This window comes from Symphalangus syndactylus, chromosome 3 (assembly GCF_028878055.3).
Source record: "Symphalangus syndactylus isolate Jambi chromosome 3, NHGRI_mSymSyn1-v2.1_pri, whole genome shotgun sequence".
Lineage (NCBI taxonomy): Eukaryota > Metazoa > Chordata > Mammalia > Primates > Hylobatidae > Symphalangus > Symphalangus syndactylus.
Window position 1 is genome coordinate 97,294,156 of NC_072425.2, and position 72,089 is coordinate 97,366,244.

At 36.1% G+C, this 72,089-nt stretch overlaps 2 protein-coding genes and 1 pseudogene across 2 annotated transcripts; all 3 read right to left on the reverse strand.

Moving 5' to 3' along the window:
• Nucleotides 1-2,428: 2,428 nt before the first annotated feature.
• Nucleotides 2,429-23,570, reverse strand: C3H7orf78 (chromosome 3 C7orf78 homolog). Its single transcript, XM_063637059.1, has 5 exons — nucleotides 23,514-23,570; nucleotides 16,641-17,096; nucleotides 13,877-13,961; nucleotides 12,553-12,695; nucleotides 2,429-2,796 (listed from the first exon to the last, which is right to left on the reverse strand). Exons 1-5 carry the CDS (start codon nucleotides 23,514-23,516, stop codon nucleotides 2,761-2,763), a joined length of 723 nt encoding a protein of 240 aa, XP_063493129.1. The 5' UTR covers nucleotides 23,517-23,570; the 3' UTR covers nucleotides 2,429-2,760.
• Nucleotides 23,571-29,949: 6,379 nt separating this feature from the next.
• Nucleotides 29,950-30,861, reverse strand: LOC129479449 (taste receptor type 2 member 7-like). The gene has a single exon (XM_055272574.1). The coding sequence runs from the start codon at nucleotides 30,859-30,861 to the stop codon at nucleotides 29,950-29,952; it is 912 nt and encodes a 303-aa protein (XP_055128549.1).
• Nucleotides 30,862-48,655: 17,794 nt separating this feature from the next.
• LOC129479448 (lupus La protein-like) lies at nucleotides 48,656-49,928 on the reverse strand (annotated as a pseudogene).
• Between the last annotated feature and the right edge of the window lie 22,161 nt (nucleotides 49,929-72,089).

A 72,089-nucleotide genomic window follows, 5' to 3' on the forward strand; every position in this document is an offset into this window, starting at 1 on the left:
AGCCTTAAAGTTAAGCTGGTATATGTCTGGCTCTGATGAAAAGACATAGACTTACCAATAATTTAAGTGCAAGCATTTCCTTAAAAGTTTCATTTTTTATCTCATGCAGTGGTATTTCTACTTTAAGTGCAATGAACAAGAATCTTAAAATTTTAACATTCCTGACAGATGCAAAACAGTGGAAGTGCATATGACTCCACAGAGGTGTTAATTTATAAATAAAAGTTAGTTCTTACCTAGAAATCAAACTTAGTTCTCTTCAACTGCTAGTGGATGACTTTGATTTTTGTGGGCTCCCCAGAGTGGGAATCAATAACTAAGTTATCTATACTTTATACAGCTCTCAGACTATTTGAGTGAAGTCATTCATTGAAAACTATTTATGAGCATCTACTGTACATCAGCTACTCTCCTTGGCACTGGGACACAACAGCAAACACACGACAAAATCCCTTCCTTCATGAGGTTTCTCTATTATTTGGAGAGGCTCAGTAACTGGAAAAGGGTAGTTGGAGATGAACACAGAGAAATAACCAGGACTACATAATGAAGGGCATTAGAAGTACTTTGGCTTAAGATGTAAAGATATTAGAGGGTTCTAAGCAGAATAATAATATGATAAAAATTGCATTAAAAAAGTCAGACAGACAACTCTGCTGTTGTGTTGAGGATAGACTGAGGTGGGTGTTACCTCCAGTGGACATGTAGATTGGAGACTATTGTAATAATTAAAGCAAGAGATGACAGGGTTTGGACCGATGTATTTACTGGAGGCAGCAGAAACTTGTGGCACTCATGATATAACAGCTTATAGGCTGTAAGATAAAAAATGAAGAAAAGGATGTCTCCATTTTATTTTTATTTTTTGCCTTAGCAAGTATAAGAATGGAATTGCTATTAACTGAGATAAACAAGACGGTGCAGGAATTGGCAAATAATACTAGAGTTAAATTTTGGATCTGGTGAGTTTGAGAGAATGTCTAATAAGAGATCATGGGGAGATGTCAAGTAAGTTGTCCTAGGTGAGCATCTAAGAGTCTGGAGTTCGGAAGATATTTCAGTGCTGGGTGTATATATTAGGAAGTCTTGGGTGTGAACATCTTATTGATGACATTTAAACCAATAAGAATGAATGACATTAGGAGGCTGAGGTGGGAGAATCAAAGCCAGGAGTTTACAGTGGGCCACGACTGTGTCACTGCAGTCCAGCCTGGGCACGAAAGAAAGACCCTGTCTCTGAAAGAAAAAAAAAAAAAAAAAAAGGATGAGATTACCAAGAAAGTGTATATAGATAGGAAAGAGATCAGGCCTAGGACTAAGTCCTGGGGCATTTCAGCCTTTCTACTCGAATAACCTGAGTAAATTCAGGTATCTGATTTATTTAATCCAGTATTTACTGCATTTATTTTTCTAAACAGCACATTTCTTTTCATGAATTACACATCAAAATTCCAGGGAACTTAAATTATGCAAAATATCCTTTGGGAAATGATTTAATTTCATTGCCTCATCTTTCCACTTAATGTTGCTTGTGTAAACAGAGCTATTAAATACGAACTTGCCTTTGTTTCAATAGTTTTCATAGTGAAATTGGAAAGGTGATAGAATAATCCATTCAATAAAACTGGCGATAGCATTAAATCCTACCCTCCCCTTTTATTAATTTTAAATTATAATAATCAAATCTTGATCAGAAACAAAGAAGTTTCAAGTCATTTGTTTTCTTTCCCTCAAAATATTTAAACAAAAATTTAGAAAATTATTTTAACATGTTAAAAGAGAGACCTTTCCTTCTAGTTGGAACTATAAATCCTCCAAACCTGATGTTCTTTAAGAAGGACATTTAGTATTTCTGTTACTTGGAGATCTTCTCTCTTTTGATATACTTGAGTGTCTCAGAGAAACTTCTTAAAGTGTATTAGAAAAAACTGAAAAATGAAGATTCAAATATTGATTTCAATATGCCATAAACATACTAAGTAATGTTGATTGTTTCAACCTATGCCACCTTGTATATGTGAACACAAAGCTCATACATATATATATATATTTTTTTTTCAGAAATAAACACTATCACTAACCATCTGGCATCCTATGATTCCCGAAATAAAATCTATTTCTAGGAACAATTTAAACCGTAGAAGAACTTCACTGTGTCAAGAATTAAACTTTCCTATCTTTTTGTCTTTGGATGACATCTTCTGGGAAAGCCCCATTTATATTTGAATGACTTCAACTCTGGTTGTTACCTTATTCTCTATTTTTTAAAGTAAAACTATTTGATTTTTAACTATTACTTTGCCACACAGCATAACAGTCATCCTTTAGTAGAATATATGCTATATCCAGAGAATTCTTATTTCTATGAAGGATGCAAACAGATAAAATTTGCAATCTTTGGCCTTAGAGAAACATGGTGGTCAAAATTAGTAAGCATTATTGTTGTTTATTTGTCTCACATTAGCTTTACCTGAGACTAGAGCATCTCTTTAACTTTGGACATTAACAGAAAGCACATTATCAGCATTTCCACTCATAGTTGCAAGATCTAACTTTCACAGACTAAATCAAAAGCCTGGTGATTGGATTCTGATCCATGTGGTAACAAGGGAATTTCAAATTATGCAACTTTCGTTTGTTGTTTTAGCACTTTCTCATGCCTCTGGGAGAGTGCAGATTTCTGTAGAATCCAGGAAGGTGCCAGAATTCATCAATGTTCTCACTGGGAAATGCATGGGAGATGAACATTCAGGCCAGAGTTCAGGAAGCCCTATGCTGTTTTGGTCCATCAGCTATCTAAATGAACAAAAGAGAAATGTGTGAGCAGAATTCACTGAATCAGCTTCTATAAAGGGTGAGACTTACCTGAAAGGTCGGTCACTCCTGGGACCAGAAACTTGGCTGCAAATGCTAGATGTTATTTGCTTAATCCTCTTATTCACTATAGAAGTAACTAAAACCAAGCTTATAAAGGCATGGTAACAAAAAAGAATGGTTGAACATGACTACAACTATGATGTGGAAGTAGAACTATACTCTGTTGGCCAAATGGTCAAATTTATTTTTTGTACTTATCAGAAAGCATGCACATGGAACTGAGGGCAACAGTACAAGGTACTTTGGAGTGCCATCTTGAATAAGTGATATTAACATTCAATTCCCAGTGAAGACTTCAGTTTCCCAGCTTATAAAATTATAACAACAATAATAATAATTATAATACCTGACTAAACATTGCATGGTCTGAAGACAATTGAGTGAGGTTATGCCTATGAAAATGATTGCACATTACGGAGTTTGATGTATAAATGCCAATTAAAAGCTGCAAAAATTAAGGACTTCTAAATACATCCTGTCTTACACAATTCAACTTTTCCTTCTGTATTAGCACCAGTAGGGTAGAATAGCACAGGGAAGCGTTACAATGAGGCTTCCCACTTAGGTGAGGGGAGATAGGAGCTCCTTTAGAGAAGGACTATAAGTTTTTAAAGGATGTGGAAATGGGATGTGTTTCGTGGAAATGGGATGTGTTTCCTGTTGCCTTGAAATGGGGGAAAAGCCTCAAAGCTAACACTAGGAGACAGGTTGGTTCCTTCAAACCAAAGGAAGCCAACTTCCTGATTTCTTACACATAGACAAGAGTTTTCCTTTATATAAACTCCTATGTTCCATTGAAACCAACCCAATAATCCCATAGACTGTTCTTTTTGATACACATAGAAATGGACTTTTCTGGTCTTAAAGCTTGAAGCTTACATTTGTTTTATCTGAGTTCCTTCCTCAGGAAAGGACCTTCAGGCCTCTTAAAAAGGTATCCAAGAACTGAAACTCACCAGATCATGACATCCTAACAATGAGAAGCCTGGAGCCCTCATTCATCATGATTGCATCCTTGCCCCTCCCTAGTTCCTGTTTCTTACACACTGTTACATTTCTTTCTACAGAAGAATGTTATATAAACCCATAGGTTTAGTCAGTCAGAGATGGATTTGAGCCTGAGCTCCCATCTCCTTGACTGCAGCACCTGATTAAAGACTTCTTCCTTGGCAATACTCACTGTCTCAGTGATTGGCTTTCTGTGTGGTGAGCAGCAGGACCTAGACTAAACCCCTGGTGTTTTGGTAACACCATCAAGAAACTGCTAGAAGTTCTATCCTTGTGGGGCTTTTTAAAAGGTAAACAGGCCAGGCCACCTACTCTCACCCTCTCTTCTGTCCAAATTAAGGAATTAAGAAATTAAACAATCAAAAACATCTGAAGGCTTTGTTTTTTGTTGTTGTTGTTGTTTTATTTTTATTTTATTTTTTATTTTTTATTTTTTTTTGAGACAGAGTCTCACTCTGTCGCCCAGGCTGGAGTGCAGTGGCGCGATCTCGGCTCACGCAAGCTCCGCCTCCCGGGTTCACGCCATTCTCCTGCCTCAGCCTCTCCGAGTAGCTGGGACTACAGGCGCCCGCCACCACGCCCGGCTAATTTTTTGTATTTTTAGTAGAGACGGGGTTTCACCGTGGTCTCGATCTCCTGACCTCGTGATCTGCCCACCTCAGCCTCCCAAAGTGCTGGGATTACAAGCGTGAGCCACCGCGCCCGGCCTTGTTGTTTTATTTTTTTATTTTTTTTGAGACAGAGTCTCACTCTGTCACCCAGGCTGGAGTGCAGTGCGCAATCTTGGCTCACTGCAAGCTCTGCCTCCCAGGTTCACGCCATTCTCCTGCCTCAGCCTCCCAAGTAGCTGGGACTACAGGTGCGTGCCACCATGCCCGGCTAATTTTTTGTATTTTTAGTAGAGATGGGGTTTCACTGTGTTAGCCAGGATGGTCTTGACCTCCTGACCTCATGATCCGCCTGCCTTGGCCTCCCAGAGTGATGGGATTACAGGTGTGAGCCACCACGCCTGGCCCTAAAGGCTTTCTCTTTTAAAGGAGGCATCATTACCCTTGGGGGAAAGCCCTGAGGAATACCCATTTCTGATTTCTGTGAGAAAGGAAAAAATAACGTAATCCCTGCAAAGCCAATTAATGAATGCTCAGGATTATCATTTATAAAGATTAAGGGTGCATATGAGTGAAGGAAACCAGCAGGCTTGCTCTGGATGAATGCTTGCTGAGCTACAGAACTACAGGGACCACCTGTGGAGACTTTTAGTACAAGGTGTTTGGGGAGCTCCTGGTAGAGGAGTGGTTTCATATATGTCCCCAAGAGGTTTTAAGGATGTGCATTTGATCATAGAGCATCCTGCCTACTTCTTATGTAGAAATGTAGAAATGGGTGGCTCACAATGTGAGGGAAAGGGGAAAGGAAAACGGGGGTCTTCTGTACTCAATGCCATTTGGTGAGCTGTATGGAGGGTTCTGCAAACACAGTGAATTAATGAAATTGATGAGCTCCAGCCAACTTGTGAGTAATCCCACCAATGATAAGATGGCTTTTATCAGACCTGTAAGAAGTAGTGGGCTGAGGCAGGGACTTAGGGCAAGTTGCTGGACATTGGTTCTCAGAGGACTGTGCCAAATGAGGCCTCTGTCTAGGACAGAGAATAATGTGCAAAAACGTCCTCCACAAGCAGTCACTATTTGGACATCAGCCACACAGAGGATGTCATGGCTGATTACAGTAGTCTCTGTTACTTGAGCTTTTTGCCCCTCTTTCTTCCATTTCTCCTCTGGACACCAACACCTTGGAGATAAAAGGCAGACCAAGAAGCAATGGAGTATGATTGAGACAGGTGTAGAAAGAGAGAAACAACAGACAACGTTCTCTTCCCCAGATCCTGGAGCTACAGGGTAGGCTTTTGTTGAAAACAGCAAACAAATTTTGAATTGGATGTGAGATTAGAATGTTAATTTAGAATGAATGAGGCTTTCTTTCTTTCTTTTTGAAATTTAAAACAATTACAAAGAATCTCCCAATTAAAAAAATTATTAAAGTTTTACATGTACATATAATAGTGCATAGATATTAAATAAATATTTCTATGGAGTATCACAAAGTGAATGCATCTATGTAACTAACATCAAGGTCAGAAAATACTACATTTCCAGGACCCAGAAGGTTATTGTACTCCTTCCCTTCAAACCAAAGGAAGCCAACTTCCTGATTTCTTACACATGGACAAGAGTTTTCCTTTATATAAATGGAATAATAATGCAGTATATACAGATATGTGTATATATATATATACATTGTACATATATAGAGCATCTGGCTTTTAAAAAACTCCTAGGTATGTTTGTGAGACACCTCCCTATTGCTCGCATATAGCAACATTTTGTTCATTTCCTTTGCTGTATAATCTATTGTATAAATATACCATAAATGGATACTTTATGTATCCATTCTATTATTTATTGGCATTGGGCTTTTCTCTAATGTAAAGGTTATCACAAGTAATTCTGCTATAAGCATTCCTATATATATCTTTTAGTGCATACAAATATATCATATATATCAGCTAATTATACAGCATTTAGAATGGAATTTTGTGTCACAGGTTATATGTATGTATACATTCAATTTTAGAATATATTGCAAAATATTTTTCCAAAGTACTTGTCCCAATTCTTCCCCCTCAAGCAATGTATAGGAGTTCTAATTGCTCTATACCCTTGCCTATTGATGTGGTTTGGCTGTATCCCCACCCAAATCTCATCTTGAATTGTAACTCCCACAATTCCCATGTGCCATGGGAGAAAGCCAGTGGGAGGTGATTGAATTATGGGGGAAGGTTTTTCCTGCACTGTTCTTGTAGTAGCGAATGAGTCTCACGAGATCTCATGGCTTGCCTGCACAAGCTCTCTTCTCTTGTCTGCTGCCATGTGAGATGTGCCTTTCACCTTCCACCATGATTGTGAGGCATCTCCAGCCTTGTGGAACTATAAGTCCAATAAACCTGTTTCTTTTGTAAATTGCTCAGTCTTGGGTATGTCGTTATCAGCAGTGTGAAAACGAACTAATACAGTAAACTGGTACTGGTAGACTGGGGTGCTGCTGAACAGATACCCAAAAATGTGAAAGTGACTTTGGAACTGGGTAACAGACAGGGGTTGGAACAGTTTGGAGGGCTCAGAAGAAGACAGGAAAATGTACAAAAGTTTGGAAATTCCTAGAGACTTGTTGAATGGCTTTGACCAAAATGCTGATGGTGATATGAACAATAAAGTCCAGGCTGAGGTGGTCTCAGATGGAGATGAGGGATGAGGAACTTGTTGAAAACTGGAGTAAAGGTGACTCTTGTCATGTTTTAGCCAAGAGACTGGCAGCATTTTGCCACTGGCCTAGAGATTTGTGGAACTTTGAACTTGAGAGAGATAATTTAGGGTATCTGCCAGAAGAAATTTCTAAGCAGCCAAGCATTTAAGATGTGATTTGGGTGCTGTTAAGGGCATTCAGTTTTATAAGGGAACCAGAGCATAAAAGTTCAGAAAATTTGCAACCTGACAATGTGATAGAAAAGAAAAAAAACCATTTTCTGAGGAGAAATTCAACCTGGTTGCAGAAATTTGCATAAGTAATGATGAGCTGAATGTTAAGCCACAAGACAATGAGGGAAATGTCTCTAGGGCATGTCTGAGAACTTTGTGGCAGCCCCTCCCATCACAGGCCCAGAGGCCTAGGAAGAAAAAATGGTTTCATGGGCCAGGACCAGGTTCCCCATGCTGTGTGCAGCCTAGGGACTTGGTGCCTTATGTCCCAGCTGCTCCAGCCATGGCTGGAAGGGGCCAACATAGAGCTCAGGTCATGGCTTCAGAGGGTGCAAGTCTCAAGCCTTGGCAGCTTCCACGTGGTGCTGAGCTGTGAGTGCACAGAAGTCAAGAATTGAGGTTTGGGAACCTCCGTCTAGATTTCAGAAGATGTAGGGAAACATCTGGATGCCCAAGCAGAAGTTTGCTGTAGGGATGGGGTCCTCATGGAGAACCTCTGCTAGGGCAGTGCAGAAAGGTAATGTGCTGTGGGAGCCCCCCCACAGAGTCCTCACTGGGGCACCAACTATTGGAGCTGTGAAAAGAGGGCCACTGTCCTACAGACCCCAGAATGGTAGATCCACTGACAGCTTGCACTGTGTGCCTGGAAAAGCCACAGACACTTAACACCAGCCCATGAAGGCAGCTGGGAGGGAGGCTGTAACCTGCAAAGCCACAGGGGTGGAGCTGCCCAAGTCCATGGGAACTCACCTCTTGTGTCAGCATGACCTGGACGTGAGACATGGAGTCAAAGCAGATCATTTTGAAGCTTTAAGGTTTGACTGCTGTGCTGGATTTCAGACTTGCATGGGGTCTGTAGCCCCTTTGTTTTGGCCAATTTCTCCCATTTGGAATTGCTGTATTTACCCAATGCCTGTACCCCCATTGTATCTAGGAAGTAACTAACTTGCTTTTGATTTTATAGCCTTATAGGTAGCAGGGACTTGCTTTGTTTCAGATGAGATGTTGGGCCATGGACTTTTGAGTTAATGCTGAAATGAGTTAAAACTTTGGGGGACTGTTGGGAAGGCATGATTGGTTTTGAAATGTGAGGACATGAGATTTGGGAGGGGCCAGAGGTGGAATGATATGGTTTGGCTATGTCCCCACCCAAATCTCATCCTGAATTCCCACATGTTGTGGGAAGGACCCAGTGGGAGCTAATTGAATCATGGGGACAGTTCTTTCCCATGCTGTTCTTGTGATAGTGAATGGGTCTCATGAGATCTGATGGCTTTTAAAAACAAGAGTTTCCCTCCACAAGCTCTCTTTTTGCCTGCTGCCATCCACATATGATGTGACTTGCTCCTCCTTGCCTTCCACCATAATTGTGAGGTCTCCCCAATCACGTGGAACTGTAAGTCCAACAAACCTCTTTCTTTTGTAAATTGCCCAGTTTGGGTATGTCTTAATCAGCAGCATGAAAATGGATGAATATACCTATGCTTCCTGTTGTTTATCTTTTTATTTTGGCTATTTTGTTGGGTGTGCAATAGTAGTCCATTATGCATCTTACTGCATATTTCCCTGATTACTTATGAAGATGAACACATTTTCATGTTTTGTCATTTAGAGATCTTCTTGTATGAAATCTGTTTCCTTCCTTCCTTCCTTCCTTCCCTCCTTCCTTCTTCCTTCCTTCCTTCTTTCCTCCCTCCCTCCCTCCCTCCCTTTCTTTGAGACAGGGTCTTGCTCTGTCACCCAGGTTGGAATGCAGTGGAGAGAACACTGCAGCCTCAACCTTCTGGGCTCAAGTAAATCTCCTACCTCAGCCTCTTGTGTAGCTGAGACCACAGGTGTGTACCACCACATCTGGCTAATTATTTAAATGTTTTGTAGAGACAGGATTTCCTAATGTTGTCCATGGTGGTCTCAGACTCCTGGGCTCAAGAGTTCCTCCCACTTTGGCTTATCAGTGTTGGAATTACAGGAGTGAACCACCATGCCCAGCCTCCTGTTATTTTCCATTGGATTACATGCCTATTTCTCATTTATTTGCATGAGTTCTTTATATATTATTAATATAAACCATTTTCTTGCTTATATGAGTAGCAAATATTTTCTCTAAGCTCTCTGTCTGCCTTTTCATTCTCCTAATGATGTATTTTAACAGAAGTTTGTAGTTTTAATGTTTCAAGTAGAGCATTCAATAATTTTTTCTTTATACATAGTGCTTTTGTGGTTCTTTTAAAGATATCATTTAATTCTCCAAATGTATTGCAGAAATGTTATTGTTTTCCTTTCACATTTAGGTCTGTAATCCACATGAATTTATTTCTTTATGAACGATGTGAAATAGAAGTCATATATATTTCTTATCCTGAATTTTTCATGGCTGAACATAATCTTAAATTACAGAAAATTTTAAAATTTACTTACATAGCTTTTTCATGACTGAATGTGAGTTTAAATTACAGAAATGACAGGGCTAGTACAACTGAAGTGCTGAAAATCTATAGGCTCTGCCAAAGTTGTTCTCAAGCTGAGGGGAGGGAGATCCAACACAGCATATTTAAAATTCATGATTTGAGAAAAATAAAGCCATTTTATTTGAACCTTCACAGGGATCTGTTTGCTAAATATATCAAATATTTTTTAAAAATGAAAAAATAAGAGGAACTACAACTTCAGATGAAAACATTTCTATTTTGAGAAGCCTGTGAAATACTGAGGTAGATTTGCTTTTGAAGTATGCTTCCCAGTGACACCTATGAAAGTTGAAGTTCTGACTGAGGCTAGAGGCCATGAATTCATAGTGTTACAGGCAGCAGTAATGATCTATGATTTTCTGTAACCACTATAAGAAACTTTTGGTGGCTGGGGGCTAGGTGCGGTGGCTCACACCAGTAATCCCAGCACTTTGGAAGGCCAAGATAGGTGGATCACGAGGTCAGGAGATCGAGACCATCCTAGCTAACACGGTGAAATCTCGTCTCTACTAAAAACACAAAAAATTAGCTGGGCATGGTGGTGGGCACCTGTAGTCCCAGCTACTTGGGAGACTGAGGCAGGAGAATGGCGTGAACCTGGGAGGCGGAGCTTGCAGTGAGCCGAGATTGCGCCACTGCACTCCAGCCTGGGCGACAGAGCGAGACTCCGTCTCAAAAAAAAAAAAAAAAAAAAAAAGGAAGTTAGTAAAAGCAGACATGTATTAACTTTAATTGCTTACTTGTTAAAATTTGCTATTTAATAATCTTTGCTTTAAAAGTGTATCTGTATTCCAGATTCACATCTGGTTCTGCTTAGACATAAAGGGCTCACGAAGCATCCTTATGTGACGAGGGCAGAATTTCAGCCAGGGTAAAAGTATGTGCTCTCAACATTTTTTTCTATGAGTCTTTTCAGGCCTTCTCACGTGAGTGTCATTCACTAAACTTCTCGTGATTTCCAATGAGATAAGAGGAAATTTGGGAAAAATTTCTTACAATATTTAAGCCTTTGTAAAACAAAAATAAAATGCTAAGGCCCTCAATCAAATGAATGGACCCCCTTCATGAGTGAGGGGACACAAAGAAACCTGAAAAAAAAGTTCAGGCCCTGATGGGAAGAGAAGGTGAGAAGGTGGGGCATGGCTCATTCTACCCTCCTCCCTTTGGAATTCAGGTGCAACTCACCAGCATTAACATTAAAACAGAGATCTAAAGACTGACAAAACAAACAGCTCTTTGCAGCAATAAAATACTGATTTCAACCTGACTCTAGTGTAGCATCACATGACAGATAGCAGGCCCTGGAGGAAATAAAAGTATTTTACCCCCAAATATACTTTTTTGGCATCTTTCAAAATGGCCCTGCAAAGTTGTCTCTCTTTTGCAGACAGCCTTGTATCTTTTAAGGTCTGAGAAGAGACCTCCACATCTATTGTCTCTGAAGCCTGCTACCTGGAGTCTTCGACTACATGACAAGAACCTTGGCTTCCACAACCCCCACTCTTTACCTTAACTCAAGCTGACTTAACAGACAAAGCTTAACTCTCAACCAGCTGCCAATTGGGGAATCTTTGAATCTGAGGTAGGAGACGGGACTCAACTCCAGACCAGATGGAAGACTGGCTGAAATAGGGAAGAGGCATTGAAAGCATCTCTCCATGAGACAGCGCCACCAGTGTCATGACAGTATACCATTGCTGTGGCAACATCCGGAAGGTACCACTTCTTTTCTAGGAATTTCTGGATAACCTACCCCTTAATTTGCATGTAATTAAAAGTGGGTGTCAATATGACTGCAAAACTGCCCCTGAGCTGTACGTGGAGCACACTGCCTATGGGTAGTCCTGCTTCGCGAGGATCAGTACCTCTGCTGCTGTATTCAATAAAAGATGCCATCTAACACCACAGGCCCACCCTTGAATTCTTTCTTGGGTGAAGCCAAGAACGTTCCCGGCTATGCCCCAGTTTTGGGGCTTGCCTGCCATGCATCAAATCGACTTATGACCTGGAAGCCTCCAAGCTTCGAGATGTCGTGCATTTCCAGGCCAAACCAATGTATACCTTACATGTATTGATTTATGTCTTTGCCTGTAACTTCTGTCTCCCTAAAATGTATAAAACCAAGCTGTAAACTAACCACCTTGGGCCACATGTTCTCAGAACCTCCTGAGACTGTGTTACAGGTCATGGTCACCAATTTGGCTCAGAATAAACCTCTTCAAATATTTTACAGAATTTGGCTTCTTTCATCAACACTGTATTCCACTATAGCTATTACTTAAAATAATCATAGAAAGTATGTAGCATTATTAACCCACATTATAAATAATGAAAAAGGCTTAGTATCTTGTCTAAAGTTATTAGAAAGTAAAAGAACAGGGATACTCTGATCTCAGAAGCCATGCTCTTAACTACTATTCTATATTTTCCCACTGGAATACACTTATTCTTTCATCAAGATCTGGAAATAAAAGAAAAGAAAACCAAAAATTCTAGATAGTCCACTATTTGTATTTCCAAAAAAAAGCAGCGGCTATATGCTTTATTTTTAAAGACAGAAATATATTTTACACTACAACAAATAAAAAACTCCTGGACTGAAGCAATTGTCGACAACAGTGCTGGAGACATTTTCCAACAGCTATAGAGAAAGTCAAACTCACTGTATATGAAGCAGATCTAACAGGCCATGGGGCTTTCGTCAAAATTAGTTTTGAATCCCAGGTGCATTCACGATGCTTGTGGGTGATAAATCTTTCTGTAGTATTCTTCTGTTTATCATCTTTCGGAAACTGGTACCCATGTACTAGAGAGACGAAGACAAATGAGAGGCTTAGCAATGGCACGTGTCTTTGTTCATGATGTCTCTCAGATATGGTATCATTTTGGGAGATCAGGACCCAGGAGTGGTAAGTCGCTGAATAATTTATAGATGTAAATCTAAGCAAAACTTTTCTTATTCTTTCTGCCAGTCCTGCTGGAGTTAATTTTGTCTTTCTTCAAACTCCAATTCCAATCCCACCTTTTATTTCTCTGGACCCGTCTTTCTAAAGTGCCTCCTATTGGATGGTATATTTTGCACTCTACCTTACGTTTTACTTAAAATATTTTTGAGGTCGGGGCTGGGTCTTATAAAGTATCTTCGGCATTTTCTACCAAAGTGAGTTACACACAGCATATACTAGGAAAGTTGACATGTTCCATTTTAATTACACAGCTAGATGACACTTTTATAAGTATAACACATGCTAAAATGTGTACAATATTTGTAAATAAATTATCTTAGTTTTACAGGTATAAAATTATTTGCTCCTTATTTTGAAAAAGAGGAAATAAAATATAACTGTGATCTCACTATCCAGAGACAAACACTGTTAACATCTTATTGTTTAATTTATATATAATTCTAATATGTAAATATAGCATTCAGATATTGTCCATCCTAATCCAAATAAGAAATGCTAAATAATACAAATTAACTCTGAATTAACACTTAACAAATGGCACCATAACAGTAATTATAGCATGCATGTGTGTATGTTATTTCCATGTGCTTTTTAATACATTATTAAGTGCTTTTAGCAGATTTAATGCTCACAGTAATTCTGTGATGTAGATTCACTTGTTATTATCTGCACTTCCAGATGAGGAAACCAATAGATAGACAGTTTAGGTGATTTAGGGCAGTGAAGCCAAGATTCAAAGTTGTACAGCTGGGCTCCAGAGTTTATTCTCTTAAGCATTACACTCTATTTATTCTCTATACATGACACATTGATTTACAAATATAATCTTTAATAATATATTAATAGTTGTGGTAGAAAAGTAAATGTATTGTTGCAAATAATTAAAAAGACATTAAAAATTTACCATATTATTAAAGGTGATAATAAAATCCGCCTATTTAGTTTTAAGCCTATACATTTACTACTACTAATATATAATGCAGAGTTTTTTTCCAATATTCATAACATCTTAACAGCTTACCTGTACTTAAGGGTTGTGATTTAAATTTTAATCCAAAGGAGTCCTTTTCATAAGTTGTCTCAAAGTTTGGTAAACCAGGTTGGTACTAGATATGTAAAGGAAAGATTGCAATATTACTAATACATATTGTTTCTTATTGTAGTTGGAGTTTGGTTTTTCCTAATATTAAATATTTCTTTGGCAAAATGTAATTTTGATGATTTTGTTGTGGCATTCAAATGTAGCATTTAAAACTTGTTTACGAAAATTTGAAAAAATAATCTAACGTTTAAATAGTGTATAAACAATTCATTTTTGTGGTGGAGAGGAGTACTTCAATTACCCTTTTGTGAAGTGATCAGAATTAGTATCTTAAACAGTATGGAATTAAGGGAGTCTATTCAAAATTTGGCAACCTAATCTTAAACTTGATTGTAATTTGTGACACGTAGAATTACATATTATTTTTCTGGAGCTGAACTTATTTCAGAAACATAGCAAAAACATTGAACAAAGCTAAATAATTTATCAAGCCTGGAATAGAGTTACTATTTTTTTTCTAAGCTACTAATAAAGTAGATTTTTTAGTGGTTTAAGTGAACCAATTTGAACTGAAATAGAATTTGTACGCTCCAAGAACTGATCAAACAAAACATCACAAAGGTCTCTACTCAAAAGCTAAGTAAACGTGGCACAAAACAGTGAGGGTACAAAGCAGAAGTTAAACAGGGTTATATTCTTAATGAGTGACCTGTCACAAGCATATAGAACAATATTAAAAGTTCCAAAGAAGGAGATTCTCTAATACAAGATTTTTCGCTCTTTAATTGAATACAACATGAGACCAAGTTAGTTTCAAAAAGCCTTCATTAAGGTTTAATTTGTAACAATACTGACATCTGGTGGTTAGACAACTTATAACACTCTGTCTCCAGTCATTTACACAAGCAAGTACTTTCAGCTACAATAAAAATATTCCTTATTCTGTGAATTTTATTTACTCAAGTTTTTAAGTCTGTTATTAGTAAAATATTTATTTATTTATTTTATTATTATTATTTTTGAGATGGAGTCTCGCTCTGTCGCCCAGGCTGGAGTGCAGTGGTGAGATCTCGGCTCACTGCAACTTTCACCTCCTGAGTTCAAGCGATTCTCTTGCCTCAGCCTCCTGAGTAGCTGGAATTACAGGCACGTGTTACCACACTTGGCTAATTTTTGTATTTTTAGTAGAGACGGGATTTCACCATGTTGGTTAGGCTAGTCTCGAACTCCTGACCTCATGATCCTCCCACTGTGGCCTCCCAAACTGCTGGGATTACAGGTATGAGCCACTGCTCCTGGCCTGGTAAGGTATTTAAATAAACCAGTAACATTTAATATTTAAATAACCTCCTTCATCTCCAAAAGGTAACATATGTTATTTACTATGAATGGAAATATTTACATGACCTCCCTCATCTCTAAAAGGTAACATATATTATTTACTATGAATGAAAATATTTAGACGCCCTGAATAAGTAAAGAGAGTTATTGGCTGTGGCTCCCTGCATTTTCCACATTTTATCCTAATAGCTCATAGAGTTAACATTCATCGAATACCTCAGCATTTCAGATTCTGTTGTGCTTTGCATATATTGTTTTGTTCATTACTTAGAATAACCATAAAAAGTATGTAGCATTATTAACCCACATTATAAATAATGAAAAAGGCTTAGTATCTTGTCTAAAGTTATTAGAAAATAAAAGAACAGGGATATTCTGATCTTAGAAGCCATGCTCTTAACTATTCTACATTTTCCCACTGGAATACACTTATTCTTTTATCTCACTATTTCTAGATCCTTTTCTATCAGTTCTACTGTTTAACTCTTTGCCTAGCAAGTCACGATTATGTGCTAAATTATAGATCTAAGAATAGAATATATTCACATTTTAGTGGAATTATATTTTGCATAAATATTTGACCTTATTTGCATCTCCATATTCTTCATCACCCTTTTAAATTATAAATCTAATTATTGCCCATATATTATTTAAGTTATTAATCATCCAAAAGATTCATTAAAGTAATAGAATATCCCTTTTTAACTATTTTCATTCATTCACCAACTTATTCCACAAATTTATTTTATTAGTAGTAGGTTATAAACTCCTGGCAACTGATGTCTGTTCTCCAATCATATCTAAACCCAACCTGTTCTCTTGAAACCTAAGAAAGCCCATCTCAGAGTTGGCCACTCGACCTGGCAGATAAAACCTCATCAGAATCAATCAGGTTCTTACCTATCTGTTCTATCATTTATTGCTAAATATGAATTGTATTGTTCCGTGAGAAAAAAAGGCAGCATTATACACATTACATACACATACCTTTTTCCTATATGTAATAGTTTTTCTCGTTAAGAAATGAGTAAAAAATAATACATAGCCGGGCGCGGTGGCTCACGCCTGTAATCCCAGCACTTTGGGAGGCCGAGGCGGGCGGATCACGAGGTCAGGAGATCGAGACCATCCTGGCTAACACGGTGAAACCCCGTCTCTACTAAAAATACAAAAAATTAGCCGGGCGAGGTGGCAGGCGCCTGTAGTCCCAGCTACGCGGGAGGCTGAGGCAGGAGAATGGCGGAACCCCGGGGGGCGGAGCCTGCAGTGAGCCGAGATCGCGCCACTGCACTCCAGCCTGGGTGAAAGAGCGAGACTCCGTCTCAAAAAAAAAAAAAAAAAAAAAAATACATAGTTCCCCTTATCTATCTTAAATTGTTTTTATTCAAATGCTCTTTTGTACCTGTCGAAAGTCATGTGGTTTGGGATTGATATATACACCCCTTGGATATTGTCCACTCTTCACAAACATTAACTTTGCTTTTTGTAAATCCAGACGTGGAAATGTAGTTATAAATTTAGGAGCTGTGACCTCCTTAGGATGATTCCTTATTCTGGGCAAGTGAAGCATTGTTTCTGGAAAACTGATTTTTTTCCTCCTTTTTTCTTCCTTAATTGGTTTTGATGATCTTTCTGGAATTCTCAAAGATGTATACAGTTTGTAGCTAAAATCAGGAGGCTTTATTTCCCATACATTAACTTTCATTTTACATTGTAGAGGTTGCAGAACACTTTTTTTCCATTTGGAGTTGAGATCCTGTCGTGAAGGATATTGCAGCCTCTTTGCAATATCCCTATCTCTTGTGCCTCTGTGAGACTCATGGTACATTATGTGGAGGGCATTTTCACATGGAGGAATCTGCAACACACATGGAAACAGGTGAAGCTTGTCACTATAGCAATGGTGTATTCAACATTTTCTCTCCAGGCCAAATTAATCTTTGAAAAATTTATGAAGCAGGAAAAAGCTCAGAAATGACAGGGAATGTGCAAACTAATCATCCAACAGAGAACTAATATCCAACATATACAAGGACCTTAAACAACTCAGCAGCAAAATCCCCAAACAATCCTATTAAAAAGTGAACAAAGCACAAGAATAAACAGTTCTCAAAAGAAGGCATACAAAAACCAACAGATATATGAAAAATTGCTGTAAATCACTAATCACATAGAAATGCAAATCAAAACCACCACAGTTAGAAAGGCTATTATCCAGGACAAAAAGTAACTATGCTGGCAAGGGTGTAGAAAAAAGGAAACCATGTATACACTGTTGGTGAGGATGTAAATCAGTACAATCACTACAGTATGGAGATTTCTCAAAAAAGTAAAAACAGAACTACCATAATATCCAGAAATCCCACTGTGGAATATTTTTCCAAAGCAAAAGAAGTTTGAGACAATCCTGGGCAACATGGTGAGACCCTGTCTCTTCAAAAAGTACAGAAATTAGCCAGGCATGGTGGCATGTGCCTGTCATTCCAGCTACTCAGGAGGCTGAGGTAGGAAGATCTCCTGAGTCTGGGGAGTTTGGGGCTGCAGTGAGCCATGATCCTGCCACTGCTGGATCATGATCCAGCCTGGGTGACAGAGTAGGATCCTGTCTCAAGAAAACCCCCCCCAAAATTAGCAAAGATATAAAATCAAGCTGTATCCACCAGTTGAACACTGGATAAAAAAAAAAAAGTGTGTATACACATAATAGAATACCAGTCAACCATAAAATAAAGAATGATATCCTGTCTTTTTTTTTTTTTTTTCTTGAGATGGAGTTTTGGCCTTGTTGCCCAGGCTGGAGTGCAATGGCGTGGTCTCAGCTCACTGCAACCTCTGTCTCCCAGGTTCAAGTGATTCTCATGCCTCAGCCTCCGAAGTAGCTGGGATTACAAGCACCTGCCACCATGCCCGGCTAATTTTTGTCCTGACCTCAGGTGATCCACCCGCCTCAGCCTCCCAAAGTACTGGGATTACAGGCATGAGCCACTGCACCTGGCTGAAATCCTGGTCTTTTGCAGTAACATGCATGGAGATAGAAGTCATTACGTTAAGCAAAATAAGCCGGGCACAGAAAGACAAACACTGCATGTTCTCACTCATATGTGGGAGTTAAAAAACTTGATCACATGGACATAGAGAATAGAATGATGAGTATCAGAGACTGGGAAGAGTGGGTGGGTAAGAGGGGGTTATGAGAATAAGTTGGTTAATGGGTAAAAACATACAGTAGGATGGAAGAAATAAATTCTAATGTTTCATAGCAGATTAGGTTGACTATACTTAGCAACAATATTTAGTATATTTAATCAAAACAAGTTTACACGTTGACCTTTATGGGTTAATTAGAATAAATCTGTACAAGTTAAAATTGTATTAAGGACCAAATAGATAATGACCAGTACATACACAGGTTCTCTCAAAGCAGTAATTCCTAGTTCTATCGTAAGATCTTTCCAAAGCAAAAACCTAATTACTGAAATAATTCAAAAATTCTAATCTGTAGAGAAAAACAATTATCCTAGAGGGTCAAGCCATACAATGTCACACCTAAACATTAGTCTTAAGTCATTTTCCCACATTCATATAGTTTCAAAACATGGTAAATATCCTACATATTGAAAAGTATTAAATGACCTAATATTCAAAATATCTTAGAAACACCATCCTTTAGTTAAGCAGTCCCCAATCTTTTTGGAACCAGGGAGTGATCTCGTGGGAGACAACTTTTCCACAGACTGAGGAAGGATGGGGAGATGGTTTCAGAATGATTCAAGTGCATTATACTTACTGTGCACGTTATTTCTATTATTATTACATTGCAATGTATAATGAAATAATTATACAAGTCACCATAATGTAGAATCAGTGGGAGCTTTGAACTTGTTTTCCTTCAACCAGACTGTCCCATCTGGGGGTGATGGGAGACAGTGACAGATCATCAGGCATTTGATTCTCATAAGGAGCACATGTGCAGTTCACAATAGGGTTCACGCTCCTATAAGACTCTAATGCCAACACCGATCTGACAGGAGGCAGAGCTCAGATGGTAATGTAAACAGTGGGGAGTGGCTGTAAATACAGATGAATCTTTGCTCTCCGGCCCTCCGTTCACCTCCTGTTGTGTGGCCTGGTTTGGGTTGGAGGCCCCTGCTTTAGTTAACATACCCTCAAATTTTGTGTTAACATTGGTTTCACCCTGATTTAGTCCATACATGCCAATATATAAACTATCACAGTACATTGGAGCAACTCGTGTTTGTATTTTTGCAATTCTTCCATGTGTATGATATAGAAATGAAAATAAAATTTTTCTTCTAATATAACCGTGTTTTCAAATAGGTTAGTTTCCTTACATAGCATTTTCTTATATTTACCACATAAGCATCATGGACTGATTTTTTTTCCAATGAAATGCTATCTAGTGACTTCCTTAATGAGTACAACTTTTTAAAAAAATCTTAGAAACTTGGGCCATTTCTCAAAAGTAAGCATATTTAGTTTTCAGTTTTAGTTACTTGTGGCTGCCTATAAAAGATCTCAAATGACTGAGCCCTAAAGCCAGATTCATTCCTATATATACTCAGCCTGTTGTCTGCAGGGAAGTCACAAGACTTTACCGAATGCCCTGTCACAAAACTAAATGACCCTCAAAAATTAACATGAGTTTTATACTTAGAATTCTCAGTCAGTTCATGTCAGTTGGTTATCTTTTAATAGTTGTCATACAAAAAGGCATACAGACCACACATTATTTCAAAGAAACCAGAGAACGTAGCACGATATTGACTGAGATTAAAATTAACTTTTGATAAAAGAAGAGAGTGAGTACTTTTTGTAACATTTTGTCTAACATAAAAATGCTTAACTTCCACAAAACCCACAAACTGAAAAGACAGTCTGGTAAATTAAAGATTTGTATAAACTATGCACAAAACCCATGGTATTTGGGAAAACTGGAAAGTTTTCTATAAGTAACAGTTTTAAAAATATAACTTTCTTCTACTAGCAACTACACATTAACATACATGCACTAATTAAAAATACACTACAACCTTGTCTGGAAATGCAGCTTAACATTTTCCAAATGGATTTTGCCCCACATTTACTATATAATGTGGCTGTTATTACTGCACAGGAACAGTTAGTGATACTGTTTAATTACCTTTAAACAAAGATATAGGGATTTTCTCCCTAAAAACAAGTTTTCAACATCAAAACCTATGCTTATAAAAATTTTAAAACTTTCAGCAGTCTAAATGTGTCAAATGAAAACTTTACAAACTTCTCAAGTGCTCTCTACATTCCAGGTATGTCAACCTTGCTATCTAATGTAGAATCCATCAGAGATATTTCCGTCTCTCTCTCTCATCACTGAATGGCTTTTTCTTAGTGCTGGCCTCATGGTTGTCTGTTTTCTTCATTGCTCTCTCCATTGTGTTGTGGTTAATTACTGTCTTGAGCATCAGATCCTCCACTTAGAGTCCTTGTATCCATTCCTTTTCTAGCCTTTTTTTTTTTTGGTGGAATCTCATTCTGTCACCAGGCTAGAGCGCAGTGGCACAATCTTGGCTCACTGCAACCTCCGCCTCCTGGGTTCAAGTGATTTCTCCTGCCTCAGACTCCCAAGTAGCTGGGACTACAGGTGTCCGCCACCACGCCCAGCTAATTTTTTTTGTATTTTTAGTAGAGACAGGGTTTCACCATGTTGGCCAGAATGATCTCAATTTCTTGACCTCCTGATCTGCCCGTCTCGGCCTCCCAAAGTGCTGGGATTACAGGCGTGAGACACCGCGCCTGGCCCTTTTCTAGCTTTTTGTTTGGCCCTTTCTTCCCTTAATCTTTGGTTTTATTTGCTTCCTCATGTTGTCTTTGTTTAGGAAGAGATTTATTCAGCAATTTATGTGACTGTGGAATCTCCTTCACCAACCAAAAACGTGTTCTTACACTTGTTATACAACATGGTAGACTTTTCTATGATAACCTGACAAACTTGGAATTGCTGTATTTTTTCAGTGCAGTAGTCATCTCTGTTCCTTTTTATTTTATACTTTAAGTTCTAGAGTACATGTGCACAATGTGCAGGTTTGTTACATAGGTATACATGTGCCATGTTGGTTTGCTGTACCTATCAACTTGACATTTACATTAGGTATTTCTCCTAATGCTATCCCTCCCTCAGCCTCCCACCCCATGACAGGCCCCACTGTGTGATGTTCCCCACCCTGTGTCCATGTGTTCTCATTGTTGAACTCCCACCTATGAGTGAGAACATGCAGTGATTTGTTTTCTGTCCTTGTGATAGTTTGCTGAGAATGATGGTTTCCAGCTTCATCCATGTCCCTGCAAAGGACATGAACTCATCATTTTTTATGGCTGCATAGTATTTCATGGTGTATATGTGCCACATTTTCTTAATCCAGTCTATCATTGATGGACATTTGGGTCGGTTCCAAGTCTTTGCTATTGTGAATAGTGCCCTAATAAACGTATGTGTGCATGTGTCTCTACAGTAGCATGATTTATAACCCTTTGGGTATACACCCAGTAATGGGATCACTGGGTCAAATGGTGTTTCTAGTTCTAGATCCTTGAGGAATCGCCAAACTGTCTTCCACAATGGTTGAACTAATTTACACTCCCACCAACAGTGTAAAAGCGTTCCTATTTTTCCACAACCTCTCCAGCATCTGTTGTTTCCTGACTTTTTAATGATGGCCATTCTAACTGGTGTGAGATGGTATCTCATTGTGGTTTTGATAGTCATCTCTGTTTCCGAGCTTGTTGCATTGTATTCTGAAGTGAAGCAAGTACACTCAAGGCCTCAATGTACTATGCCACGTTTTAAAAGAGAATAAATTTGTTTCACTTCTCTATGATACCTTATTTTGTCCTTGTATTATGAATTTATTATTACATATATCCTTTTGAATAATATGTATGTAAAATTAAGCTTCTATTGTATATAAATCACAGAATCACATATGTCTTTGTAGTTCCCAGGCAGAAGTAATCAACTGGAGGACTAGTTGAATAATTGAAGACTATAATGGAATAGTGCACCATAGTTTTCCTTTTACATGGAAAAAACTAAAGATTAGAGAAATACAAAGCTATGAAATGTATGACTGAGAAATTAAGGAAAAAATAAATTAGTAATATTCTCATTTAAAGATTTAATAGTAAATGTTGCTTTTATAAAAGCTATAGGTTGTCAAGATGTTTCACGGAAAATAAAAGAATGGCTTTATCTGCATTCAATAAGCAGAGTTATTCTCCACCTAAGATAGTATATTTATACCTCAAGGATCAGTTTAAATGCTGCCTCCAATCAAAGCATTTTCAAATCTCTGTATCAGGATTTATGTTTTCTTTTTCTGAATACAACAATGGAATTCAAGTCTTCATTTTAACTTGTACCTGGATAATTTATTTATGTCATCTTCTAATTAGATTATAAAATAATTAAGACAAGGATTTCTGTCTCTACAAACTCTATGCATAGTTCTCCATGTTTTAGATTGAGCTGTGTGAAATTGTTATTCAACCATTTTCAACCTTACAAAAATGCAAATTTTATATATTTCAATCATAATAACTATGTTTGCCAAAGTGTGAAAATTATATTCACCTTTTGAAAACTGTATGTAAAACCCAAACATCTAATCATATTTTTTTCTAAATAATGAAAAACTTCACCATAATAGTGACAATACAAAAAACATTCTTTTGAATTTCTTCCTCAAATATTTTCTCCAGGAAAGTCACTAAATATTTTTGTTATCTGCTTTTAAATTTGCTAATAAAAAAAGAAATACATTTCTTTAGTTAGTAAATATATGCAAATTTAAAGTTCCTTTGCTTAGATATATGAGTTTAATTTTATGACATTAAATTTGGGAGGTAGCTAAAAAAATACAGATACACTTGATACCTTAATAAGGTGTCAACATAAAAAAATGTAATATAATCTGCTATTGTGATCACAGTAAACTTTTTAGACCACATATTCATGCACATTTGTAAACTTGTATAAAGGGAAATTCAACACTGTCTTTCAGCAGGGCTTTCTCTTTCTTAATATACTTTTCATAATTTCTTATTTATTTATTATATCATGGATAAATGAATTGCTTTTCTCATAAGTGAATTCATCTTATATACCTTAACGTATAAAACATATAGGCTCCAAAGAGCTAGTCAGTTTGACAAACAAGAAGAATTCAAAATAAAAACAAAAGGCAGGAGCATTCATTAGAAAACCAGTTACTTCACTTACCATTTGAAAGATGGCTTTTCATAAAAGTTTTAGAGTAATATATCTCAGCAAATCTTTTCTGTAAAGCCAAGAGAGACTAACAGTTTAACATTATCCTTTGCTTTACAAAAGAAGCCAAAGTATATTTAAGTTTTGCTCATCTGGGTTGCTAAGAAACCGAATTAATTTTCTACCAGACTCAAGTCAGAGTAGAAAAAGAAAAGTAAAACTAGGGCCTCTGGTTGTTGCCTAAAACCTAGCAACAAAGCAATAGATCTCATGCTTTTATTTCCAAAGGTTGAAAATCAGCACAACAACAAGCTCAGTACTCAGTAAATACACAGAAAGAGAGCATATGAATAATTGAACTCTAATTCAGTTTTACTGTTTTGAGAACTCCCCTTTTGTAATTGTTTAATAATCTGCTTTATAAAGTGATAAGAGTTTGACATGTGATATATTACATGATTCTGAGAGGCAGTTTTCACCGTGGGCTTAAGAAGGTTGACTTAATTTCTTCAAAGGACATTTTTTAAAACAAATAAAGATTACAAGTTCTTTCTAATCTATGGCTCAACCTACAGATTTTAATTTTCTTTTTGTTTCCTTTTTCTTTTTTTCAGAAACACAGTCATGCTCTGTCACCTAGGCTGGTCTCAAACACCTAGCTTCAAGCAATCCTCCTACCTCGGCCTCCCAAATTGATGAGATTACAGGTGTGAGCTACCACACTCAGCCTCTGCTACATAATTTATGTGGAAAATTCCTCCTTTTTATTAATCAAATCCTACACTCAATAGATACATATTTCTTGGTAAGTTAAAAAAAACTTTTGAAAATAGAAAACTTCAAATATAATGGGTGCAGCACACCAACATGGCACATGTATACATATGTAACAAACCAGCACGCTGTACTCATGTACCCTAAGACTTCAAGTATAATTTAAAAAAAAAGAAAGAAAACTTCAAATATATACAAAAGTAGACATTGTGTAATGAATCCCCCATCTAACCATCGTCCAGTTTAAAAAATTACCTTTTATGGCTAATCTTATTTCACACACTTGCCTCAATATATCTCCAACTTTTTCCCCTTCTCATATTGTTTTGAAGCATCATAATATTTTATCAGTAATTATATCAGAATGTTACCCCCAAAAGATAAGAACAGTTTTATTTTTAAAACATAAGCACCATTGTGACATCTAAAGAAAATGAACATCAATTCATTGGTATTATTGAATATCCACAATTCAAGTTTCCAATTATCTCATAAATCCCATAAATAATTTTGTTTTTTTTCTTTACAGTTTATTTGATTTTGGCTAGTTATTTACTCTTCTTTGGTCCAAAATCTCCTATGACTTGGGCATTAACTTCTCTTCTAATATTTTTCTAAGAGAATATAAAATTTCCTAGACAAAGATCCATAATGGCTGGAGTCTTTAACTGTTCATTTTATTTAAAGTGAAAATTTGCCACCAGGTGGCAGTAAATTACTTATAATTTTGTCCTAGTTTATAAGAAGCCAAAATTTTTTCTGTATTATTTTCCCTGATGTTCAATTTTAAGGTGTTTTTTTTCTAATGAAAACAGCAGTAAAGTTGGATTGACTAAATCTCTTATAGTTTTGGAAACAGAATTAACCTATCTTTATGCTATCTGATTTATGCCTCATTGTTTTTTGCATAGAGACACATATGGTTCTTTATCAAAAGCATATATACAAATACCTACTTATGTTTAGTTCACTATTATTAGTTGTTTGGGGTACAAAAATAGATTATAACTCCAGATTTCAAGTAAATTATAAGTAATTGTCTAGAAAAGATACAAACCTATAAGAATACATCACGAGATAAGGTGCTAAATGCCAAGTGATTTGTCCTGACCATTACTCTCATGAGAAATTAGTGAGAGGAAGGTCTCTGAAGCTTGAGAATGTCTCCAAAGATTTCTTAGAGCATCTGAGATCATTGCTAACCCTTGATGACAGTAGAGTACTTAATAAAAGGGGAGAAGAAGGGAAAGGAATTTGGATGGAAGAACAGCAGAAGCAACATTCTGGAATTTTCTTTAATGCTCTCATGAATGCATTCTTGGAATTTTCTGATATGTAAACATTATTTTGTAGCCAACTGACTTCAACTATATGGAGAACCATCCAAAACTCTCCTGTCACGTAGGTAATTCTGAATGTATATTTCTGAATTTCCAAATTAGAAATTTAGAGTTAGAAATTTTGAGTTTCTCGGCCAGGCGCGGTGGCTCACGCCTGTAATCCCAGCACTTTGGGAGGCCGAGGCTGGCGGATCACGAGGTCAGGAGATCGAGACCATCCTGGCTAACACGGTGAGACCCCGTCTCTACTAAAAATACAAAAAATTAGCCGGGTGTGGTGGCGGGCGCCTGTAGTTGCACCTACTCTGGAGGCTGAGGCAGGAGAATGGCGGAGCTTGCAGTGAGCCGAGATCGCGCCACAGCAGTCCGGTCTGGGAGAAAGAGCAAGACTCCATATCAAAAAAAAAAAAAATTTTTTTTTGAGTTTCTCAGTTCCACAAATTTGGTAACGCAACAAGTTGTGGCAAATGAAAACCTCAACACTCTGATTTCTGTATTTCTAGGCATTAAGGAACATGAACTCTTTTAAGTAAGTTATTTAAATTACATATATTTGTATAAATGGAATAACTTAAAATTTACTATGGTAATAATTTTTTCGTATGACAGATAATTGCAACTTGAAATATTCTATAAGTTAAAAAAGAAGTAAAATAGCTTTAAATAATGTTCCGAAAAAGAAAATAAAAACAAGAGACTTTCTTTACTTGGAAAGAATAAATAATATCAACTAATGCTATAATGTAGCTAAACAGTCTAACTCCTATCTTGTCTCTTTCTCTTTCAAAGAGGATTTCCAAACTGGAAATAACCAACACAACTAGGTAAGAATTGAAGCTTAAGAAAGGTGAGAGGATAATAAAATAATGTATTTACATAAATTCAGGTTCATAAAGCCATATTAATTACATATCAGCACAATAAGAGGACTGGCAGTGGGAAATGAGCTGGCACCCTTTGGAAACCTGTTGGGAAGGTGAGGTGCTTTAAGACTGGACATTGGAGATTAGACATGCCTGAGTTTAATCCTTGAAAGAGTTGTGCAAAGCGGCCACTTTGTGGTCACCATCTGACATGTCACACAGTATGGGATAGGGAATAGACTTTCATGAGTAACAAATTTACAATGTAAGATGAGGAAAAAAATGAGTGTGTTTGTGTGGTCTAATCCTTTTAATATCCCCCGGATAAATGACCAGGCCCAGGACACTCTGTTGGACACATGGTGGGTGAACATTTTGGGTGGTAAGAAATTCCTCCTCTTGACATTCTCCTTTACCACAGAGCAAGCCTGAGAGCAATTTTATCAATGGGAGAAGACGGGCAGAACAGACTGACTAACAGGTTATCTGGGCACCATCTTTACTGAGTTTGGATATCAACTGTGTGTGGAGGTGTTGCTTGGGAAAGTTGTCTCTCAGTACCTGGTGACTTTGGGGACCTGTGTGAAGTTGCATTCCTCTTTTTCAAGGGAAAGGGCTCACAGTTCAGTGGTAGGTTGAGTTTGAAAGCAGCCTTACCACTAGGAGGAGGTAGCAGCCCCAAATTCTAATTTTCTCAGTGTCGAGGCAGCCAAAGGTGAGCTCTCAATGTCCTTTTAGGACAGTCATGCTTATTGCACCACAGAACCTCAATAAATTCTAGAATATGTATTTCTAAACAGATAATCAGTGATTGCTGTAGGGAAATAGAGGTCAATTCACGGTAGATTTGTTTACAAAGTAGGGCTATGCATGAGTAAAATACACCTAATAATGTACGATGCTATCATATTATGCCTATAATAAATTTGGCTGCTTTTCAAGTCTGAGGTTGTCTATGTCAGCGCTTCTGATGTTCAAAGCTTGCTTGTTAATTTGTGTTTTTTCTCCCCTTTTTTCTAAGGAACCTCTTAAATTTATTATGGTTAGACACCTCCTTCCTCAATTATCTGTGTTCAAGTCACAGAGATTAAAATATGCTCCCTTGACTAAGTGGGAGTGATACTTCAAAGAAGGAATTATCTTGTTCCATATTTACTTACCAGGTCAAGCATCCGTCATGCACCATGTACACCACAGTGCACCACAGCTGAGACCAGTGTGGATCCCACCATCAGCAGCTTTTCCAAAGGACCCAGGCAAAATGGTCAATCTTGCCTTCTCTCCTCACTTTTACCTCACCTTTCAGCCTCTTGGTCCCTTCCTCCACTCCCACCCTAAGATGCTTATAGTCTGTTTGTCATCCTCCAGTGGCTTATAATTCCTGTTTCACTACATTATTTAGCCTGTTACCTTTTACAGCATTCCAAAATGCTCATTTATTCTCTTTTATGACTCATCCAATACTAACCCTATTTACCATTCTAAACCGAAGTAGACTTCACCTCTTTTTCTCAAATACTAATGTAGAATTTTAGTTTTATTTGTCCAATTTCAAACACTAGAAAAGTTTAAGAAATAATCTTCATGCCTTCCTGATAGTGGCAATTGAACATTTTTCTTGACTTAAAACAATATTTGGTCTTAACTGATCTTTGCTGTGGACCAGGCACTGTTCTAGGTATTTTATACTTGCCAGCAAAATCTCACAGCAATCTTTGGGTGTAGTTACTTTTATTATCTCATTTTACAGATGAAAAAATGGAGAAAGATAGTCTAACAGCTTGCCCAAGATTATACATCTAATAAGCAGCTGGGTCAAGAGGCAAACCCATCCAGTTTGGCCTGAGGCCAGGTTCTTAATCTCTGTAGTACAGTGACTAAATCAGTTCTCAAAATGTGGCCCCAGACCAAGAGCATGAGTCTCAATGGAAACTCATAAGAAATGCTAATTCTTAGGCCTTATCTCAAACCTGCTGAGTCAGAAATTTTGGAGGTGTGGCCCAGCAATCAGTGTTTTCACAAGCCTTCCAGGGGATTCTGATGTCTGGTCAACTTTGAGAACCTCTCCCTCAGAGTATAGTCAGGGAATTGCTAATACAGATTCTAAATTTTATTTTATCTGATAGCAAATCACTGCACATATTCCCACACATATTTAGTTTTTTTCCTCATCCCAGCAACTTTTAATCTACTTTAATAGCAATTTATTTACAATTAAAATACTACATATCTTTTATCTTCAAGAGCCAATAAGGATTTTATAGATTTATTTACTTACTTATTCGACAGGGTCTTGCTCTGTCGCCCAGGCTAGAGTGCAGTAGCACAATCTCGGCTCACTCCAACCTCCACCTCCTGGGATCAAGCAATTCTCTCACCTCAGCCCCCAAGTAGCTGGGATTACAGGCATGCGCCACCATGTCTGGCTAGTTTTTGTATTTTTTGTAGGGATGGTTTTTTGCCATGTTGCCCAGGCTGGTCTCAAACTCCTGGGCACAAGTTATCCACCCACCTAGGCCTCCCAAAGTGCTGGGATTATAGGCGTGAGCCACCGCATTGGGCTTGGATTTTGTAAACAGGTATCCTAAGTGATGTCAGATATTGCAAAACATATTTTTCTTTCCTAAAATAAGACTATTCAAGATCGTTAAAGAGCAGAATCAACTCAAATCTAGCAATAGATTTCCAGAGTAAACAGAGATCTATTTTACTGTAGACCTTCAAGGCATTTGATGCTGCCATACTCCAGACAAAATTATTAGTTGGAAAGAAGTTAAGATACCTGTTGAACATTTGTTCACTGGGATTTGGCTGTCAGCAACCTCCTCAACATTGTTTCTGGGAGTGAGTTTAGTACTCCTGAGAGTTGAGAAATATTTCTGTTTTGTAAAAAGTTGAGACTTTGGATTGTGTTTATGTATGCATATGCATGCCAGCACAATTTGCATCTTATCATCTACCAATCTGAAATCAAAAGCAATATAAGACCATAACCAGTATTGCTGGGGACATTACTATGACAGACAGTTTCAACGTAAAATTTGAATCTCTTTGAAAAATACTTAAATGTCCCTAAAGCCAAATTATTTTATTGTTTCAATTCCTGAACTAAACCAAGATACTTTTTCTTGTTTAAACCAGGTGCTTCCCACTTACTTGGGTAGAGAGATTAAAAGAACTACCTTGGTCAACCAAATGAAATCTTAGTACTTTTTTATTTCTAAAATGTAACTATACTCCGGTGCAAGTACTTGTTACTTAAATGTATTACGATCACAATAGTTTTAAGTTTGTAAGTTGTGAAAAAAAGACATATCCCACCCATCCAACATCAAAATCAGTGCCTCACTTGTCCTGGGGGTCAGACACTGGCAGAAAATTATCAGAGAGAGGGAGAGTCAGCACACAAAACCCAAGTAAGTCCATTGAATCTAAATCAAGGAAAGAAATAGTTCACATTGTTCTGCTTCTTCATAGTTTCTTTTTGAGGCAGAAAATTCTTCTAAATGATTGTTGGAACTTAGAATTACTCAAGATTATTATAACTGAGTGGCCAGAGGGATATGCTGCCATTATGTCCTTCAGCATAAAGAACTGGTGACTTCTGTAAGGTAAACTAAATGTCATATTTGTCATGAAGGCAGCAAAATAAGAAATAAAGAAGCAAAAGAATGTTATCACTGTTCTTAATGCATTTATATGGGCTTCTGTGTTGGCATTTCTACAGCCATGAGATCCACGTTGCATCCGATGAGTGTGCTTGTAAAGAGAGATGAGTAACATAGAAGTGCACATCACAAATATGGCTAGAGGAAATACTAATGCCAAGTTGACAAGAAGCACTTCACTGATTTTCTTTATCTTTGTTTTACTCCTTTTTAGGGTGGTGTTTCTGAGGGCATCCTCTTCCACATCTTTAGCATAATCTACCTCGATACACACAGATGCAATGCTCACAGAGGCCAGAACGCTTCCCAGAAGCAGCCAAGGTATTAACTTTGGGATCCTGAATTTCAACCAAAGAAAACAGGACTGAGTGAAGCCTGAAATCTTGAGGCAGTAAAATACAGAAAGGCAAGTGGCAAACCATAGGCTGATAGAGCTAAAAAACATCCAAAGGAACATCATTGCTGCACCATAAATTTTTTTGACATAAAAGATTGGAAAGAACACAGAGAAAAAACTTTGTACCATTAACACCATCTGCAGACCAAATCTAGACATCCCTATGCACATTAAGAGGATTTGAATTGGCATTAGCTTTCTGTGTTTGATCAATTCATTACAGTTAACAATGATAAGAAATCCATTTACTGTGATCCCTGTGAAGAATTCTGCTGACATGACGATAATATGAAGAATAGCTGAAAAAGTCAAGGCCATGTTTTCTAGGACAAGTCTTAGCTTTTCCTTGTAGATGGTCCTAAATACTTCCTCCAGATGATCTTGCAAATGGGAACATACAGCACCGAGAAATCTCAACTTCTGCCAGCTTCTGTGTCATGGGTAGAGCCTTACACTAGCTTTTCCTCTAAGGAAGAAAATCAGAGACTACTTTTTGAATCTGGTGCTCTTCAGATGAAACTGGAGCAATGCAAATCTGAAGATTTGAATGATGGCTAGGTCTTCCAATTACATCCTGAGAAAAATTGCTCCCTTGGCACCATTCCATTCTCACTCTTGTTCGATTTTACAAAAAAAAAAAAAAAAAATCTGATTACAGGTATATTTTGCTTTGGTTATTGATGTTTTGTTTTTGTCTTTTATTTTTTCCTAATGATAAATGCTGCATCCTGAAGACAGATACTGATTTCCTATTACTGCCACAAATATCCAGTCTCAAAGATAGCTCTTTCCCCGGCACACTTTTTGACTTATAATAATTTCAAGACACTTTAATAAAATTTCCCCTCCCCATATCCTACCCCTACTAAAGGCAATTTCCTTTCCAGACTTGAAAATCAGTTCCTGGAATATAACTTTTTAATAAAAATCATCCTTCCCCTGAAATACATCCTGTTTTCATGGCCTTCTTGATACAATGTTGACCTTATGAATAGCAAACCAGAGTTATAAAAGTAGTGCATAATTAATTCACATGATGACGTCGTCCTGGGCTCTTGTTTACGAGCATCATTTCAAAAAGTAGATGATGTAAAAACTATTAACTACCGGCAGAGGGCATAATTATCATGTTAAAGTGAGCATCATCCCTCTATTATGATTACAAACAGGTAATCATACAACCTTGCTGAACTTTGGTTACGTCAGAAGTAAAATGTAAATAGACTACTAGTTTGTAAAATAAGGTATGGTGTTCAAAGTGCTAAGTTCCTGGTTGGGTGATACTAGCCACTCAACAAATGTTAGCTATTAATATTATTAAATGTGTGTCCTCATATTGTGCTTACCACAGCAAGAAAATAACAATTCTACATAGAAATATTTTCAAAAAAAGGCTAAATATAAGATTCTGATAGTATGGAAAATTTCAAAAATGAAAGAACTGGACTTAACACACACTGTCTACACCAATCATGGCTTTTAGAGACCCCCCAGGGTCTTCCATGAAATGTGCATCCACTAGCTATTGAAAGCAAATGTCGATGCCGCTTGTCACTTTCTCCTGCCAGCTTCATTATTTCCCCACCCATCTTCTACACATCACTGCTGTCCAAAATGCAGCAATATTGGTCCTATGCATATCTCTTCTAAAATTCTGGTTTTATGTCCTATATAGCAATTTTCCATGTGGTTTTTGGTCTTGGCTTTTCTTGTTAATAAACCCTGACTTTGCCCAGCAAATAGTATTTGTCTTGCCCTCTAGTCTCCTGAAGGCATTCCTACTTCTAGATACAGGTGAAGAAACTTCGGCTCCAATACAAGCCCTAGACCAGTGTCATGACTATGGGATGAATGAAGAATAAGTGGGATCTGCATAGTTTATAACTTAATGTCCTAAGTTACCTCTCTGAGATTAGTTATATATATTAAGTGTTTACATTTAAAAGGATCTGCCGAGTTTTCAAATACTGTAGACCTATACAGAATTCTACTTCTTGGTTAAAATAAAAGTTCAATCAATCTCAGTCTTCCGTTTTTCCAAAATTCTGTTTCCATTAGTGTTTTATTATGAATGTGTTTCATTAAATAAATTTGCTGAGTTAAAGACACTTGAGCAAATGAGGGAAAACAATGGCATATAAATAACCATCCAGATGATATATACATGCCAAATTATTAATAATAATGTAATGTGACTAAAAATCTTGAAATGTATACTGACTATTGGGGTAATCTTTTTCATGACAGATATCCCTTGCTTTTTAACTACACTGTTACAAGCCATTATGAAAATGATATTTTAATATGTCCCAATACTTCTTATTCTAGTGCAACAATGAGAATCCTTTTATATTGCAGATATCTTCACCATAATAACCAGTATTTGGGTATTCCTTTTCTTTGGTCTTTTCTTTCAAATTTCCAGGGCAAACTAGGGCAATAAAAGGTAGTCAAATATATGGAAACTCTTCTTATCCAAAAAAAAAAAAAAAAAAAAAAACCAACCAACCCCCCACACACATATTGATTTAATTAAGATTAATTTCTCTGAAAACAATACTTTACAAGAAACATTTCATTGTTAAAATTGCACTTTCTTACAACAGCTACCTCAGAGTGCATATATGCTATGAATATAACTTTTAAGCACTTCTTTTTGAATTTCACTTCTTAGATAAATATATAATTTATAAGCTATAATTTATCCTCATTGAATGTCCAAGTGCTTTATTTTTTTTTTTTTGCTGAGCTGTTTCAAACCACTCTGCCTTTGTCACATTCATAAAGATGCAGCTGGCCATATGGGCTGTTGGCTAAATGATTCTGCAATGAGATTTGAATTTATCTAGAACTTGTTTCATTCTGAAATCCTCGATTCTGGCTCTCATTTGCCTCCCTATATACATCATTTAATTGAAGAAAAAGCTTGACTTTTCCAATAACTATTCTAAAAGTATAATTGACAGTAAGCTACAATTTAGTTAGTTTGTATTTGCATTTGTGATTTTCCTGTCATATGTGGACTGTTTTGCATTTGCCATGATTGAATCTCATTTTGGAAGTAGAGTTTTAATGAAGAGCTCTTTCTCAGATATAGGAAATTTAATGATGAGTTATACTGTCTTGAAGCTACTAATTCATAGTCTTGTTAGAGATTTGGGAAAGGTAGTGGCCAAATGAAGATAGGTGGTTTTCAAATTAAGCGATGTTTGAAAGTTTTTTGAAAATAACACATTTCTTTTCAAAGAAAAATAATATCTATCAGGGGCACTGAATATTTATAATTCATTAAACTAAGTTTCAGCTTAGTCACCTTCCAATCAATATGTATTCTTCTAAATGCTCACATGATACTTGAGAATTGGCATACTTCCAGTAGAGAGTTTTTTGTATTTTCTTTGAAAAATGTAGTAACAGAGTTTTCTGATTCTAAGATGATGGGATAATGTCCATAAATTAGTTGGCAAATTAGAATATACTTTAAATATTGATATTATGACCTGGTGTTTCCCATGCTAGAGAGCTGCTTGTTTGGTTCTTACTGGTTATAACTGCACAAATATTTAAAAATTTTAAACAAGTACATTGACTTGTTCTACATGCCAGTGATGAGGCTAAGTACTTTATAGATCACTTAAAGGAGACGGAATCTGTTTTCATATTTTCAGTTGAAAATATTTTTGTTTGCAATTTTTCCACTATCCTGTCTTTGCTGTTGAAGTTTTGCAGAGAGAATTGGCTTTAAAGACTGAATCTTTTATTGGTCCAAATTAATCTGCTGGATTAGTTTAATTCCTTGAAAAACACTCAAAATGTTTTTTAGCCTTCTGTAAAGAACTGACCCAAAATTTCACTTACATTCTGTTTTGCTGTTATTATGTAGTCACAGGAAATAAAAGGAGGAGTTTATATGGTTTAAAAAGACACCCTGGTCACACATTGATTTACTGTCTCCTTGCTGAGACCAGACGCCAGGCACTGGAGAAACTGCATTTTGAAGGCCGTGAACATATCTTCATTTTTCTAAAGGATCAGTGTAGTCTTACTTTTATTTGAGTTTATTTCAGTATTCTAATAGGTTGTCTCTATGGATTTTGATCTCAAGACAGACTTGTAAAATTTAGTCCTTGACTTCTCTTCCCAAGTTTCTAGGATAACAACATTAAGTATCAGGTGGATGAAAAATCCAAATAGAGTGATCATCAGGCTCATATTCCAAGCTGCCAAAATTATTCCCAAAATTATTTCACTTAATTTTTGGAATTTTCTGTTATTTGTAGAAAAAAGAGTTATCTCTATTGCAGAGATAGGAAACTAGTCTTGAGATGTTAGGTAATTTACCTAAATTTAATCATAAATACATGACAGAAGCAGAAATGTTTTGATCTCCATATACACAAATGGATACTTCTTAGAGATATGTTAAATTGCACTCATGAAGTTAGTCTCTGAAAAAAAAGTAGGTGTATAAATTAAATTATAAAAATTAAGGCTACTTGATAATTATATTTTGATTTGACAATAATTTATCAGTTTATTTGCCATAATATTAGAAAAGAGTAGTTTTATTCTTAAAATATTCAAGAAATTATTCTACACACTACTATTTTTAAATTCTTACTGCAGAATTACAATATTATCTGATATGCAGAAGATAATGAAGTACAGAGAATGAAGCTGAAGGAGAGTGCAAATACAAATTTGAATACAGGTGATCTGACTCTATCCAGAGCCCACAATGTTGACTAAAATACTATCGTATATTAGATTGAAATACTTTGCTCCATCAAAATAGTTTTAAAAATGTGAAATCAATGGAAAAATTCACAGTTTAATGGCTACAATCTTTTCCTTCCCTATATACAGAAATAGGAAAAAAATAAATTTAATACATTGTCTAGGAGATTATTCATAAAATGATGAAACTATAAAATATTGACCTTGTATTGTTAGCATATCAGACTGCACCTAGATGCTATGGAACTAAGGCACCAAAGAGCAAATAAAACCTAATAGTAGATGTTCAATAAATATTGTTGAATGAATGGTGTGTGGAAAATGAGATACAACTAAATTCATATGAACTTACAGGACTCATATGAACTACAGAACTTTATATGAACTATAGAACTTTTAGGGCTCATACAAATTTTAATGCTAGAAGGAATGGAGTTATATTCCACCACAACTATTCCTATTTAATACAGAAATCTATGTTGGAATCTTAAAGGTTAAGTAACTTATTCACGATTATATAAGTCAATACTGGTTGAACTTGTATAGGCCACTTTAATTTTCTGGGGTTACATTTCCTTCTAGGCAAAACAAATGTGTAGAAGAAAAACATGAAAATTTAGTTTTGATATTGTCAGCATTTTCAGAGTCATCTGCTAAAACCTTGAATCAGTGGAGATACCTTTTCATGAGCTATAGCTCATCTAGGAGAGGTAAAAAATAGGATTTCATGATTTAGTGATGACTATATTGGATCTATCTCCTTTTGAGTCAACCCCATTCTCAACTCCATCCAACCCAGCTGATAGCATAATGTCTACTGAAATTCAACTTTAGAGGCCTTATTATGTGCAAATTATAATTTGGATCTTAGGCAATTAGAGAATGATGGTGTAGAGAAAAGCTTAGTTTCAAAAATTCATCTTTATTATTCCTTTGGACCGTTTAATCCGAGAAAAAGTTAAGAATGCAATACTTCTGAAAGTCACACAAAGATGCAAAATATAAATTAGTTGCTATGAACTAATCGAAGAGGACAGATATTTACCTAAGATGATAGAACAGAGGCAAATTTGGGGGAGGAGCATTTAAATTAAAAAAAATTATTGCAACTGATTAAATGCCAAGTAACATAAAAGAAGCAGACAAAAGTAGAAAACTTTAGTCCAAAGAATCAGAAAAAAGTATTTAGAATGCTGTACTAATAAAAGTACAACATGCATTCTATTCTATTACACTTCCGACCTGAAATAGACTGTAGCCCACCTCCAGATGTATGACATTCCATGACAGCATGAATGTAATCACAAAAAGTGACTGATAGCAGAATAGATGGTAATAGCATAATATATAAATGTATATAAATGTATACGTTATACATTATACATACAAATTGAGACATTATAAGAAAATAACCAAACAGGGTAGAATTAAATAATATATTTTCTACTAAAATAATGACTGCAGAGAGTTTGTTTAAATTCTTTGAATTTTCTGTTATTTGTAGAAAGAAGAGTTATCTCTGTTGCAGAGATAGAAAACTAGTCAAGATGTTAGGTAACTTATGTAAATTTAATCAGAAAGTACACGGCAGAAACAGAAATGTTTTGGTCTGCATATACACAAATGAATACTTTTTAGATATATTAAGTCACATTTCCTCCATAATTGAGCCATCTCATATTTTGAAATATAAAAAGAATACAACTTCAAATCATGGTTCAGAGCACACCTAAGAACAATCTATTTTAAAAATAATGAAAGGTTGCTATTACTTAGCCCAATTTGAAAAACAAATTGCTTCAATAAGTTTGATTAAACATACAGTGTTTGAGCATTTTTATAGTTATCCATCCCTTTTTCAGAGCTTATTTTCAATATCTATTTTTCAATATCCATTCCATATACAAGGTGGCCATATTCCAACATAAGATCGACCTTTACCTTTGTATTTCTTCAGGAGACACTCCAGATTCAAAATAAGAAGAGAAACACACAGCAATTTGTTGGAGAAATATATGTCTGTTGCCATTTCTGGTCCTCTCATGGAGATTTCTTTTTTCTTTTTCTTTTTCTTTTCTTTTTTTTTTTTTTTTTGAGACAGTTTTGCTCTTATTGCCCAGGCTAGAGTGCAGTGGCACAATCTTGGCTCACTGCAACCTCTGCCTTCTGGTTTCAAGCAATTCTCCTGCCTCAGCCTCCCAAGTCGCTGGGATCACAGGCACCTGCCACCACGCCCGGCTAATTTTTTTTTTTTTTTTGTATTTTTAATAGAGATGGGGTTTCATTATGTTGTTCAGGCTGGTCTCAAACAGCTAACCTCATGATCCTCCCTCCTCGGCCTTCCAAAGGGCTGGGATTACAGGCATGAGCCACCGCGCCTGGCCCAAGATATTCTTAGAATGAAAGATTTGTAGCAGCTAGAAACAAATCAGCAGTGAGTTAAAACATCAACACCATTTATCTTCTTTAGCTTTAGTATGATAATTTAGACTGTGCATAATATGAGATTGACTTCTGTTCTTTGTCTTTGAGAAATCCCAAAACCTTAATCAAAGTGTGTTTTTCCTTGTCTCAGATCTAACTGATGCTGTCTCGAGAAAACCTTTGTAGAAAATGAAAAGCTCCATGCCCAACTCTGGTGACATTTCAGAACTAATGAATAGAAGTGGCAATATATGAAACTTTTAGTTCATATGATGATCCGTCCATCCACATGTGGAGAAAAAGTGGTACCACCCTTCCTTGATTTTCATACAGATTTGGTCAAGTAGGCCTTCTGTGTTAAATCAGAGGGAAATTAATCAGGTTATGTTCACAGTACTGTGTATAAATTGATCATTTTCTCAAAAAGTATCCACATACAAATACCAGCATTTCTAAGAGACATATTTCTTCTGAACTGAAAATATCAAGCTAGTATATATTTATGACTGTGACATCTAAAAACTAGTGAATAGAGTAGAAATGTTTCTTCTTCCAAGATGATATGCATAATATCTTTCAGTGTGGTGTGCATCAAAATATGTGTACTTAGTACCATTCTGCCCCTTGGTAATACAATACGGATTCTAGGAAATAGACTCTGATTGACGTTCAATCATGAAGACTAGCTTTCTGGGACTTATATTTTTTTCATTTGGATTAGATGCAGGTTGCTTGTTTTAAACACATATATTCTGATTTTTCTAATATTTTATGGTTGCTGGTAATAGATAGAGGAAAATGAGTAAAAATCTTGAGAATTTCCTTGAAGTATTTCTGCTATAGCAGCTCTCTTCCAATTAAAAAGAGTATCCATTCATCATAAACTTTGCATAATAATGTATTCATGATTGTTTGGTTATCTGTGATCAGTTGAATAAATATCACTAAAATTATGAGTGACCTGACTCTTTCTAGAAAGTTTAACAATATTTGTTAAAAAGATAGTTCAATATAACAATGGTTTCTATTACAGATTCCTCTACAAAAGTGAAAGCAAAGTCTATGGCTTGTATCTCTTTCTCATTTATTTTTATTAATGATATAGTCATCAATATTTTAAATACCATCCCCGTGGTCACACCATAACTTTAAAAATGTGTGCATCCAATCGGTGTATTTTGGATTAAGGTTAGCATCACACTGGCTTGGGAAATAAGCATCTAAACCTGGTTCTATCCTTTATGTATGCCAGCATGGCTAAAACATGTTTTATTTTGGCCCTAAAAAGGAAGAAAAACAATTCCCGGCTATTTTTTTCTACCATTAACCTCTTGAGAGTAGGACTGCTTTAAAAAAATTGCTTTATGATTGACATACAAGAAGTTGTAGATATTTAATGTATACAACTTGTAGTGTTTGAAGATAACTATATACCCTTAAAACCATCATCGCTATCAATGCCATAAACTTGCTTACACATCACCTCCAAATATTTCCTCTCATTCCCTTTGTTTGTTTATGTGGTTAGAGCACTTAATCTTAAGATCTACCCTCGTGGCAAATTTTTAAGTAATTTGCCAAAATTTGTAAGTAATTTGCCAAAAATTTCAAAATTTGAAGTTTCACTTATGCAAAGATTTCTCTTTAAATGTCAACTCAGACTAAAGGAACCTAGAATAGTAGGCAAAGCATTACTCGAAAATGAAACCCTTTCTACTGTAAGCAGGCAATCAAGACTTGCATCATAATGGAGGAAATAAATAAGATGCTTGGCTATAACTTTGGCTTTTATCAAATTAAAGGAGGGAGAGCAGAGGGAATATTTGCTTCCCTTGTGCATTTTCTCTGAAAGTGGTGTCTTTACAAATTTGTAAAATCATATGTTGAAATTGTATTTATTAAGCCTATGTTAAAAAAAATGGTAGAGGAAGCAGTTGGAAATGAAGAATATGAGACAAGTAGAACATTCTGGTCTAAAGTCTCCTCTTTCTAGAGCATATTCCTCTACCAACTAGCGGCTTAGGCCTTGCCTATCCCAAGCTAATATTTTCTTCTCTTCCCCAAGAGCCTGGCAGCTCTTCTGACATTATTGGCCCACAGTTATTGCCTTGTATCTGACTTCCTTTGTGACTGTCAGAGCCAGCATCTCTTAGTGCTTTCTAGAGTGCAACCAGATTCCCCTTTTCCCTCCTGTCTCCTTACCAGTCACTAGAATTGACAGATTACACATGAAGAAAACTTCTCAATATTTTGGCATGGTTAAGAGCACATTTTTTATTTTCCTAGCTGTCAATATTCCAAATAAAAACTAAAAATTTCAGTCAAAGCTAATCATAGTTCTAAGAATGTAAGCCTTATAATTGCTAAATATTTTTGCCTTAAATATAGATTAATAATAAATCTAGGTCTAGAATTACAGTTGCATAGACTTTCAATACTTTTACATTGTTTTTATTTTGAAAAAGAAAACAGTTGTCATAATCATTCTATACATATTTACTATAAAAATGGGTTCTATGTATATATGTCGTACATTAATAGACAATCGACTCATTGATATAACTTGTTTCTCTTTCCATTATAGAGTGAGCATTTTCTCATGGTGTAAAATATTCTACCAAAACTTTATTTCCAATAGGTAAGTACAGTTTCATAATATAGTTATACAATAATTAGTTTAATATTTTAAATTTGTTAGACATTCAAGTTGTTTCCAATTTTCGACTATTTAATATTAAATAGAATATCTTTGCACACAAGTATTTGATTGCATTTCTGATTATCTCCTTAGACTGGGATGGAGGAGTGAATCAGAGTACATAACTGTGTTTTAAGTTCAGGATATATACTGCCCCATTGTTTCAAGAGAAATTGTAACAGTTTATATCCCATCAGCAGAATATGAGCATTTCTGTTTTACTGTACATCTAGCAGCATTTTGTGTAATCTTTCAAAGATATTTTTGAATTTGATAGGGAAAATGACACTCAATTTAATTTCATTTGTGTTTTTATTGCAAATGTGGTTGAATTTTTTTAGATACATGTATTACCCACTGAAATTTTCTTTTTTATGAATCATCTCTTTATATCTGCTGCCTGTTTTTTATTTTTTATTTTTTTTAGAGATGGGGTGGATTTCATTATGTTGCCCCGGCTGGTCTTGAACTCCTGTCCTCAAGCAATCCTTCTGCTTTAGTTTATCAAAGCACTGGGATTATAGGCATGGCCACCGTGCCTGACTACTTCTTTTGGTCTTTATGCTTTTAACAATTTCCAAATTAGAAAGGCAAACTTAATTCTTTATATGTAACTAAATGTCACTGCATATTTATTTGGGGGAAGATAAACTTGTTACATTTTTTGTAAAAAGAAGTTCCAATAGGAATTCTTTAATTTAGCTATTATGTTTTGCTTTTTAATGTTGCAATACCTTTTAAAACACCATCTTCAGATGGAGCTCAGAATACACTGGAAATCACCTAGTGAGTTTGAGAGGTACAAATGGTAAAGTACTCTGCCAAAGGTTTCAGCTCCTAGTTGCTTATCTGGGCTACACTGACAAAGAGCATTGCAGACTGATGGTATAAACAGTGCTTCATCCAGTTATCTCACGTTTTTTTCACTGTTAGTATCTCTATAGAGAATAGAATAAAAAAGAAGATGAAATATGATCAATTAATTTTACTCCCTGCACTATTTGTCTCCTGGGTAAGGAAATGTATTAAAGTTAGTATCTAAAATAAGGTTTCATGAATTATGTATAGATTTCATAAAATTTCTCTCACATTAAGTTGATAGTTTACAACGGCTAGGTGGAAAGAGTACATTTAATCAAATCTTTTTATAATGGAACAGTTTTTAAAATTTATTTTGAATTAAAAATGTATGTACACACACACACACATACCTCTTATATAGGGTGCCTGTCTGTCTATAGTGTGTGTGTTATGATGGGTGAAGGAAGGAATTCTCCTGTAGAACTGCAAAGCTGAGACTCTAGATTCCAAGGAAAGACTCTCTTCTGGTGCCAGTGGTGAAAACCAGGCCGAGGGTCAGTCATAATGAAAAAATCAAAACCTTGGAAGGAGCAGTGAAGTCATCTACATATGTATGAATAGAAATGGAGTGAGAAAAATATCTTATATGCAAAACAATACATGTTACAAATCTATTTTTTAAAAATTTCCAAATATACTCCTGCTTTTCTGTGGATTTCATTAATAAGAAAGTACATTAATAAGAAATTCTTCTCTGTCTGAGCTTTTGAAACATCTCACATTAGGAACTTGCTGAATTAAGCCATCTGTATATCTTCCACTTGCTCCAGGCAGTGGATTTACGAATAACTTATAGAGAAATTATAACACGCTTTAGTTATTTCAAATGGTTTTAATTAGTCCTCTCACATAGCAGAGTTCAGAAAATTTTACATTAAAATCAATATTGTTCAACATGATTAAAAAAATGCTTTTTTTCTCCCAATAAATTCACTTTGTAATAGTTTCTTCTTGGTTGAAGTGTATATATATTTTATGACAAACAAATTTATCATTCAAACTTAAAAACAATCTCAAAATCACTGCTATTAATATTAAATATCGAAGACTTTCCATTATTTTTCTGTAGATGTTTCAGTATCTTATAGACTAATTTTTAAGAACTTTTAATGTAGTCAATAACTTTTTTAAAAAGCTCTGATGTTTTAAAATCTCAAATGAATTATACCTTTCTCTGAAAGTGAGTAATTGATGAACAAAACCACTTGATAAGAATGATATTACTAGCACAGAAGGGCCTGGAAGACCCAATGGGCTATTATATTGTTCATAAACAAGAGGATTATTCTATCTTTGCATTCTGAACTCTGGATATTATAATTTAATTGCAAAAATTAATAATAATGGTGATATCAATAGAAGACATTTTTATTTTCTTAAGAAACTAAATATATTACAACTCGAGATCAAATACCAGACTACTTGGAAGCCAAATACAATCCCATGGGGAAAAAAAAATGAATATAGTGTCTTACACATTTAAGTATAGCAAATAGACTGGGCATGATGGCCCACTCCTCTAATCTCAGCACTTTGGGAGGCTGAGGCAGGTGGATCACAAGGTCCGGAGACTGAGACCATTGTAGCTAACACAGTGAAACCCCATCTTTACTAAAAATACAAAAAATTTGCTGGGCGTGGTGGCATGCACCTGTAGCCCCAGCTACTTGGGAGGCTGAGGCAGGACAATTACTTGAACCCAGGAGGCGGAGGTTGTGGTAAGCAGAGATCACCACTGCTCTCCAGCCTGGGCGACAGAGCAAGACTCTGTCAAAACAACCACAACAACAAAAAACAAAACCAATAAAAAAGAATAGGAAATAAAGCAAAACAAAAACAACAATGAAAATGTGAAGTGAAGTACTCTCCTAATTTAGGGAAATCAAAACACAACACGGAAGGTTTTCTGCATTAAAATGAATTTCTAGAAGTCATATCTTAAAATATGAAATCCTGACTGCATATATTGATGGTTTTTCAACTGTCAGTTTTTAACAAGGTAAATATCAGTGGATACGAACAATTAATATGCTTAAAAGGAATGGCAAGCAAATTTTAAGAGCTTTTTAGAAAGTGAGTAACAGAGTGATGAAATGTTAAGTGGAAAAAATGAGCATGGACTATATATATGAAGGCTCCTGTCTAGCAAATGACACACACCGCAAGAACCAAAAAACAGTGCTTATTTCTCATATTTTAGAGTAACCTATTATGTTAAGTTTAAAAAATGAGCCAACCATTTTGATACTTCCTTTTATTTACTTGGAACAGAAATTGCAATTCTTATTACAAATTATTTGAAACTAAGAGAAAAATATGTAGCCTTAGATTTTAGTAATTTTCAGAAACACTAAGTGAAAGAGTTCTATTTCTTCATTTAAGTATTTTCTGTGATAGGTGACTGGTTCCCAGTGAAGGAAGAGGGAAATCTACCTTGGGTGAGACAAAAAAAATTATGTATAAAGTTAACTCTTATCAATATAAAAAATTCATTTGAAGACAGACACTCAAGCATGGTCTCCTGGGGAACCTGTGCCTTTCTTAGATTCTAGTTTTTTGCTTTCTTGCACTCCAGCTGACAGTGATGCCAATTAGGTACTGAGGCCTTGTGGGTCACAGTCCATTTGAGATTCTGATGAACACTATGAACTACCTTCCTTTAAAAGTATTTTTATTCGAAGAAAATTATGGCTATAATTTCAGAGACTTCATAGAATCTGAGGTTGATTCATAAATTACAGAACCCAGATTAAGATCCTTGTCCTAAGAAAAAAAATGATATACGTATAAGGAGGCCATAATAGCTAAATTTAAAAACAGCTGGAATTTTGACATATTGGGGGCATGGTAATAAAAAGATCTTTGGTTATTTAATCTATGGGTTTTACCTTTTTAAAAATTACCAATGATAAATAAAAAACTCTTTTGGTCAGAAAGACCAAGGTTTTATTTACTTATTTTCAAGGTTAATTTTAATGTTAAATAAATTTGTGAGACTTTAATTTAGTGTTAGTTGAATGATATATGATCATAACATTTTCTTTGGTGTAGTCAAAGAAAGTCTTTGCTTTAAAAAGGAATCAAACTGGTTTTTATCAAATAGCTTTCCAAGTCAATTTTTCCCAGAGTCAATCATGACCACCATGTGCTTAGAAAAAACAGCTTTTTTGTGTCATATAATGTGAGTTCAGAACACAGATTTAGGTTCAATAAGCAGTTTGACACAAATAATGTAGTGTTCCCTTAGTTAAAGTGGTATTCAGACATTTTTTTTTTCTGGTTTGAGTAACAGGCTATTGATCTATCGAGATGAATTATCACTTAAACAAAAAGCAGAATGCCATGCCTATTTTGTGCATTTCTGTTTATATTCTCATTTTCATTTTTTGTATATATTTTATTTGAAATAAAACTTTCTAATAACAATGCTCTTTAGAATTCTTTAAAGTGCTTAAATGACATATTTATAAAGATAAAATAGTGCACTATGGTTTTCAATTCTATTTATTGAATCGTCATGTTGTTATAGAAGTAGTTTGTATATACAGAATGGCCCATATTTACATGGGGAGACATAGTTCCTGCTGTGTGTGCTTACACATTAAACCATCTTACTGTAGGTAAATGCAGGTTTTGTTCTATGTAAATAAGTGAGACGATGGGTCTTTTTACTAATCCATATTTACATGTATTGTCTGGATTTTTACTGGTGACAGTGAATCTAGTTAATAACCATAGTGCTCTATGGAAATGTACATTGAAAAGTTAAAAACATCATATAAGCATAAGGGAACATCATTATCTGTGAGTTAACTATTATTATTGTTTGCTTTTATGATGTAAACAAATGATCAACATTTAAAACCATGACTGAATTTATTAGTGCAATTCACTAAAATACTGAAATAGTCTTTGGCATGAAATGACCTGCTCAGCTGGGTTAATATTCATGAAACTATGTAGATGCTTTGTGCCACACAGCTCTGTTGATGTCCACGAAGAGTTATTAATTGTGGGTGAGAGAGGAATTTCAGAGGATAACTGTCTAGTAAAACAAAACATAGCTCTCTAGGCAGAGACAGATTTACCAGGAAACCAATGAAGCACAAGCTTTGAGGCCTCTCACGACCTCCTACTGACCCCTTACTTCCAAGTCCTTGTAAGTGGCCTTAGGAATGCCTGTGAGTATTTGCTTTTGTAACATTCCCAAAAGTACAGTGTTTTGTATGAAATCAGTTAAGACAGTTCTCTCTTCACTTTAGTTTCTTTATATTTTTCTCATGGGAAGTACACTATGGTAACTGGAGTGATTGCAGTCATTTTTGAGATCTGGCTAAAAGGAAGCTGAGGATGCATTGAAATTGAGTGTACTATGATATATTTATGTGGTTTACAGTCTCTTCCATGGATATTCGTATGTCATTACTACTAGCTTTCACTGTGTAGGAATGACATTCTATTATCCTCCTTTCCAATTTAGGTGGTGTCAGGTCTCAAGGATGTCAACATCCGAGTCAGAGGCATGTCACTGTATAAACATGCCCAACAGTATCAGACAGTGGAAACGTGTGTAATGATGAAAAACTTGGTCCTGAAATACACATACTCAAAAGCTAGTCTTTGGAAATTTGTCCAAATCCTACGGCTTATAAAAGAAGAAAACAGTAACCTTAAAAATTTACACAATAGCGCTAGCGATGAGCTATGAAACTTAAATAAATTTTTCTAATTTAATTATTATTAATAAAAATTTTCCATCAGCTATGCCAGAAGCCTGAATTTTATCTTCCTATTCTCTTTATAGAAAATGTTATAACACTTTTGTCATGTGAGGAGATACTCAAAAAGTATATAGCCAAAAAAATAGGAAAAAGTATTATAGAAGTGTGTGAGGAAGTATTAATAAAAATATACATTTTGTTTGTATTTTGTATCATAGGTGATATTTGTCAGCTTTTAAAATTATGCAATATGTTGTGATTTTTCTCTTTCTAAATAATATTCACTATTGTATCTGATTTTGTATGAATAATTTTGCATTCTTTTTTATAAGGAGGGTCCAGATAATCAAAGCTTCGGACCTTCTAAAACCTGGCTTTGCCTCTTACTTGAGAACTTTTCAAAGGAGAATGCTAGCCAGTGAATGTTCAGAGAGGAAGGAAGAAGAAGCTGTCCAATGACATTTTTTCTTATGGCTTTCTAACTTGATTCTTGACATTGTCACCAAGGTCAGCCTGCAGGGGAATAGGTTTCTTTCTCTTTATTTAAGTATCTACATCTCCCCTACAGAAGTGCATCAAAATTGTTTCAATCAGTCATCTTTATTGTAAGATTATTAGTAGTTTTAAATATATATATTCTTTTGGCATTCTTTTTCTACATTGAAAAATATTGCTTTTATTTAAAAAAATTAAAGTTATTATTTTAAAGAACTTGGCTCAAACATGGACAAGGTGAGAGTGGTTCCCATTAGCACAGTTCGAACAGATTTTAAGTTTGTATTATTGTCTTTTTACTAAATGAGAGGCCCTAGAATTAACTACATAATTAATTACAATTTTAGCTTTTAAATGCATGAAAAGATAAGAAGAAGGCTAACAAAAATCACATGATAGATGCTAAATATTCAAGCTTATAGAGCATCCTTTTCTGAGGGAAGCACAACCTGCTCCTTGCAAGCTATTAATATCTTGCATCTCCCATCCTGTAGGAGTAATCTGTGGAGAGACATTTGATTGATTATCTCTGGAATCCTCCCCTACCCGCTTCCTTCTCTGGCCCCTCCTTGTCCACATGGGCCTCTGGAGAAACCAGCGAGGGATGACTGGGGATAAAGGCTCGTCTCTGGAGAGGGCTGCCAACCTCACCTTGCTCTAAGTCTCCACAAAACACAACCAACCTTCCAGACAAAGAAGAAGCACCTCCTGACTCCATCTCTTTTCCTTGTTTTCTTTCTTTACAAGCATACTGGTATTTTTTCACAGAGAGATAATTCCCATTCACGTCTAGGAAGAAAATTTTTCTCTCAAAACTGTTGGTGAGAGACCCCTTGAAGAGAGAGCTTCTCTGTTCTTCTGGAAGAGATGATTTAGTAAGGCAGTGCTGGAGTTCAAACTGAGCCTCCACAGGCCTACCTTGCTTCACTTTTAAGCTTTTAGGAAGAGAGCTTTTAGAAAGAGAAAATTGCTTTCCAAAAGGGAACTCTAGAAAGAGGAAGAACGAGCAGGGTTGAAACTTTGAGAGAAAATGGAAGGAGTTGGAAGATGGAGGGAGGAAACAAAATAACTAATAAGAATTTCTGGGGCTGGGTGCAATGGCTCACACTTGAAATCTCAGCACTTTGGGAGGCTGAAGTCGTGGATCACTTCAGTCCGGGAATTCCAGAGCAGCCTGGGCAATATGGCAAGACTCCGTCTCTACAAAAAATACAAAAATTAGCTGGGCATGGGGGTGTCTGTAGTCCCAGCTACTCGGGAGGCTGAAGCAGGAAGATCCCTTGAGCCCAGAGGTTGAGGCTGCAGCGCCACTGCACTCCTGCCTGGACGGCCAAGTGAGACTATCTCAAAAAAAAAAAAAAAAGAATTTATTAATTTCTTCTTATGAAATATACAATATAGGCCCCCTCTTTTTGCTCCTGTATGAGAATGTTAAGAAAAGTCTTTGGCTTGATGTGCAGTCCTGATTCCTCTGGATTCCTTTTGGGAGAGAGGTTAGAACAAGAACTGAGGCCTGGTTCCAGTAAGTGCCTGGATGTAGGACAGCAGGGTAGCTGACATCCTGGATACGCAAGATAACAGTGTGGAGAATAAAGGAGTGAAGAAAATTAATAAAACATGGAATATTTTAATAAGACTGCAAGGAAGCATACAGAGGCATATGGAAAATACAAAGATAGCTGTTTTATTGTAGCATGGACATGGACTTTATGGCCGGCAATTTGGGCGTTTCAAGCTCTTTATGTTGTTTACTTGTGGTACATGTTTGACAAGTAATTTCCATTTTCCAAGTCATTTTTTCATCTGTAAAATGAGGACACTAATTCTAATAACTTCCCTCGATAGGTTTCTATTTTTGGTGAGAATTATTTTTTTCTTTTCATGTAGTATATATTTTATTAGCTTGTACTAATACATTCTCATATTATAAAGGCGATTTAGTGGAAGAATCTTCCTTCTGATATTTTATTCATGTGAAATAACACAAATAGAACTATACATTCAAAAAAATTCTCATTTAGATAACAAAAAAAAGACAAGTTAAACAACAAAAAAACTTTTCCTTTCTCACAGGCGGACACTGAAGTGGACCTAATTCGGTTTTCCTTTTAAAAGCCCCCACAAACAAAAGTAGTTTGAAACCTATTTAAAATGAATAAAAAATTGGTTTACTAAATTACTGGTCTCCAGCACCATTTTCTGTTTTCGGTTGTTTGGATGCAGGTTCTTCTTTGTCTGTTTCTTCTTTTCCTCTTTTTCATAGGTCCAGTTGAACCATTTTCATCATGTGCATCATCATTAGCAAACTTTGTTTTCTTGCCCTGAAATTGTACTTTTCCTTTACCAGACCCAGGCTGGGCAGCTTTATTACCCTTTCTTTTTCCTTTAAATCTGCAACCTTTTGACTTCCATTTGTTTAGGGATTCTTGTTGGTCTTCTATTATTTTTTTCAGTGCTTCTTTTTCCATCTCTCCTTCTAGTACTTCCCAAGTCACTTCTTTGTTCCTTAATTGTAGGTTACCATTATTTGCATGTTTGGCTTTACCCAATGTTTCCTTGGCTTTTTCTTTAAATAGAATTATCCCCTCTTTTGCTCCTCTGATGAAGTCTATCCATTTTATTTCACCATGATTTGAGAAAAGGATGCGTAAATCTTCTTTATAGGTCTGATCATCTACATCACCCAAAAATTTCAGCAAGCATCCAATCTTTTCTTCTAGAGATTTCATTTCAGCATCTTCTTCTTTTGTTTTGCTTCTTGCTCTTGTTCAGCTCTTAATTTAGCTTCCACTTCATTTTGTTTTCTTTCTTCATTTTTTTTTTTTTTTGGCAAAGCAATCATCCTTGAAAAGTATTAGCAGGTCTGTGTCTTTGTACTTCTGGCCAGGGGTCTCTACAAACTTCTTAGCAGATTCAATGCTACCAAACACAACAAAAATTGATCCCTTAAATGCTTTATGCAATGTTCTTCTCATCTGAATATTTAGTACTTGACCTTTATCTTCTAACCATTCTTTCATGCATCAAGAGTTGCATCAGTAGGGAAGCCTTTAATATAAACAGATCTGTTTTTTACATCATTTTAGTACTCATCAGTCACTTCAGGTAGGGGTTTGCTTGGAGACCTTCTGATTTTAGTTTTATCTTCACTGATTTCCTTGACTTCTGCCTTGGATTTGCTCAATGCTTCCACAATTACATTAAAGTCTGTTAGACGGTTCAAACTGTCGAATTTTATCATTATCTCCAAAGGTATCCAGCCTTCATCCAGTTTTATCTTTTCCTTTAAAAACTTGTCCCGTGGCAACCTGAGGTCTCCAAGATAATACTCAATTTGATGTCAGATTTTGGCCTCCAGGGCAGCCATCTTTTCATTATCACCATTTTCAGCCATCGTGGCTATAGAGATGGACACAAGCCTTCAGTGAGACTAGAACGCGGTGGAGGTAAAAAACCGAAAGGACGCAATGAGGATGGGGGTAGCCACAGTCCCGTCTCAAAGCGACCGCTGAACTGCCTGGGCACCAGCCACGTGCGGGGAACCCCAGGCTGCCGCATTTCTCGTGGGGGCAGCCTGGCCACCGCCCGCTCCCGCTCCGCCAAGCCACCTCCGGCTGCGGCCCACGCGGCGCTCGGCCTGAACCTGAGGAAGGCGAGGGGCGAACGGACGCCGCGAGAGGCAGTGAGGAACAGAAACACGCCGTCGCGCACCAGCAAAGCGGGCCCTTTTGTAGCTTCTCTTTGGTGAGAATATTTGACAAATGGTATGAAAGTGCATTCTTGGAATATTTGAACCCTTATTTATATATGGCCACTGTGGTCTCTGATACAAGATAAGGTAATGCTTGTTTATATTGTAATTACTGCAGCTCTAAACCCCACTAGAAATCAGCCCTAAGCATTCTCCTAGCTTTTTCAGTGTTCCAGGCTGTTGCCTCATGTTTAATCCAGAGCAATGCCCACAGCTATTCTTCTAGAGACACCACTGCTGATGGCCTCATAGGCTTGATACAGGGAGGACTCCGTGTGCTCATATTTTTCACAGAACAGCTGAGAAGGGGCTGTGACTTTTAACATCTAGAATTTGTTGCAGTGTTAGATTAAAACAGAAACACAACTTACAGGGTGAATTCCACCTGCCTCAGTCTTCAGAGGCAGGCTGTCTGCCTAGCTATTCACCATTCTCTGAGACAGAAGCCAGTTCACCCACCACTGAATGCTCCAGGCATTTTCTCACCTCAGAGTCTAGGCCCAATTCCCTCCTATTCTCCAGGGATAAAGCGAACGCTTATCTCTCAAGGCCAAAACCTTGCTCATTTCCCATCTCACATTTAAATTCTTAATGGGTTTCTTTCTCTTTTTTTTTGAGTTGGAGTCTCACTTTGTCGCCCAGGCTGGAGTGAAGTGGTGCCATCTCGGCTCACTGCAACCTCTGCCTCTTGGGTTCAAGTGATTCTCCTGTCTCAGCCTCCCAAGTAGCTGGGATTACAGGCGTGCGCCACCACACCCAGCTAATTTTCACATTTTTAGTAGAGACGGGGTTTTGCCATGTTGGCCAGGCTGTTCTCAAACTCAATTGATCTGCCTGCCTCGGCCTCCCAAAGTGGTGGGATTACAAGCAAGAGCCACCACGCCCGGCCCTTACTGGTTTTCTTAACAGTAAAAACACATGCCTTTTCTTCAGGCGGGTACCTCTACCACCACCACAGGGAAGAATCTGCTCTGTAACCCAGAAAAGACTGTCAAAGTATATGGCGATACATTTGACTAAGCCTGGCTTATGTGTACTCAAATTACATACACACACACACGCACAGTGATTAATGGAGCATGCCCAGTCCAGCCTACATTACCTACTGTTTCAAGTCCAGTTCTGCCGCTGAACTATTTTTCCTCCAGTCTAGGCTGGAGGCATCTCTAAGGATATCTCCTGGGGAAAAAGGATTATTGTTAGCATATGGGCTGTTCTTGCATTTGATTTAACATTTGTCTCTTGGTCTGAAACATCTGCTTTGGAACATTTCACCTGCAGTATGATTCCCCAGAAACAATGAGGAGGTAGTAACTCCTACTAACAGGCCCTTCCGCAGGGGTCCTTCCCAGAATAAACACAAAGAACTGCCTGTATTTCAGGGTGCTAGGTCTGCTAGTATTTTCTCCAAAAGGTAGTTTTTTCAAATACCAAAATAAAAAAGGTTGAGTGACCTTATATGAAGTGATCTTATATATTTGTCATATGACCCTTAGTGGCTATCATTAAAAACAAAAGAGAGAGAATGACATACAGTGTATTTAATACATATAACAAAGATGTTATTTAACTGAATGTGTATCTTAGAATTTGAGTAACTGTTTCTTATGAGCTGTTTTTCACATTATCAACAGATGTTTAAAGGTCAAATCTATTGATATTTTGGGTGCATATGTAGTAAACAATATACGCTATAGTAAAATTTATTTCTGTTAGCTGAATTAGCATGCATTGTCCTTAAACATGTCTAGACCAAAATCTAAGTCAAAAATTTTAAGCCCAAAATGATTCTGATAAAAAATTTTCTTCTTTGAAAATCGTCAGAAATTTTACTACCAAATACACTTGCCCATGGCTGAGTAGGGTTTTCTGCTTATAATATTTTAAGCCATTTTTGACAAATTATAATCAAGCTCTAACAGTCTTCAAACTAAGTACCAAACCATAACCATTAAATTACAAACATGAAATAGCTCTTCTTAACCTTAATAATGACAAATAAAACATTTTATTATTTTGTTTGTATAAATTTAAGGGATACAAGTGCAGTTCTATAATATGGATATATTATATGTTAGTGAAGTCTGGGCTTTTAGGTAACCATCACCCAAGTAGTGAACATTGTAGCCATTAAGTAATTTCTCACCCCTCATCTTCCTGACCAACCCATCTTTCTGAGCCTCCAGCGACTATTATTCCACACTGTATACCCATGTGTACACTCTAGTCCCCACTTGTAAGTGCGAACATGTGGAATTTGTTTTTCTGCTTCTGAGTTGTTTTCATTTAAGATAATGGCTTCCAGTTCCATCCATGTTGCTGCAGAAGACACGATTGCATTATTTTGTGTGGCTGAATAGCATTCCATTTATATGTTTACCACATTTTCTTTATCCAGTCATCTGTTGACAGACACTTCGGATTCCCACAGCACTTCTTACATTGGTTTGGAAATCTTGCCCATCTTCCTGATTAGACTCCTGGCTTTGTTTTATGTTTCCTTCTGTCAGTTTTGTTTGGCCCAATTCTTTTCCTTCAAAACAAATTTTATATTAATGTGTTTTATTACTTCGGAAGCAATGTATAAACACCTGTATGCATTCTAACAATTTGAAGTCTATGCAAACATTAAAATGCCCTTTCCTACTCCATTTCCAACTCCTTAAGATACCAACTCTAGCAATTTGATAAGTATTCCTATAGACATTTTTCTAAGCTAATACCATCATTTAGAATGACAGACATGAATATTTTAATTTACAGTTGCAAACAAATAAATATATAATGCACTGTGAAACTTCCTTTTTCACTTGGTATATGATGGACTTTTCTACAAATTAATACATATTAGATCCAATTTACTTTATTGCAGAATATTCCACAGTATAACTTTCACTATAAGTGTTTTAAAATATCTTATGAAAATTACATGAGATAATGCTAATAAATATATTTGCACATTGCGTGACACAAAGCAAATTATCGGTAATTTTGGCTGTTATTCATAGTAATTATGAGGGACAAGATTCCAAATTTTTACCCCTAAAATACCTCTAAAATCTCTTTCCTATTTTACTCCTAAGATATCTCTAAAATCTATTACCTATTGTGGAACTTAATTTTATTGGAGAAGTTTATGAATATTCTCACATACTTAAATGTAAGAAAGATACCATATGAGCTCTTTTAGAGGAACAGGGTAAGAAACAGCACAGACATTTTCACTGTGGAAATGTTTATAGATTTTTTCTATTAAATTAGTGTTATTTATGACTTTGGGTTTTAGTTTGTCTTACCATATTATAGTGGTTCTAAAACATAGACCAAAGTTCTTCGACTCTCTTTCTATTGAGAGGAGGAAGTCTTTGTACCCGCCCCTGAATCTGGGCAAGTTTATGACCAGTTCCACCAGTAGAACACAGTAAAAGAAATACTATGTGATTTCAGAAAAGGCCATTCGGCTTCCACATCGTTCTCTCAGGATGCTTGCTGTGGGATGAGCCAGCCACCCAGTAACAAGTCTCCTTACTCTGAATCTACCATGTTCAAACAAACAAACAAACAAACAACCTCCAAACCCAAAACATTACTGTTTACAATATTTTTTTATGCTGAGGGATCAAGTATGATGTAACAAACAAAAATATTAAAAAGTGGGTGAATAAAAACAGAAAATGTTAAGAGTAGTTGTCTCTAGCTACTGTGACTGTTGGTCATATTTTTCAGCTTTTTAGAATTTTATATCAGACTTCCCAAAACACTTATTTCAAAGCATGTTTTGATATTGTTATCAAAACAAGAAAATAAAGACAGGCAAATATAAATCGTATTATTCTTGATATATTAAACTTTAATAAGTTGTTATTGTAAAATGTTTCCCTCATGTTCTCTAAATATATAGTTATTAACTAAAAAGAGGAAAAAATTTAGAAGCCCAAGGATAGACTAAGTTTATTATTTCTACCTAAAGGATAGGAAGAGATTAAAATTATTCGTTGAAATATTAGTCTTTTTGTGGGGCCTGTAGGTGAAACAAATTATTTTCTATTTTCACATGAATGAGGGACTGTTTTTCTATAATATAATTAATAAAGGTGTTTCATAGCATGCCAGAATTAAAAATATGGTGAAATAAGCCATATGGCACACAATAAATCAGAGTGAGTCACATGAGAATCAGATGTCAAGTCTATAAGTTACATGCTTTGTCTTTTTAAAAAGTATGTACAGCTGTAAACTGACATTGGCACACATACAAATGTAAACACACAAACACAAACCTATTTTCTTCTTATTCATTATAATTTAAAGTTCTTGGAATTTATTATATTTTTTAGGAATAACATTTTAATTTTATGACATAAACAATACTAATACAGTAATGCAATTAAATAATGAAATAAAATTATGACTATTCAAATTATATATGTAAACCCATGAAAGGTAATATCTCTGCATTAGGTATTTATTTCTTAGTAAAATGTTTGGCAATTGTTGAGGCATATATTAGAAACAAGAACCTAATGCTGATTTAATAAAATAAAAAAATTTTCTAATTTGTTTTTCCAAATAATCTAAGGAAAAGCCTTCCTGAGAATTGTTTTGTTGTTGCTATGGCTGTTGCTCTTAATGTTGATACTATGTTATTACTGAACCTCATTATACAGTATAAAAGGAGCTGGAAGAAACTTATGGCATAATTTTATAGACCATAAATTTCTCAATTCATAAGATCTTAGGATACCATAGTCTCAGTAAATGTTTACTGACTGAATTAAATTAAATTAAAATGGATACTTTGACATAATATAATGAATGAAATATAGCCATATTACTATAGACACTGGCAGTTATAAACAAGATTTTATTTGATTTTTAACAGCATGAAATGTTTCCTCCTTTAGAGAAGACACATGCTTATTAACATCTTATTATTGTAATTCTCAAACTCCATCATTATCCTTGAACTTCACCTTTAGTCGACTCCTTTTTTCTTCTGCCTGGCTGCTTTACTCTCTAGGTTGTGTAGACTACTTATTATGAGAATTTCTTTATGCTTTGTGATTTTGTGGGACGCTTAGGAAAAAAAAAGAATAGGCACCAAGGTTTTTTGTAGACTGCACCTATAAAGAAAATAAATCAAAAGTAACAGTATGGGTACTTGTGGCCTGATTACTCAAAAATTTAATTCCTTGAATTTCTAACAAGTAGCTTTGACAATAACAATTTGGCAAACTGTTGAACAACTGAGATGTTGTTACACCAACTTTTGGTATAACAATTTTGTGGAACATGCCTCGATGAAGACTAGCTTTTTGCTTCTGGTGGTGGGAATAGACTTGGGAGCTTGGGGAAAAGACTGATATGGAACTGAGTAGGACAGCTGCATTGAACGCAACATTTATTAGATAATACAACTCACAAATTTAGCTTTCTAAGTGAGCTGTGGGCTAAAGCAAAGTGCCCTGAGGTAGTCAAAGACATGGTCAAGGAGGGATCTATAACATTATTATCACCAGTCAAGCTCAAAAGAAAGCTTGGATCATAAAAAATGAGTTGCCTCTAGCAAAAGGACTATAAGATTAGGGAGAGGGGCTGTTCATGCCACACATACCTTATTTTCTCATTGAATCCAAATAAGATAGATAGGTAGATGAATATATAGATATACATTCTTGTATGCCAGTGTTCATTATAGCATTATTCAAATTAGTCAAAAGATGGAAACATTCCAAGTTTCCATCAACAGATGCATGAATAAACAAAATGTAATATGTATACATTAATGAAATATTATTCCATTAAGAATACTAACAATGCCCAAGCTGAGAATCAAATCAAGAACTCAACCTTTTACAACAGCTGCAAAAAGAAAATAAAATACCTAGGAATATGCATATCCAAGGAAGTGAAAGGTCTCTACAAAGGGAAACTACGAAACGCTACTGAAAGAAACCATAAATGACACAAACAAATGGAAACACACCCCAAGTTCATGGATTGGAAGACTCAATATTGTGAAAATGACCATGCTTTCCAAAGCAATCTAATAGATTCAATGCAATTCCTGTCAAAATACTGACATTACTTTTCATAGAATTTGAGAAAACAATCATAAAATTCAAATGGCACCAAGAAAAAGCTCGAATAGCCAAAGCAATCCTAAGCAAAAAGGACAAATCTTGAGGCTTCACATTACTGGACTTCAAATTATATTGATGCAGGACAGGCAACCCCCAGAACTGGGGATTAGCCTGGGAGGGTTCTTGGCTTCTCCAAGGGAAGAATTCAAGGGCGAGCCAGTGGTGTTGAACTTTTATTGAAGTGGTAGTGTACAGCAGCAGCAGAGGTTCTGCTCCTTGAGGAGCAGGGCTACCTCATAGACAGTACGCTCAGAATAGCAGCTCAGAGGCAGCTCTGCACTCATATTTATACCCAATTTTACTTACGTGAAAATTAAAGGATGGTTTATACAGAAATTTCCAGGAAAAAGATGGAAACTTCTGGGTTGTTGGGTTGTTGCTGTGGAAAGGGGCAGTAACTTCCAGGTATTGCTGTGGCAATGGTAAACTGACGTGGCACATTGATGGGCCTGTGCTATGAAAAGCTGCTTCTGCTCCAGCCTTGTTTTATCTAATCCATCATTTTGGTCTGGTATCTCAGCCCTGCCTCCAGAGTTAAGTCTTGCCTCCTACCTTAATACTGCAGGCTACTACCAAAACAGCATGGTACTCATACAAAAGCAGGCACACAGACCAATGAAACAGAATACAGAACCCAGAAGTAAAGCCAAATACTTACAACCAACTGATCTTGGACAAGGCATAAAAAAACATAAGTTGAGGAACAGACAACCTATTTAATAAATGGTGCTGGAAAAACTGGCTACATGGAGAAGAATAAAATTGGATCCCTATCTCTCACTTTATTCAAAAATCAACACAAGATGGAACAAAGACTTACCATCTAAGACCTGAAACCACAAAAATTCTAGAAGATAACCTTCTGGACATTGGCCTGGGCAAAGAATTCATGACTAAAATCTCAAAAGCAAATGCAACTAAAACAAAATAAATAAATGAGACCTGATTAATTAAAAAGCTTCTGCACACCAAAAAAAAAAAAAAAAGAAAAAAATCATCGGAGTAAATAGGCAAGCCACAGAATGGGAGGAAATCATTTGCAAATTATGCATCTGACAAGCGACTAGTATCCAGAATCTATAAGAAACTCAAACAAATCATGAAAAAAAACCCCAAATAATCTCATTAAAAAGTGGGAAAATAATATGAATAGACATTTTCAAAAGAAGATATACAAATGGTCAACAAACATGAAAAAATGCTCAACATCACTAATGATCAAGGAAATGCAAATTAAACCACAATGAGGTACCATCTTATTCCTTCAAGAATGGTTGCTATTAAAAAGTTGAAAAACAGTAGTTGTTGGTGTGGATACAGTGAAAGGGTGACACTTATACACTGCTGGTGGGAATGTAAATTAGTACAACCTCTATGGAAAACAGTATGGCGATTACTTAAAGAACTAAAAGTAGACCTGCCATTCAATCTGGCATTCCCACTATTGGGTATTTACCCAAAAGAAAGCAAGTCATGATATGAAAAAGACACAAGCATGCGTATGTTTATTGCAGCTCAATTCATAACGGCAAATATATGAAACCAACCTAAATGCACATTGACCAATGAGTGGATAAAGAAAATGTGGTATATATACACCATGGAATACTACTCAGCCATAAAAAGCAATGAAATAACGTCTCTTGAAGCAGCTTAGATGGAGCTGTAGGCCATTATTTAAAGTGAAGTAACTCAGGAATGGAAAACCAAACACTGTATGTTCTCACTTATAAGTGACAGCTGAGCTATGAATATGCAAAGGCATACAGGGTGATATAATGGACTTTGGAGACTCAGAAGGGGGATGGAGGAGAGTTGGTGAGGGATAAAAAACTACATATTGGCTACAATATGATGGGTGATGGATGCATTAAAATCTCAGCCTCAGAATTTCCCACCCTATAATTCATCCATGTAACCCAAAACCACTTGACCCCAAAAGCTATTTGAAATAAAAAAATTAAATTAAAAATGCAATATGTATACATTAATGGAATATTATTCAGCCATAAAAAGCAATTGAAGCTCTTCATTTATATAGAATATTAGGTATAAGCAATTTCATAGTGACAGAAAGGTAGATGATAAATAATAAGTGATATAGCTATGGTTGCTATTATGTCTATAGCTATATATAATTACACTTTTGATTGGTGTTTTCCTAATAGGATCTTTCCTAAAAAGATCCTAACAATGTTGAGGATCTTTTCATGTGCTTATTGGCCATTTGTATATCTTCTTTGCAACAATGTTTATTTCAGCTTTTTCTCATTTTGTAATTAGGTTTTTTGTTGTTGAGTTGTAGAAGTTCTTTGTATATTTTGGATATTAAGCTCATCATATATATAATTTCCAAATATATTTTCCCATTCTGTAGATTGTCTTTTCACTTTCTTGATAATATTCATTGAGTCACAAAGTTTTTAATACTGATGAAGTCCATCCTGTCTTTTCTGTCGTTGTTACTTGTGTTTTTTGGTGTCATGTCTAAGAACTCATTGTCAAATCCAAATTTTATTCTATGAGTTTTATAGCTTTAACTCTTATATTTAGGTCATTAGCCCACTTTTTAGTTAATTTTTGCACACAATATGGGGAAAGGGGTTCAACTTTATTCCTTGGCATGTAGAAATTCAATTGCCCAGCACCATTTCTTGAAGTGACTATTCTTCTCCTATTGACTAGACTTGGTGTCTTTATTTATTTTACTTTAAGTTCTGAGATACATGTGCAGAATTTGCAGGTTTGTTACATAGGTATACTTGTGCCATGGTGGTTGCTGCACCTATTGACCTGTCCTCTAAGTTTTCTGCTCTTGTCTCCCAGCCCCCAACAGACCCCGGTGTGTATTGTTCCCCTCCCTGTGTCCATATGTTCTCATTGTTCAACTCGTACTTATGAGTGAAAACATGCGGTGTTTGGTTTTCTGTCCTGTGTTAGTTTGCTGAGGTTGATGGCTTTCAGTTTCATCCATGTCCCTGCAAAGGACATGAACTCATTCCTTTTTATGGCTGCATAGTATTCCATGGTGTATATGTACAACATTTTCTTTATCCAGTCTGTCACTGATGGGCATTTGGGTTGGTTTTATGACTTTGCTATTGTAAATAATGCTGCAATAAACATATGTGTGCATGTGTCTTTATAGTAAGTCATAGATATTAGACCTTTGTCAGATGGGTAGATTGCAAAAAATTTTCTCCCATTCTGGAAGTTGCCTGTTCACTCTGATAATAGTTTCTTTTGCTGTGCAGAAGCTCTTCAGTTTAATTAGATCCCATCTGTCAATTTTGACTTCTGTTGCAATTGCTTTTGTCATTTTGATCATGAAGTCTTTGCCCATGCCTATGTCCTGAATGGTATTGCCTAGCTTTTCTTCTAGGATTTTTATGGTTTTGGGTTTTACATTTAAGTCTTTAATCCATCTTGTGTTAATTTTTGTATAAGGTGTAATAAAGGGGTCCATTTTCAGTTTTCTGCATATGGCTAGTCAGTTTTCTCAGCACCATTTATCGAATAGGAGATCCTTTCCCTATTGCTTATTTTGTTAGGTTTGTCAAAGATCAGATGGTTGTAGATGTGTGGTCTTTGTTAAAAATCAATTGACCATAGATGTACGAGTTTATTTTTGGATTCTGAATTCTATTTCATTCATTTATGTGTCTATCCTTATGCCAGTGCCACACTGTTTTGATTATTTAGTTTTGTAATAAAACCAGCATTTTAATCAGTTTGGGCAGTGTTTAGTCATTCAGGCTGCTATGACAAAAATATCATAGACTGAGTGACTTTAACAATAGAAATTTATTTCTCAGACTTCTGGACACTGAGAAGTTCAAAATTAAAGTGCCAGAATGGCTGGGTACTGATGAGGGACCTCTTCCTGGCTTACAGATAGTTATCCTCTTGCAGTATTTTCATGTGGTGGACAGAAAGTGAACTCTAGTCTCTTTCTCTCTCTCTCTTTTTTTTTTTTTTTTTTTCAGACAGAGTCTCGCTCTGTCACCCAGGCTGGAGTGCAGTGCCATGATCTCGGCTCACTGCAAACTCCTCCTCCTAGGTTCAAGCGATTCTTCTGCCTCAGCCTCCTGAGTAGCTGGGACTACAGGCATGTGCCACCACGCCTGGCTAATTTTTGTGTTTTTACTAGAGAGGGGGTTTCACCACAATGGCCAAGCTGATCTCGAACTCCTGACTTGGTGATCTGCCCACCTCGGCCTCCAAAAGTGCTGGGATTACAGGCATGAGCCACTGTGCCTGGCTATCTTTCTCTTTTTAAAGGCAGATCTCATCTAAATCTAATTACCTCCCAAAGGCCCCACTTCTTAATTTCGTACCATTGAGGGTTAGGTTTCAACAAAAAATGTTTTAGGGGGACACAAACCTGCAGTCCATAACAAGCAGGTAATGTGAGTCAACTATGGTTTTGTTTTTAACAAATGTTTTGGCTGTTCAAAGCCTCTTGCAATTCATATGAATTTGAGGATCATCTTTTCCACTTCTGCTAAAAAGCTGTGAAACTTTGGATAGGGATTGCATTGAACCTGTAGATCACTTTGGATAGAGTTAATGTTTTAACAGTATTAAGTCCTCTTACCTATGAGCATGAGTTGTTGCTCCATTTATTCAGTTTTTTCAAAATTTGTTTCAACAATGCATTATAGTTTTCAAGTACAAGTTCTGCACATTTTGGTTAAATTTATTTCCTAGATATGTATATTATTCTTTAAATGCTATTGTAAATGAAATTGCTTTATTAATTTCCTTTTTGCATTGTTCACTGCAAAAATTATAGGAACACAATTGATTTTTGTGTATTGATATTGTTCAGCATTGCTAACCACATTTCTTAGCTCTAATAGCTTTCTTGTTATTTTTTTTGGGATTTTCTATATGCAGGATCATGTTATATGTAAATAGAGATAGTTTTACTTAATCCTTTCCAATTTGGATGTCTTTTCTTATCTAATTGTACTGGCTAGAACTACTAGTACAATAATAGCAGTGGTGAGAGCAGACATTCTTGTTCTGTTCTTCAGCTTAAAACCATTTATGCCTAGGGTCCCATTATTGGAACGCTAAGCATATGGGAATAATTTATATCCAACTGCTCAAGGTTATTGTCAAGGTCTGGTTGCAAAAATTCAAAAAGTTACAACCTCAGGCATAAATGGGTTATGGAGAAAGCTTTCAGTCTTTCCCCATTGAGTATGATGTTAGCTGTGGGTTTACTCCTTATCATGTTCATGGGAATATTAATTATTATTGCATTCCAGAAACTTGTTTGGCAATATCAACACAATTAAAAGTAAAAAATGCTTTGGAGTCTCTTTTATATATGATTTCCACAGAGAGAAAAAGACCATTTCTTTTTTTTCTTAAAGACAATTCCTCCGGATAAATTGTAAAATATCTGTATGATGAAACTCTGAGGGAGGGGGCTCTCAGAAACTGATATTAACTTGCTTATCTATAAAGAATAAAATGTTGATTAGATTGTGATATGTCCACATTGTGGAATACTTTGTATCTATTAAAAATAAGTTAGATGTACACCTATGAACCCTGAGGAATGTATAGTATCTGTTTTAAGGTAGAAAACTATTTTACACAAATTAAGACAACGCTAGCTCATTTAAAAAAAATGGACCAAAACCACCTCAAATTCCTGTGTGTGTGTGCACTTTTTATGAGTGTGTATAAATATGGAGAAGGATGCATGCCATGTGGTAAGTATTGGTTACCTAGCAAATAGAAGAATGGAAAGAATTTGGTAACTTTTGTCATTATTTTTTTAAAGAGTATTCTGTATTATGGTACAAATACTTCATAGGATATATATAGATAATACATCCTATGTAATAATATGTAAGAAATAGTTAACATGTATTAGAAATTAATTGAAAAATAATTCAGGAAAAGCCATATAGAATGGGTAATAGGTACTTTAGGAACAGCCAAGAGAGAGGTTTGTCCATGGAAAAATATGTTACCAAAACCAAGTTTAATCAGCTTCATTGTTATTCTCAGCTACCAGCAAACAGATGTAGAGACCAACACAATGGCACTTAGAAAAGGCTGGAACGAGTGAGACAATGAGGTCTTGTAGGTACCCTGGGGATATTGAGTAATTAAGACAGAAGCACTCGGCCGGGCGCGGTGGCTCAGGCCTGTAATCCCAGCACTTTGGGAGGCCGAGGCGGGCGGATCACGAGGTCAGGAGATCGAGACCATGGTGAAACCCCGTCTCTACTAAAAATGCAAAATATTAGCTGGGCGCAGTGGCGGGCGCCTGTAGTCCCAGCTACTCCGGAGGCTGAGGCGGGAGAATGTCGTGAACCCGGGAGGCGGAGCTTGCAGTGAGCCAAGATTGCGCCACTGCACTCCAGCCTGGGCGACAGAGCGAGACTCCGTCTCAAAAAAAAAAAAAAAAAAGAAAAAAGACAGAAACACTCACTTAAGGAGCTCCCAAGTTAATAGATTGTATTTTCTTCCCCTTGCTTAGTATTTTTGGATAGGTACAGATATCCTCCTATCTATGCACAGCCCCATTTTCCCCCTAATTTTAGGGGCTTGCTGCCACCTGTGGATAAGAATAGAGTATTACAATTTGCACCAACACACCCTAACATCCACCAGTGAGCTACGTAACTGTGGATATCAGAGGAGGCTTGAGTTTGATGTATTTTAGTTCGGTTCAACTCAAACAATATTCATTATCGCCGGGCGCGGTGGCTCACGCTTGTAATCCCAGCACTTTGGGAGGCCGAGGCGGGCGGATCACGAGGTCAGGAGATCGAGACCACGGTGAAACCCCGTCTCTACTAAAAATACAAAAAAAATTAGCCGGGCTTGGTGGCGGGCGCCTGTAGTCCCAGCTACTCGGAGAGGCTGAGGCAGGAGAATGGCGTGAACCCGGGAGGCAGAGCTTGCAGTGAGCCGAGATTGCGCCACTGCACTCCAGCCTGGGCCACAGAGCGAGACTCCGTCTCGAAAAAAAAAAGAAAAATTCATTATCATTATTAAACACCAAGTTAGGTATTGGATCTTCATAAATAAATAAAGCTTTGGAGTTAATGAATTATTGAACTCAATGAGTTCATAGCTTAGTGGGTAACATAAAGTTGGATATAATTTTAATACCCTGAAGTTAACACAAATGTATAATGAGGCAGCAGTGGAGTTCAGTTTTAATGATATATAAGTGTGAAACAGGAAGTGTGAGGAGTAGAATCTGAGAATTTACAAAGCTCAAATCATGGAAAACTGTGTGTGCTGTGGGTGGTATACATGAAGTCCTGCACATGCTGGGGTCAGAGGTTGGTTATATGGATCTCAGGCTCAGTTAGAAGATCAGGACTGGGGATACACATTTATGATTTGGTGCATAAGAATAATAGATAGGCCATGGGAGAGAATGGATCATGCAAGAAAAGATGTAGACAAAGTGAAAAAAGAGCAATAGACAGAGAAGTTAACAGCATATTAATTAGGAGTCAAATGAGCAAGAAATCTACCAGAAAATGGTTTATAAGGGTAAAACAAGAGATCTTAAGGGCACTGAGTAGAAATTTTAAATTATTTGTTTCTATGTCTTGGGATCCTTAAGAAAATTTGGGCTGCCCGCGGTGGCTCACACCTGTAATCCCAGCACTTTGGGAGGCCAAGGCGGGCGGATCACTTGGGGTCAGGAGTTCGAGACCAGACTGGCCAACGTGGTGAAACCCTGTCTCTACTAAAAATACAAAAATTAGCGGGGCATGGTAGCACATGCCTGTAGTCCCAGTTACTTGGGAGGCTGAGGCAGGAGAATTGCTTGAACCCGGAAGGAGGAGGTTGCAGTGAGTCGAGATTGCCCCACTGTGCTCCATCCAGCCTGGGTGACAGAGGGGGACTCCATCTCAAAAATAAAAAAATAAAAAAGGAAGAAGAATTTAATAAAATCACATGGATGCTTGTAGAAAAAAAGACAAAATACCAGCATAAAACAATGCATCAGGTTTTCTGATTTCTGCTAAACTTAAAATATAGAATATATAAAAATAATATATTCACTAGAATATATAACATTAACTAATAGTAGTATAATGAGCATAGTATTAAGTTGTGGGAGTTAATATGCCTCATACAATCAATTGTAGAATATAAGATCAGTATTAACTGGTATTTGTGCCTTCCCCCTTGAGTTTTATTTTTTCAATTATAGAAATAAAACCTGCAAGTAAGAAAAAAAACATGTTTTTTGTTTGTTTGTTTGTTTGGTTGGTTTTGTTTGAGATGGAGTGCTGGAGTGCAGTGGCATGATCTCTGCTCACTGCACTCTCCCCCTCCCAGGTTGAAGTGATTCTCCTGCCCGTTTCCCGAGTAGCTGGGACTACAGGCAGGAGCCACGTTGCCCCACTAATTTTTGTATTTCTTTTTTTCTTTTTTTTTTACTTTTTTTTATTTTTAGTAGAGACGGAGTTTCATCATGTTGGCCAGGCTGGTCTTGAACTCCTGGCCTCAGGTGATCCATCTGCCTGGGCTTCCGAAAATGTTGGGATTATAGGCGTGAGGCACCGTGCCCAGCCAAAGCATGTTTTTTTGAATAGGATGTTACTATTGAATCTCAGTTTGCAAAGTAGAGTTTTATGTACAAAATTAACATTATATCTGGTATAAAATAAATTTAACATTTTGGTTTTAATGGTGCCAAGTGCTGAAAGCTTTACTAACAAAATGACACAACTACATGTAGGAAATAAACTGGGAGGACTGCCAGGCCAGAGAAGTGCAGGCAAGGGCAATGCACCATCAGATTCTTCAAAGATTCTAAGCTCTATTAGTTTCACATAATTGCCTGTTTTTTTTTTTTTGTTTTTTTTTTTTTTTACCAGGAAATACCTTCTTTGGCTAAGTCAGCCCTATTTACTGGGTATGGTTGCCAGTTGGCAGCTGTCCCAGAATCTGGCGGTGGGGCTCCAGGACTCTCATTCCATCTTCAACAAAACGAGTAGACCCACTTTTCTTGGAATTTTTTTATATTAAAAAATCTTCAAAATCACTGAGAAGATATCTCCAGTTCTAATAAAAACTCATGTTTAATTCAGTTATAATTGGAATATTATATTACTCTGGTTTATTATTGTACAGATTAGAACACACAGAAGTTCTAAAATAGAGATGTGGCAGGAATTTCAATATAGTGAAAAATAAGATCATATAGTTGAAAATGAGGGAAAACAGTCATAGATAATCATAGTGTAATCTGCAAGGAATCTGTCAGCAAACTATGGCTGGCATGCCAAATATAACAGTGTTCAATGTATGTAAATAAGGTTGTATTGGAACACAGCTGTACCCATTTGGTTGCAGATTGCCTATAGCTGCTTTGGCTTCACATTGCAGAGAGAAATATTCTCTGCAAAAGACTGGCTAGTAACACCAAAAATGTTTACTGTGTGACCATTTACAGAAAAAAACTGACAAGCCTAGAGCAAAAGCTAGGCAGAACCTATAGAGCAAAATGCTTCTAGCTCAATTGGGGAAGTTAAGATTTAGAGATCCTTGGCTAAGATGATGTAGTTTGCCATCTTAGATCTTATATTCTAATTCACATATTTACTGTGTCACCAACAAATGAATAGAATATTTCAATCATTGTGCAGGTAATAATGACACAGCAAGATTAGTATCTAATCTAAGAATCTCTGTTAATTATTGAGTACTCACTAGGCATCATGCTCATTATTGTATGTACATTATTTATTTAAATTTTATACTGTCTCAGTGACAGACAATTGTATATTATTCTTATTTTCTGAAGGAGAAAATGGTGCTTGGATACTTTGTGTAACATGCTTCAAGTCACATTAAAACTAACACAAACAATGTCAAGAGCCTCAGTTCTTAATACTGAAATTAGGAAGCCATGGAAGCCATTGAGGACAGGTAAGTTTGCTAGATGTGATATATTAGATAACTTGTAGTGGGTGAAGAAGAGTTAACCAGAAAAGCAAAAAACAAGAGAAAGGGTGGTATACAAAGGCCATAGGCAGTTTTTTACTCCGTGACCATTTCACAGAGTAATGTGTAATTCATTTCTGGCTGCACTAAATGAATTTGCTCAGTTAATGAGATTCCATTGATAGACCACATGAGGAATAACAATGCTAACAATAACAAAAGCCTCAACTCTTTATTGAGCACATTTTACATGCCAGGTTTGCTAAAGCTGCACATGTGCTGTCTATTTCATCCACACAATAACATTATGAGGCAATACTATTATTATCCCCATTTTACAGAAATAGAGACAGAGGCAAAGACAAGTTAAGTAACTTGCCCAGAATTACCTAGTTGGTAAGTGGCAGAGCCAATTTTCAAAACAAGTCGTTTTGAATCCAGGTTAAGTGGCCTTAACCACTGCACAGAACTGCCTCACGTTGTTCCTTCTTGAGTATAATGCTGTAGCTCTCAGTGCAATAGTGACCTGGCTGAAACTCATCCCTCAATCAGCTGACTTTCCATTTTTTGAATTCAAATAATTCAAAGGTGAGGACATAATGGGTTTAGAGAATCAGAAGCTGTCTTGGAACTGTCTGCTATGAACTGAACTGTGTTCCTCCAAAATTTGTAAGTTGAAGCCCTAACCCCCAATGTTACTATACCTGAAGTAGAGTCTTTAGCAGGTAATTAAGGTTAGGTGAGTGAAATGAGGGTGGGACCCTAAGCTGATAGAACAGGCCTTATAAGAAGAGGAAGAGAGAGAGAGAGGGAAGGAGGGAGAGGGAGAGAGAGAGAGAGAGAGAATGAATCTCTGCCATATGAGGACATAGAAGAAAGTGGCCTTCTGGAAGCCAGAAAGAGAGCCTTCCAAAGAACCCAACCATGTCAGCACCTTGATCTTGAACTTCTAGCCTCCAGAACTGGGAGAATATATATTTTTGTTGCTTAAGCCACCCAGGTGATGGCATATTGCTATGGCAGCCTGAGCTGACTAATACATGCCATGGGGCAGAATCGTGGTGCCAGGTCTCTTCACGTGAACCAGTCGAGGATTCCTGGTTCAATCGGATACAACCAGTGTCAATGGGTTTAAAACAATTGGGATGTCACAAAGTGAATGTGGCAATAAATTAGAGAATCTTGAAAGCTTCTCTAGCTAGATAGTCATTGGACTATGAATCTCATTTCAAAAATCCAGAAGAAAAGGTTGTGAACCATTAATAACATGTCCAAAATTATCCAGCTTGTAAAGTATAAGATCCCAAACTTGATTCAAAGTTAATTGAAACTGATAACATGTATTCTTTCTTCTTCATATGATACCATATATATATATATATATATATATATATGCCAAAATGTAATATCCTAATGCCAAAAATATCACAAATTCCAGGACTTTACTTAAGTACAATAAAGCATCTGTTTCTCTTTGCCTATGGAATCTTTTTTTTGAAACGGAGTCTCGCTCTGTTGCCCAGGCTGTGCCTATGGAATCTTTTTCTCCCAAACCCATGATTCCAATCTAATCATGAGAAAACCATCAAATAAATCCCAACTGAGAGATATTCTACAAAATACCTGACCAGTACACGACAAAACTGTTAAGAGTCTTCAAAACCAAAATAAAAACAAAACAAGGGAAAAAAAGAAAGCTGAGAAACTATCACAGCTAAGAGAAGCTTAAGGAGGCATGATGAAAAAATGTAATGTAAATATAATGTGGTAACCCAGATGGCATCTTCTAACAGACAAAGGACATTACAGATTATAACAAAGAAAATATGAATAATATATCTACTATTGTCTATAATAATGTGTCAATATTGGTTTATAAATTGGGGCATATGCACCATACTAATGTAAGATACTAATGATAGAGGAAACTGGGTGTGGGGTACAGAGGACTACTTTGTCTTAACTTTACAATGTATCTGTATATCTATAATTATTCTAAGCATGTGTTTTAAAAAATAAGGGCATACCTTGGACCCAATAATTCTAGATATGTATCCAAAGAAAATAAATATTAAATAAGTGCATATCTTAATACTATGTAACATGCCTAAAAGTATATCTATTCTCTATTCTTTAAGTTCCTTGAATGTACCTAAGGGTTTCAGGGGAGAGTCCTGCATTCTGGAAATATTAAATCATCCTTTCTAGTAACTATCATTAACCATCAAATTATTGGAAATGTATAATGCTCAGTGCTAAATGAGGATGTGTACTGACTGATGCTTCTTATCTTTGTAATGAAAGTGCAATTTGGTATTTATTTTAGAAAGCTATCTGCCATTATGTAAACTTTGAAAATATTAATAAATTTAATCTACTAAATCCACTTTTAGAAATATAATGATACTCATATCAGAGATGTACACAGTTTTATGTACAAATATATTTAGCATTCCTACATTTGTAATAGTAAAAAGTTGAAAAGAATTAAACATTCTTTAATAGGAGAATGTTAAATAAATAATGGCATTCCTATCCAAATAATTCTATATAACACTTTAATGCTTTTATGTAAGCATAATTAAATTGGAAAATGATTGAAAATCATTTCAATCATTTTAATGGTGGTGAAATATCAATATGGTTTAAAGCCATGTTAATTTTGTCTCCTTGCTTTTCTGTTTACCAAAATATTTATAACAAGTACATACTCTTTTGTATGATTAACAAAAATGAACACAGTGAGAAGGCCCTCACCAGACACCAGATACCAGTGCCTTGATTTTGGACTTCTCAGTCTCCAGACCTGTGAAAGTATACATTTTGGTTTTTGATAAATTATCTAGTCTGTGTTACTTTTTGTGATAGCAGGAGAAAAAGCTAGGTCAATGCAATTATATTGAAAAAATATGAGAGGTGCTGAATTAATTGAAAGAAAGATTCACTTTCTCTTTAGACGGAAACACACTTCTGAAGACAACATGATGAGTTGCAGACCATTCCCAGGAAAACCTTGGTGTCTATGTTCTTGTGCTGAAGGTAGAAGGTCCACATGATTGAAGGTTTCTGGGTCACTGGGTCACAACTAGAGGAGAATCCCTACTATCTAAGGTTGCTTGGATTGAAATGAAACACATTGGCTCTACTGGAAAACCATGAAGTGTGAATATACACTGGGTCTGATTGATTTCTCTCAAGTTCTTACCATTGACATCCAGATTTGTGAGGTAATATCTTTGTTGTGTCCCTTCTCTTCTCTGAGTCTAATAATCTAGTCCAACTACACAAATGGGGGAGATTACTCCTAGGTTGATGATAAGTCTGTGACCTTTATAGATAGGATCAGTCTTCCTGACTACAAAGAAGAAAAATCTGAAAAACAAAGAATCCAATACAAGTTTTCCACTTTCAGCCTGCTCTGCAATTATATCATGAAGCATTCATGTGCAGAGAATGGCCTACGGTATTGATTGGATCCCCTTGGTTTCCTGTGGGGCCAGGTGGGCCTAGAGTATTCACAGGTCCTGGGCTACTCTTTTCTCCCTGTAATCAGCCTTTCCATTTTCACTTTCCCCAATGTACTGTACAAATAAGAGCCCTTTCTACTTGGTAGTACCAGAGCACAGTTAGAGAGCATTGGTTTATAAAATCTTGCCCTCCTCTACCAGGCCCACTAATGGTCTATCCTGGTTGCCAGATACTGTTTGGCTTTGATGTAAAACACTCACAGAGTACCAGTCAAGCATTGTAGTGATAAACACTGGCCAAAGGCAGAGCTGTGGTGCCTTTTGGAGCCATGGAGGACCTGCTGATGGCCACATACATGTCCTTCTAGCTAATTCTGGGCATCTGTGTGGTGCTCTGATGGATGGGTCTGAATTACAGACACATGGCTCAAGTCTGTTTAGATTTCTCAGCGGAATTCTGGAATATGCTGCTTTGATTGTGTTTATCATTAAAAAGCTGATTTGAGGGAAAAAGAGCTAGGCAAAAGATTTCTGCTGATTGAACAAAAGCATTGATAGGAGTAATGTAGCCACAGCCAAGGAATACCTGCAGCCACCAGAATCTAGAAGAGGGAGTGAAGGAATTCACCCTAGAGTCTCTGAAGGAGTCTCTGTAGGAACCTTGATTTTGGCCCAGTAATCCTAATTTCTGACTTCTGGCTTTCAGATCTATGATAGAATAAATTTCTTTTGGCTTAAAATAAACAGAAAAGTCCCAAAGTTTATGAAAAGATCAGCCTTATACATCAAAAGCTTGATGACTATAGTAAGACAGACAAAGACCTGTAGAAACAATTGGAAAGTACCACTTCTGTCAAAGGTGGATTTTCCTCTATGAGAAAAAACCTGAAGGAATTTGCTTGGCTCTATCAATAGAAAGCTCAATGATCTAGAAAGCTCAATGACTGAGGGAAAGTACAGTGAACCCTGTGAGTGTTCCACCTCTATGAGCCAAAGAAAGAAAATGGTGAAAACAGGCAAAAATTGGCTGAATCAGAGCTCAGAATCCAGCATTTGCCAAGAGGCCCTTTTGTACCAGCTATTCCACTTACAGCCCATGGCAGCAGTCAGAGTCAGGGTATCCTCTGCATGCCCAAGACCCAAGGAAAGAGGGAGGGGACCTGGGAGGGCTCTGGGATGCAGGGTGATGTGCACTGACTCAGGTTTTACAGTAGCCAAACCCTCAACGTCCACACACAGAGAAAGATAGCTCATATGTTTTTTTCTCTTTAAGTGGATTTGCTTTGTCTCTTTCTGGTATAACTACTGTTCCTAAATTAATGTTTTATTTTCTTGTATCAGTTTTAATTATAACTCCTAAAAGAGTGATTCCAGAATATAGATGGTTGCAATATGATAAATATTTATAGATAATTTTCTATCATTGGACTCCCTAGAATTATATTGGATGAGTATTTTATAGATATATAAAATATATCTATAAAATATATATATTTAATATATATAATATAGGTAAAATATATATATTAAATATATTATATATATTATATATGTAATATATAATATATAAATATATAAAAAATATAATATATATAAATATATAATATATATATTTATATATAATATATAAATATATAATATATATATTATATATAATATATAAATATATAATATATATTTATACAAATATATAATATATAAATATATAACATATAAATATATAATATATATAAATATATAATATATAAATATATAATATATAAATATATAATATATATAAATATATAATATATAAATATATAATATATAAATATATTATATATATATAAATATATAATATATATATTTATATATATTGTATATATATAAATATATAATATATAATATATATTTATATAAATATAATATATAATATATATTTATATAAATATATAAATATATAATATATATTTATATAAATATATAATATATAAATATATAATATATATTTATGTAAATATATAATAATATAAATATATAATATAATATATTTATATATATATTTTTTTAGACAGAGCCTTGCTCTGTCTCCCAGGCTGGAGTGCAGTGGCGTGATCTCCTCTCACTGCAAACTCCGCCTCCCGGGTTCACAGCATTCTTTTGCCTCAGCCTCCTGAGTAACTGGGACTAAAGGCGCCTGCCACCACGCCCAGCTAATTTTTTGTGTTTTTGATAGAGACAGGGTTTCACCGTGTTAGCCAGGATGGTCTCGATCTTCGGATCTTGTAATCTGCCCGCCTCAGCCTCCCAAAGTGCTGGGATTAC

Bases quoted from the DNA above. Each gene is read 5' to 3' on its own strand.
- LOC129479449 (XM_055272574.1), bottom strand. From the start codon at position 30,861: ATGGCCTTGACTTTTTCAGCTATTCTTCATATTATCGTCATGTCAGCA.
- C3H7orf78 (XM_063637059.1), bottom strand. The intron at 13,962-16,640 runs GTACAAAAGAGC...TTACATATCTAG, and splicing joins AACCACATGACTTTCGACAG to TACCAACCTGGTTTACCAAA. The intron at 12,696-13,876 runs GTAAGCTGTTAA...TCGTCTCTCTAG, and splicing joins ATCACAACCCTTAAGTACAG to TACATGGGTACCAGTTTCCG.